At 41.2% G+C, this 72089-nt stretch overlaps 2 protein-coding genes and 1 long non-coding RNA gene across 10 annotated transcripts in view; 2 read left to right on the forward strand and 1 right to left on the reverse strand.

Moving 5' to 3' along the window:
• Positions 1–28175: 28175 nt before the first annotated feature.
• On the forward strand, positions 28176–34468 carry LOC307044152. Its single transcript, XR_013809542.1, has 2 exons — positions 28176–28333; positions 32230–34468. It is a non-coding gene; the product is annotated as an uncharacterized lncRNA (long non-coding RNA).
• Positions 29431–34468, forward strand: LOC307044151 (putative G-protein coupled receptor 21). Its single transcript, XM_079689225.1, has one exon. It carries the CDS (start codon positions 30267–30269, stop codon positions 31332–31334), a length of 1068 nt encoding a protein of 355 aa, XP_079545351.1. The 5' UTR covers positions 29431–30266; the 3' UTR covers positions 31335–34468.
• A 31970-nt stretch (positions 34469–66438) lies between these two features.
• Positions 66439–72089, reverse strand: part of LOC307043957 (spermatid perinuclear RNA-binding protein-like) — a 140475-nt gene continuing 134824 nt past the window's right edge. For all 8 annotated transcript variants that reach the window (XM_079688927.1, XM_079688928.1, XM_079688934.1 and 5 more), the window contains one exon: positions 66439–69608. In XM_079688927.1, coding sequence (XP_079545053.1) covers positions 69467–69608 — 142 coding nt within the window. In that variant the 3' untranslated portion in view covers positions 66439–69466. The remainder of the gene's footprint in view (positions 69609–72089) is intronic.

Genomic DNA, 72089 nt, shown 5'->3' on the forward strand with positions numbered 1-72089 from the left:
CAAAAATATTTTTATTGCAGATCTACAGGAATCACAAAAACGACCTATTTTGGATTCAAAACGGAGAATTTCGCGAAAGGTGACAAGTTTGCATCCCTGGACAAGATAACCAAAATCCTTGAATCTACACACAGCAAATAAACTCAAATGACACAACGAGATGTAAAAAGGAGATCACACATATAGTCGATATAGAACTGGCCGTTTCAATCTGAAGAGCAACTAAAACAAAACACGGGAGTGTATCTTGTTCTTGTGAACACTAATGTTATCCACAGCATACACAGACACCACAAAGTTCTTAAGGAGAAAACTAGTTTCTAAAACAAAACACGTTAGTGTACCTTGTTAGCTAGCTGACATTAACCTTAAACATTGCACTCATATTACTCACTGAAACCTTGTAAAGCCGGTCCCGCATGCTGGCTCTTACAGAACCGCTCCCTTTCGTGTATGTACAGCTCTCAACATGCCCAGACTTGTAGTGATTTTCACCTCGTTTTATACTTTTTCGCCTCATTCTGAAAGAAACAGGTGAAATTTACTAACGTGACAGCCATCTTTGTGATGGTGACGCGTATTGTGCGAGACCAGAGACCTGTAGTTCACTGAGCGGTTTCACACAAACAAAATTGTAACTTCACAGTTTTACGACACATTTTTATTTTTTTGACTTGCAAAATGTTCTTTTAATTTGACAAACATCATATGTGTCATTCGTGGCACAATTCAAACGGGATCGAAAGATGACTTTTCTCTCTCCATTGACGTCAATGTATAATTTTCCGCTTCCGGGGTCCCATGGGTCGGAAGTAGATGGGCGGGACTTCGCCTCTCTATAGCAATGTTAAAACGAAGTAAACTGGATATAAACTCTCCAAACAGGCGAAAAAAACTATCAGTTTCACCCACTGTCTCTGCCACCTCCCTCCATGCCTGGTTCCTCCGGTTTGTATCCCGGTAAATAGTTCCGGTCGTAAAGAACCGGGTGATTTGCTACCGTAATATCTCGTTTGAAATATGAGGAAATGAACTGCGGTCTGGCTCTCCCAGCTTGCACGCGGTTTGATTGGCTGCGCTTGCACTGGCGGGATTTGCATAAACGGGATTTGATTGGCTGATGCCAAGCATCGAGCCTCAAAAGTTGAACATTGTTCAACTTTTGATGCCGATAGATGCTCGTGATGCTTGCAAAGCCATGCCATGCTCCCCACAATGCAGTTCGGCGAAGATTACAAATCTTCTACGTCACCCCATTCAAGTGAATGGGCGAAGCGTTGAAAGCATTTTTTGATGCCTGTAGTGTAGACGTACCGTTATACCAGCATCCAGACGACATTTCAATAAATACGGTTTAATCAGTTAAAAAAATACTAATTCAATAATTCGTCTAAATGATGTGCAAATACCAATACAATGTTAACTGTCCTGTGCAATCACGCTAATAAAGTGCAATATCACCCGGCCCAAAGCCGTCAGTCCATAGTTTCCTTCGTCACACTACCTAATAAAATATCTCTCTAACTTACAAGGATCACCTTTTTTACCAACCTCAAACAGAAGCTGTTTGTTCTACAGTATTATCCCACTTAATGCTTAACACTTCTCTATTACGTTTTAACTTGGAGGCTACTATTCAACCCAGTCTAACGGCATTTCGTGTTATAGTCACGACATTTAATCTATTGATTCGTGTTCACCAACACGATTTTTCCCCTTTTTTTCGTGTCACACAAAACGATTTTAAAAGCAATGTATTTCTATTGGTAGTGTGTTTCGTAACTGCACCACGTCTTTTTGTCCGGTCGGGTCTCGGAAGACCGGAAGCTGTGTGGTTCATAAAAACATGTTCTTACTCAATATCAAGCCAGGATTATTCTTTTTATTTTAAATCATATAATGTCGGACTTTTTTTTGCCGTCCGTTAGGAAAATAAATGGGGCTCAGAGCCTCAGAATACTGAAATCTGTATTTTTTAAATATTTTTTTCCTTATAATTTGTTATTCTTTTCTAAATAACACACTGTTATTTACCCAACAATAATACACAATTATCCTTGTTTTTATTTATTTGTTTAATTCTATAATCTCCGGCCTTTTTGGCGTCCGTCAGGAACTGAATTTCAAAATAAAGGCTTAGCCCCTGTAGCATCACGGAGCTGCTAGCTGAGAGACAGGAAGCTAACAACAGCAGTCACTGGAATTACCTGTGACTCAATGTGACCACGCAGGCTTAATATAACTTAACAAAATTATAAATGGTAGTTTCATTAATAAATGGTGATTTATTTTACTCTTTACAAGACTCCCTTTTGGCAGTTATAAATGTTAGTAACTCACAAATACATGGTCATAAAGAGATGCCAAGAAACATCAAGATGGAAGTGGGTGAATGAACTCAGTGAACAACAGATACCAAGGATGCTGGCTGATGAAGAAGACAAAGTAGTGCCAATATAAGGCTTAGTCATCTTGCCAAATAGTGAGCCTGTGTTGATGTATGAAAACTAAGTTAGAACTGGTTTATAAATGCTTCTTAATGATTAATAAAGTGTTTACAACCAAATTAATAACCTAATTATAAACCCTTTATGAATCCTTTGTAAGGGTAGTCTTATTGTAAAGTGGTACCCTTCATATTTACCGAACCAACCCAAAAACCTTTTTTACGTATTATTCTTTTTTTACATCCAAATGTTCCTTTGGACCTTTTCTCATTATTTAGCAGAGTTATGGACTCCAGTCAAATAACTTAACAAATAATTCAGTAAGAAATACGATGACTTTTCAAAGTCTAACGGAGGTGCAGCTCAAATTAGACATGAACACTTCCCTTGGAATTTAGCCTTTTTGAAATGAAAATACTTGATACCTACTTAGACAACATATCAAATAGTTTGTAATTTAAAGTGTCAAGAATTGTTTTCCTATTAATTTACTGAATCAACTAATTGTAACGCTATTCATTCCTTAGACTAACTTTTGACTTCAAAACAAAGACTTAATCCCACCTTTTTGGGACAATCCCAGGTTTTTGTTCCCCATTTTTTTCTAATTGGAAAGGAATGCAAGAGAAGTCCATTGAAGTGTGTTTGCTCCTGGAGCTCCACCTTCTTTTGAGCAGGGGTCAAAGTTTCAGCTCCAGAGATGACAAGCAGCTGCTATGGCTGAGAAAACAGAGAAATTATCCAGAACAACTCCATATTTCCAAAAATATAAAAACTTAACTTTCAATATACCGGGACCTGTTTTTAGTGTGATACCGTAATCACTGTTGTTTATGAAACAGCCTTTGTGTTATGGGTTCACACAATATTCTTCCAAAATGTATTGATTTGTGGCCTGATTCATTAAAATTAGGAATTTCAGCCGCTCTATCAACTGAGCTACAGTATACAGCGGCTGAAATTCCTCATTCTAATGAATTAGGCTGGTTCTTGGTGGGGAGTATTTGTGTCATTCCCTGTTCCCCTATTTCAAGTCAGTTTCTACAATAAAGGCACTGGTTTCCCAAAACATTTATGACTTGCTCCATCGAAATCAGTCGCATTGACCCGAAGACACATTTGGAGTTACATACACTGTTGGAAAGCACTAGCTTTCTAATGATATCAGGATTGTTTTTGTACTCCAAATATTAAGCAAAATATGTCACATTATATAATGAGTCATCATTTTGAGAAAAAGGCCCTTAAAGTTTCCTCTTCTCTGGAATCCATCGATCTGATTGATTATTAGCGGCTAATAAATGCTCAAAGTAGTACGGAGGGAAAATATTTTCGTTTGGATTACTGGTCTGGGGGAAGCTCGCGAGTGTGTGTGTGTGTGTGTGTTTGTGCGTTTGTGTTTGTTATGCCGTTACAAGCTTCAAAGTTGTATTTATCATCTGAATTTGCCGAAACAAGTTTAATATTCTGAAAGCCAAGAATTTGTTTATTTGAAATCGGATGAAAACAAACTGTCACGGACCTTGCCGTGTTATCTATGATTACTATACGCCTTAAATTCATAATTTCAGCGGGAAGGAGGGGAAGTGGCGCTGCGGAAGAGCAGGGTTGCGAGTGAGAGATGCCTGTCATCTTGCCTTTACAAGTTTCAAATGTATTTAACATGTGATTTTGAAAATAAAAGTTTCATATTCTGAAAGCCAAAACTTTGTTTATTTAAAATCAAACAAAACACCCGAACCCCCGAAAAACTATTTTTTTACGCAAATCCACATTTATTTTGAAAGGAGCCCTTGCTCACTTCCGACTGATTTCGATAGAGCGGGTCACATTTTTTAAGAGGATTTTTTTTTACCTTAACTCAAACACATTTTGCCATCATAAAATTAGTACACCCCTGGTATAAAAGGGGGATTCCACCATTGTGCCTGAAAAGTGAAGCCAATGTGGAAAATGCATTCACACTAATGGCCAGCAGGGTGGCAAAAAGGCTCAAATGTATGGAAGTCCATGTGAAAATGACCCTACTTCTCACTTTAATTACTTCCTTGGTAAACATTTTACTGACTAGTTTATAGTTTCAATCCATAGTTTAAATTCTCCTTCAACTTGAACATGCATACACACTAATAGACATGAGGGTGGGGAAAAAAAGCTCAAATGTAATGTACTGTATATGAGATGAGAAAATGACCCTTCTTCTCACTTGAATTACTACCTCTGTACATATTTTACTGACAAGTTTATGGTATCAATTGCAAGTGTGAAGTCGTTTTCAAAAGAGCATGATATTCATTTTGTACATTATCGTCTCATTTAGAGTGAAACAAGATAACACAGGGTGTGCTTTTTTAACCTGTTAAGCCCTGAGCTTGTTTTTCAGGTCTCAGGCTCGAAAATGACATGCCCAGAACAAATGACTATCTTCACTTCTAAAAGGGGCACATTAAACATTACCATTGGTGAATGAGAGTGATGCGCAGCCAGCATGATCAAAACCGGAAGCTGGGTTACACTCTATATGAAAACTACGTTTATTGACATAAATGCTATGATTGATTATCAGTAATCATTTCAAATTGACACAGAGACATTGGATTAACCTCCAGCAGTATGTATGGGTTATACATTTCACATAAAAATCTTGGCTGTGTTCAGCCTTAACCTGTTAAGCCCAGGCTTTTTTCACGAAACTGTGTCTCAGGGCTTCTAAACATTTAACAACCTATTAATACCCACTTAACGGGAAGGAACTCAGCTAGGGTACACAAGGGTAATACCAAGCCTCGGACTTAGCCCTGAGCGAAAAAATCTTACGCACTTAGCACAGAACTCACGGTAGAAATACTTTATTACTTATTGGATCTGCACAAACAAGATATCAGCTATAGCTGAGATTCCACAGATTCTAGTCGTATAAGTAAACCCAGACATCTTATCATCTTATCTTTTGCTGTTTCTGATCGAAATGTGAGCTCAATGGCCAGAGATGGGGTCGTTACTAAAAAAAAGTAATTTATTACATATTACATATTACTTTTTAAAAAAGTAATATATTACACTACTTCGTTACTGTCTACATAAAGTAACTCGTTACTTTACTCGTTACTTTACTCGCAGGGCCGGCCCGCCCCTCCCTACAGGCAGATCACGCAGACTGCGGCGCACCTACAGTGTAAGCGCGCCACAGTTTTGCCTCTGCGAGGCTCCACTTGCACCCCCAATTACTATTGCATTTTAAGGAAGACATAACACATGTCTTTTTTTTGATATGCTCTTTAATAAAATAGGCTACCAGCCTACCACAACAAGCTAACAGTCTGTGAAACGTAAAGACACTAATTAATTAAACCAGTTCAAGACGCATTATTCTTATTCTTATCATTCTTTATGAGCGCAGTAAAGTTATCTAATTACTTATTTATTTAGTTTTCCATAACTTAGTAACAGAGATGGTCAAACTAAAGTGGTAGAGACGTGGCAGAATTCCTACAATGAAGCGGGACATTGAACTGTTCACCCGTGAGAGGGCAATCAAGAAAAGAGAGCGAGCGGCCCCGTTGAGGAAGTTTACAGGTGAAAAGACTCAACCATGTTTATGCAGCACTGCACGTGGAGATGTGGACGCGCAAATCGCGCACATTAGGCGTACATGTACACAAACCTGTGGCGGAAACCCCTCTTGTCTGTCAGTGAGAGTGATTATTTTATAAAAGTAACGAAGTAACGCGTGTCGGGGCAATGTTAGTAACTGTAGTGTGATTACTGAATTATAAAAGTAACGCGTTACACCCAACTCTGTCAATGGAATTAAAACGATAACAACGCTGCTGAAGGTTAATCCAATGTGTCTGTGTCACTTTGAAATGATTACTAATAATTAAGGATGGGTATCGAGAACCGGTACTAGTCACTACCGGTACCTGATTGGAAGGTATTGGTATACCGTTAGGCCGGTGGACAAACGGTGCTGCTATCAGTATATTAATTACGCTACTTCATTAGTTTAAACAGTTCTGGTTGGTTGGGAACCCTCATCCCGTGTGACGTATCCGGTTTGAGTACCACTGATTGGCCACTGTGAATGCCACTTGTCATCTCCCCTAACAGCGATTTTATTATTGTGAGACTCCCGGGGGCAGACCACAGGAGCATACGTAACATCTTGCTAGAAACAGCGTCTCAAGGCTTCTTAACATTTAACAACCTATTAATGATGCATACCCACTTAACGGGATGAAACTCAGCTAACAGACGATATTAACCATTTTACCTACACGGAACAGAAGTCCAACACCAAGACTAAATCAGGGGTCGGCAATCTTTTTATATGAAGTGCCATTTAAAAAAAAGAGAGAGAGAGAGAGAGAGAGAGAGAGAGAGAGAGAGAGAGAGAGAGAGAGAGAGAGAGAGAGAGAGATGTGGCTTGTGTGGATGGTAGAGCGAGAGTGAGGGAACGTGTGTATGTTTCTGGAAGTGAAACGAAGCAGCAGAAAAACTGAGGTCTGTGATGTATTTTGTGAAACAGAAGAACACCTAAATAAATGCAACGGCCTCCCAAGAAGAGCTCGCCTCTCTCCAGTCATTTAAGCTAAAGTGGGTTATTGAACCTGAAGCTTGTTGCTTCTGCCCTCCTCGACTACGGTCTGGGAGCCGACAGGAAAGTTCAACACACAGATGGCCAGTCCGCCCCTTTGTAGCATATTATTTCGATGAAAGATGAGCAGATCGCCACTGGGCTTTCAACTAAATACACAGCCACGCATGGGCGCGGGAAGGGGGGTGCTGAGGGCGCTGCAGCCAAGCCCGCCTTAACCTGCCATCAGGCCCTGGGGCTGATAGTTTTTGTAGGCCCCCTATTTAAACAACAAATCAAAGTCATTTATAGCCTCGGCAGGCTCTGTGATCGCACTTCTCCACTCTGCTCTACACGCGCCTGGTCCTCTCCTCCATATGAGTGACGTATCGGGCCTCCCTCATGTATTTGTCCGGTTGCCGTTGGCTCCCCTCCACGTAGCAAGTCCTCGTCGTCCTCTCCATCTCCTCCAACAGATAATGTCCCTCCTGTCTGTTTTTCCTCTCCCGCTACTCCATCGCTATCAGAACCAGACGGCCTACTTGTCTCCGAGGCCCCGCGGCCGGCACCGCTACCGCTCGGTACAGAACTCTTCTGTCCTTCCTCCTCATCCTGGCCTACAGGTTTAAAATAACCTGTAAGCGTCGGCATTTTTTGTAATAGCTGCTTGTCTCGAAACTCCTTTTCCCTCAACAATTTCCTTTTCCGAGCGCCACTCAAACTTTTTCTTCACTCAATCACTCGCAATTTGAATAAGTCACATGTGAAACATATTCTCATTCTGACGTGTGTGTGTGTTTGTGTATATTTGCGTTTGTGTGTATTGTGTTTGTTTCCCGGGGAAAACCCTCACGAGAAACATCGGCTGTTGTTATGCCTGCTGTGACGTCAAGTTACTCCGTTCTCCGCTTGTAATTATGCCGTTACAAGCTTCAAAGTTGTATTTATCATCTGAATTTGCCGAAACAAGTTTAATATTCTGAAAGCCAAGACTTTGTTTTTTTAAAATCAGATGAAAACAAACTGTAACGGACCTTGCTGTGTTATCTATCATTACTCTACGTCTTACAATAATAATTTCAGTGGAGGGAGGGGGGCGGCGCTGTGGAACAGCAGAGTGGCGAGGGAGAGCTGTCGTCTTCCCTTTACAAGATTCAAAAATGTATTTATCGTGTGATTTTGGAAATGAAAGTTTCCTATTCTGAAAGCCAAGAATTTGTTTATTTAAAAAAAAAAAAAAACACCCGAAATAAAAAAAAAAGAATTTATTTTTTTATTTTTTTATTTTTTAATTGGCTCATGATAGGCCCCCGATCTCCGTAGGCCCCTGGGCTTCAGCCCAGGTCAGCCCGTGCATTAAGGCGGCCCTGGCTGCAGCATCCCCTAGCGGCAGGCAGGGGGTGCGTAGCTCCCCTGTCTGAATGATTATTTGACGGTTATTGCTGCTCCCGCTGTGCATAATCTATGTAATATGTAGCCAATAAATTCCACATCGTTGGTAAAATAATATTTTGGCCTGCCCCGAATGTTTTTTCTGTAGCCCCGGACAATTCTACCTCAATAATATAATACATTAACCGTGCTTTACGTGAACCTCATCAAGATACTAGAAAGGACGGCAGGAATGTAATTTCCCGTGTTCAGTGAATGCAACAGAGGCAAGACACCAGATCAATCAGAGAGTTGCATGGAAATAAAAGTGTGCTTGTGTCATTCAAGCTCGCGGCTCTGTGTGTGTGCGGAAATATCGCATTTAGTGTGTGTGAGAGAGGGGGAGAGAGAGGGGGACCGGTGCCAGCAGCAGGGACCATGTTGTTAGCATCTGGTTAGCTAGCTGCACTAACGGACATACGGAGCTGTTTGTTCCACAACAAGCTGGAGGAGAGCTCTCCTCTCAGACTGAGAAGCTCAGGTGAGCTAAAGGACTCTCTGAGTGTTTAGTTAACTTTAGTCTAAGTTATCTCAGTGGGTCTCAAACGGTTTGGTCAACAATTATTCAAAAGATTATTTCCGCGGCACACCTTCATATGATCATTATAGTTATAAAAAAAATAAGAGAATAAAGGAAAAACAGTTATGAAATACTATATGGCAGTAAAACAAGAATACAGTTTGAAAGGGGAGTGATTTGTAAAATATCCATAAAGAAAAAGAACATCTGCTTACAGTTGTGTTTCATCTGGGTGTTGAGAGATGTATCCATAGATCTCTTAATGTTGCTCTCAAAGTGCACCAGATTGATGCTTTTAACTTCAATATTAAAAAAAAATCTTAAAAAATAGCACTTTACCCCTGCCTATATGCCGTGAGCTGATTATCGAGCCTTCATTGTAACAGTCGCGGGTTTACTGTGTGTTTGCGTGTGGGGAGTTTTTTTGTGCGTGCTCTATAGAGAACCGCAGTGACGTTTCGTAAAACCCGGAAGTAAACTTCTTCCGGTTCCTTCTTGAAAAACCAATGCAAATTCTCCATAGGATTTTGGAAAATAGCTCGAAATAATGTCTGTGGTTGACACACATTTAAGAGAGAGATCACGTTTTGTTCAGCCGGAAAATCTCCACATGTCAACCCTACTTTTATAATTTCTGAATCATAAATCTAGTCGCCAAAAGCGAAATGCTAACGTTATGCTATAAACGAACTACAAGCCAGTACAGCAGCAGGGTCGCACGACTTCAACGTCACGCCAACTTAAGATCGTTTGAACTGACTTGCACTGAAACTGCACTTTGAACACTTTAAATTAAATATATTAACATTTTAAACTGTATACCCCGGTTATCTAGGCCCTTTTGGTTTTGTTTAATGTATACCACGTTTATCTAGGCCCTTTTTGTTTTTTTTTATGTATACATGTCACACTGTGGAAAACGATATTTCGATATTTCTGGATGTATAACACATGTAGAATATTTGACAATAAAGCTGAATTTGACTTTCGCATGCTTGCATATTTTAACAAAGCTTTTCATTTTAGCCACACTGAATTTAACTAGAAGTCATGGCTGTGTCAATTACCAGTCTGATATCGTTTTACAAAGATGACAAGAAGAGTGTAGACAGAGGAGAGAACCACTACAAGTCAGGACACGTAAAAGTGCAGCCTAGATGAAGGTGTGCTTACCGGTGTTGTCAGGGCTAGCATGAGGGACAAGGTTTATAGTGTCAGTGAGTAGTGATAGCAAGAGTACCGTTAACCTAGAGTTAATTTATTCACATGAATTCCCATCAACAAATCAATTGTATGTGTCACATGAAATCTTTATTAGGCAAGGCGAGTTTATTTATATAGCACTTTTCACACAAACACAAGGCAATTCAAAGTGCTTTACAAAAAATGAAAGACATTAAGAAAATGGCATTTAAAATCAGTCATTAAAAAGAAAAGCTAATAAAATAAACATTAAAAGAAAAAATACATGGATAAAAGTTACAGTGCAGTCTAAGATATGAATAGTTCAATTAAAAGCAGCGACAAAAAGAAAAGTCTTCAGCCTGGATTTAAAAGTAGTAAGAGTTGCAGCGTACCTGCAGGTTTCTTGGAGTTTGTTCCAGATATTTGGAGCATAATAACTGAATGCTGCTTCTCCATGTTTAGTTCTGACTCTGGGGACAGAAAGCTGACCAGTCCCTGAAGACCTGAGAGATCTGGATGGTTCATAATTTAGCAGGAGGTCAGAAATGTATTTTGGGCCTAAACCATTCAGTGCTTTATAAACAGCAGCAGTATTTTTAAATCTATTCTTTGACACACAGGAAGCCAGTGTAAAGACTTCAGAACTGGAGCGATGTGATCCTCTTTCTTAGTGTTAGTGAGGACTCGAGCAGCAGCGTTCTGAATCAGTTGCAGCTTTCTAATATATTTTTTAGTGAGACCTGTGAAGACACCATTGCAGTAGTCCAGTCTACTGAAGATAAAAGCATGGACACGTTTTCCCAAATCCTGCTGTGACATTAGTCTTTTAATCCGAGATATTTTCTTTAGGTGATAATAGGCTGATTTAGTAACTGTTTTAATGTGACTGTTGAAACCAATAACTAATTTAACCCACCCAGAAGAGAGCCCACCTCCGAAGATCGTGACTGGCTGAGGGACAGACTCGGGGGCAGGTTTTCAGGAATTTCTTGGCTTCTCTCCCCCGAGCCAGAAGAGGAACACTGCAGGTTGGAAACACTTACTGTTCCTGAAATTATCAAATCTGTTCGGCATCAGGGACCTGAGGCAATTGTGGCAAGCATGGCATTGTCTGAGGAGCAACAGAGGGCAATTCAGGTGGCTACCACTGGTCAGCGAACCAACCCAAACTGGCATTTGTTCAGGAAAGGAAGGTTGACTGCCAGCAACGTTGGAGCTGTCCTGAGGTCAAAGCGTGTGACTGCTTCCTTTATTGCCAGGGTGCTAGGGCAACAACAGGCCCTTGATGGTGTTTTGTCTGTACAGTGGGGGACTATGAATGAATGTGAGAGCGTCGGGGCATTCACCACTGCAACCCAGATGCAGGTCCATGAGTCAGGTTTGTGGCTCTCCCTATCAGGATTGTTGGGGGCATCTCCAGATGGTCTGGTAGGGTCTTCCGCTGTGCTGGAGGTAAAGTGTCCCTACGGAGCCAGGGAAATGACAATTAGTGAAGCATTGCAAATCAAGGGCTTCTGTGTCAGTAAGGAAGGAGAAACATTCAGCCTGCGTGAGCAACATCCTTACTGGCACCAAGTGCAAGGTCAGCTTCACCTCACTGCAAGAAAGAAGAAGAAATAAAAAAATTGTGAATTTTTTTTTAAATTTACATTTACTCGTCTTTGCAATGTTGTGGTTGTTAGAGTGTTAGGTTTCCTGTCAGCTCGTCTGTTGGGAAGATATAAAATATTAGTTTCATGGAATTCACACCGTCACATATAAGAGCATTAAGACATACAGTACATAGGCTAAAACAAAACATCTAAAGATATAACCTTGCACTTCGATAAGTCTCGGGAACATTTTCACTATTTTTACATTTTTATAGATGAACATTGAACTAAAGAAATAAACGGTAGATTAATCCATATTGAAAATAGGTGTCAGCTGCTACACTAATTATAATAGTTATATTTCTTAATTAATTAAGATAAGATATTACTGTATTGATCCCAATTTGGGAAATGTTTGTGTTGCAGCAGCATAACAAGAAAAACAAAATACAAGTTATTATATATACAAAAGTATGTGAGGGATGGAATATTAAATTGAATATAAATGTAAAATGTACAAGTGATTTTACGTCCAAGAGAAGCTATGTAGCCGAGAGTTCTCTGCCAGCCAGAGGTGATTTGTTATTAGTTCAATATGTCAAACTGATTTCCCTGACTACAATCTTTAGTTACATGGTGAAACGTTATGCTGCTTGTACTAATTAGACTTATCATATAAGCCACGCAGGTTTTAATAGGATGTATTCATTATCTTTACTTATGTTGCGGTCTTTTCAGCAGCGCCCTCTCTAAAACGGCGATACAGTCACTACCCATCATTTACATTTCACCGTGACATGGACAAAAATGTAACGTCAGCTTACCTCATGACACGAATCCAGACTCCCCTTTGGAAAACATCGGCCGGGAAACGATAGAACAAGCACGTTTCATGCGAAGACCTGTGGCTGCAACCCGGAGCAAAGCAACAAACCATTGCGTAGCTAACTAGTAGCGCTAGCTTTAGCTAACGTTAGCTAACGAAACGAACTGCAGAGTAAAATTGGAAAACACTGGTAATTAATCATTCTATAATTTGTAAAACTACGGTGTTAAAAACGACAATTTCAAAAATGCAGATTCTCATGGTCAGATATAGATATACAGATACTAAAGATATGCAGGTACTTGCTTTCAAGAAGAACAAAGGGGAAAACAAACTTAGCGGGAGTGTTTACGTGTTCGGCGTAATGACGTAAAACGGCCTCGACAATTTCTGTAGTCCTATTCAGCCACTCGGTAACAACCATCGTTTTTCAGACACGTAAACTCTTCAAAAATCCCCAGTGGGGTCACTGCTGATGTATTTAATGTCGTAGAACAAAACGGGATTTATCTTTTAAATTTGTGTCAACCACAGACCTTATTTCGAGCTATTTTCCAAAACCCTATGGAAAAAATGCATTGCTTTTTGAGGAAGGAACCGGAAGTGCTAAAAATGCTAACTTACTTCCGGGTTTTACGACGCGTCACTGCGGTTCTCTATAGTGCCCGTAATAGTGTTCACTGGAGTCCAGCACCTCAGCACCCCCACTCAAAATACCTTCCCGCGCCTCTGCGAGCCACGCAAAAACTGCGGCATTTGTACAGCTCCTTATGGGTACTGCAATTAGTGAAGTGCTTTCCTCCGTGGTGAAACGATCAGCACTGCTCCACGGAGGAAAGCGGCAGAAAGTCACCTGGAGATAAAGAGAGCGGGGCTGCGTTGCGTGCATGGCTTCCTTCTGCAGGTAACGGGGAGACGCGCTCTGGCGGCGGTCTCGTTCAGGATCCGAAAATACAATTTAAATATTTTGCACACTTATTCCACTTATTCCTAGTGTGCCACTGGTTACGGTACCGCGTGCAAATGCTGGCACGCGTGCCAGGGGTTGCCGACCCCTGGTCTAAATCAACACTTAGCAAAACTGCTTTAGCACATAACTGGCAAAAGCGATCTTTTCTACGTCATTTTATCTGCACAAACAACATGTCACATGAAAGCTGATTCCATAGATCGAAGTCTCATCACTGTAGGACCAAAACTCACTGAACTAGCAGCCAGGAAAGAGCAAGAAAACAACTTCTCTTTACGTAGCCATGATGATAATTATGTTTTACCTTTGCTGTTTTGTGATCAAAAGTTGTGTTCAAGGGCATACAAACGGTTAACCCAATGTCTCTGTGTAACTTTAAAATGATTACGGATAATCCATCATTACAATTATAAATAATACAAATTATTACTGATAATCCATCATTACAATTATAAATAATAAACACAATAAACGGATTATAATGGTTAGCCGACCGGAGCTTCTGGTGTAAGAGGTGCTCACGCAGCGTCTCGTTTTAACTGAATAATGGTCATGTTTACATGGATTTATGAACTGCCCCTAATTACCACCCCCCTTCCAGAGACACACTGTCAAACACACTCATACCTGCTTAGTATGACATTGAAAAAGTTACATTAAATAATACATTTAAATAAATTAAAATAAAATAACTGTTGTTTAATCTTCACATTTTGTAATCGCATGTCTATAATTTTGAGCACCAAATTATTGAAAAGTATCGATAAGAGTATAAAAAAATACCAGTATCGATAAGTAGTATTGGTATCGGTATCGATAAAATCCAAACGATACCCATCCCTACTGATAATCCATCATTCAATTTTGTCAAAAACTGAGATTTGTTGTTGTTTTCATATAGAGTGTGTGAGTACAGTGAATACAACCCAGCTTCCGGTGTTGGGCGTGCTGGCATGCATTCACCAATGGTAATGTTTAGATGGATTTTAGGAACTTCCCCTCGATTCTATTGGCTCTAACGGTTCAAAAGAGGTGTCAATCACAAAATCGACCGAGGGGGGCCAGACATATGGAAAATCCACACAAATGACCCCAAAAGTTTTTTTTTTCTTCTAAATCTCTCTAAAAAGGTCAAATGTCACTTGTTTTATATCAATCTTGATACAGGGTACTTATTATATGGTATAGTTTGGATTCCTAAAGCTTTTAGTCTACTATCCCATCATTCAAGGGTGGTTTTCACTATAAGTAATGTTTTAATTTTTGGACGGACACTATAATTTTTTTTTTTTTACTGTGTTCAATCTGAATTTACTTTAAAATAAAATTCTATATTGATCCTGATTTTTCTACATCCAACTCACAGGTTTATCATTACTTTGAGAAAAAAGATTATTAATTTACCCCTTTTAGAAGGGAAGATATGGTCATTTTTTCTGGGCATGTCCTTTTCGAGCCTGAGACCTGAAAAACAGGTTCATGGCTTACCAGGTTAACAAATCGCTCACAGTCCAACACCTCGTGCAGATCGAGCACAATATTAGTTGGAGTCAAATTAGATGTTTTCAACACAGGCCCTTCTTCAGGTGGCCTATTTGACATTTCCACGCACTTTTAGCCCTTCTATTTCCCGACTCCGGCTCCATACTAGGACCATTGTTTTTATAAAAGATGCATTTTAAAGATATAAAGGCTCTTTGTTAAACAACTCCAGCCTGAAATAGCTCCTGACAACTTGTTTCAGGGTCAGAGCCTGTTTCCTGTCATTACTCATCCCTGACCCCACTGCTGCTTTTGTTCACAACACGACTCACTGGTGGATAATGACTTAGCATGTGTCTTTTTGCTTTACATGTAATCTTATTTGGTAAGACCTATTACTGCAGGGGGGTAACTCCTTGTTTGTAGCCTTTATTTAACCAGGTGAAAGCCCCTTGAGATCAAAAGATCTCTTTTTCAAGGGTGACCTTAATTAGATTGGCTCACTTCAGAGTACTCAGATCTTTAATATAGGTGAACAAACTATGTAACAAGTACTTGTCCCGCATTGAAAATCTTTACACTTTAATAAGAAATGTCAACGGTGTTGGCATTAAGTAAAATGTATTATTCTTCAGAAAGTCACATTGGAGAATAGTAATATGATATTCATGGGTTAAATATTAATCAATATTGTTTGCATTAAAGGGGCCCTATTATGCTTTTTGTGGTTTCCCTCTCCTGTAGTGTGTTGTATAGGTTTTTGTGCATGTAAATGGTCTGCCAAGGCTAAAATCCCAAAGTTCCCTCCAGAGGAAGATTCTCTCCCACACACTCCCCCCCCCCCCCCTGTCTGAAACACCTCCATTGGACTCCTTTGTTTACTTCCTTAACATAATGACATCACTACGTAAGACTCACGCTTCTATTAGCTTATTAGCTAGTGCTCCAACATATTGTACATTATATGCTAAGGGAAAGGACATCTATAAGCGGTTGACCAATCACAACAGCTAACCAATCAGAGTAGACTGGGCTCTGGTTTCAGACAGAGGGTGAAAAGAGGTGCTGCAGCACAGATAGTATGAGAAAATTAAAGAACTTTTTGAACATCAAAGCATGGAGACATGTCACAGTAGAGGTAGTAAATACTAATATGAAACTTGTAAATGAGCATTAAAAGGGCCCCTTTAAGTTATTTTCCATTAATTAATCATTTTAATTCATGCTTTAAGTACCTTAATGTTGCAGCTGATAAAGGTCGGGTGTGGTCTAAACATTGATTTTTCTTTCAGATTGATTTGAATATCTTACTATGCAATATCAATAACCAAAATAATGTAGCAAAATTACAGAGAAGTGCAATATATAAATACTTAAACATTTTTCCAGTTACAGTACTTGAGTAAATGTTGTTGGTAACATACTGTAGTCCATCTCGGCCTATATCCTACATTTTGGTAGCATGGGCAGGTAATATAAACCATTTACCGCTGTGTTATTCTGTACGCTGACAGTATTTACCTGCAGATATGCACGCAGGCATGTGGAGTGTAAGTGGGGTTGGAGGCCACTGATGGATTATCTAATGACAGCGGAGGTGGATGGATGATCTGATGCACATTGGCAGATGGGTTAATGGATGAATAGACACAGTACAGTATGGAGAGATTAAACGGTTGGATGGAGAGATCAGTGAGTGCACCTGCAGTGCTATAAAAATGACTATAGTCTCTGATGGACTGAACTTGTTTATCCCGAAAACACACGTGAGTCTCAGGCCTCGGACAGCAGTTACATTGTGTGTGCAGTTGCATGGTTTCCCTGCACTGGTGGAAGTTAAAGAAAGAAACTTGGAAAAATTGAATTGGTTATGTTTAAATGTCAACAGATGGGTTAGCTTTACTGAATAATTTTGTACTCATATGGAACATTTTTGTAATTATTTGTTGAAGATATTGTACAGTCTACTAAACTCAATTTATTTGACAGCAATAGATAATAGTTACTCTACTTAGATTCATATTTTACATAAAATACAAAACACTAATCATTAAAGGGGTCCTATTATGCTAATTTTCTGTTTAATATTAGTATTTTTGCCTCTACTGGGACATGTTGATTTACTTACAGGTAGTTAAAATCAGGAAATTGTTCATCTTGCCTGAAACTAAAATGAACAAATTGGTGAGCAAAGGTTTAAATACACATGTACAGACTTGCATGCAGACCCACTGAAAATAACTTGAGTACAGTAGAACATGTGTTAGAAAAGTCACAAAAACACTCTATGCACACACTCCGTAGAGTACCCCCCCCCCCCCCCTCCCCCACTGCATCCCAATGCTAATTGAGAAAATCAGTGGTCCCTGGGGAAACGGCTGAGGTGTTTCTGATGTGCTATCTGTTGGTGCGCTAAGCCATGAAGCGCTGCCGAACAATCCCGCGCCCATTAGCATTGTTTTTAATCATCACAACACTGAGATGAATTCAAAAGGCTGTGAATTTAATTAGAAAGCTAAAATTAGCGCTGTGTGTGTGTTTCAGCGCGGTAAGTGGAGGCCCTCGTTCGTCTGATTGTAACATGGGAATCTTTCCAAAGAGACATTAGCTGGAGTTGCTGTAGGAAAAATGTGTGTTTAATCTACAGGGAGTCGGCTAATCCAGAGCGCTCCATTTAAACAATGGAATGCAATTATGATTATTAAGTTATTGTGATGGTTGGGTGAACAGCTTACAGCTGCACAGGGCTTCAGTGTATTAATGATTAAATCACATTCATTCCCTCATATATAAAGCCACTCACAGGCAAACAAACCCGAGAACTTAAACATTTATTTTAAAATATTTAATTATTGTAAATATGAAATATTCCTTTTTGTAATTTATTTATTTTTCAATTTTTTTCAATTTTGTATTTTTCACTATTGGAGGAGCCTGTGACCTAAGGGGGGAGGGGAGGGGGGGGGGGGGGGGGTAGGACACGTTTGATTCCTGTTTTGAATAGTGTGCCGTCGATGGGTTTCATTCCATTTCAAAATGCTGTTCGACTCTCGGCGTAAACTTCGTGCACTGCCACTCCAACATCCAAATCACAGAGCTTGAGGACAAATCATGGGGTTTGTCAAGCAAAGCACATGGTGTAGTCCCAAACGATAGCTGGGGATTCTGGGTAGTGTAGTGTCTTCGGAAACTCTGTAGTGTCTAAACTAAAAAAAAACTATTTGTTTCTCCGAATCGAAGGTTAAAAACACAAAAGCATTGTACACAATTCAAACCAATCAATATTGTGTATTTAACAAAGATAAACTGATGTTTTTCAGTGGATGAGTAATGCAGATATCACTGTGTAATCATTTGACAGTGAGGGTGACATCTGGTTTTATTATGAAAACTTCGAGACCGGAAAAACTGTTTTCACCCTGTGAGGGTTGACGCTAACTTTACATGGAAGCTACACGTTATCCTGGCGAGACCTCAAATCATCTTCGTAATATCTATCAAACTATAGATCCTACACATCGACTGGACGTGGATTCTAAGAGTACAATATGCACTTCTCGCTAGAAATTGAATCAAAAAGCATTTTAATGGCCAAACTATTCCACAATTTAGGATTTTCTAGAGAGGGTTATTTGTGAATAAACGTCCCTCCGGAGCGTTTGCAAACAAGCATGTTGTTTCTTACACGACCACTAAAGCACCTATAAGAAACAACATACACTTTAAAACGTGTCTCTGGGTCAAAATAAGGGCATGAACAATCAGACTATATGGTCGTTTTTTGTAGGAGGACAGGCTGTGACATTCAAAGCTTTGTTTGAAAACATCAATGAAAGCCTGCAATGTAAAAACAGACATTCAGTACAGATCTTTACAACTTTGAATAAAGAGGACATAATGCTACTTGTCAGGTTCATATTAGTATTTGTTTCCTCTACTGTGACATGTCTCCATACTTTAATGTTCAAAAAGGTCTTTATTATTCTCATAAATAAAGCAGCAGCACCTCTTTTCACCCTCTGTCTGAAACCAGAGCCCAGTCTGCTCTGATTGGTTAGCTGGCCGGCTTTGTTGTGATTGGTCAACAGCTTAGAGATGTCCCGCCCCTTAGCCTATCACGTACAATGTGTTGGAGCGCTAGCTGACAGAAGCGCAAGTGCTACATAATGATGTCCCTATATTACGGAAGTAAACAAAGGAGTCCAATTTTAGCCAGGGGGGAGACGTTTAAAACACATTAAAGGAAAGGGAAAACCTAGGCATAATAGAAATTGTTCTTTAACACATAATTTTTCCAGCTCTCTTTTAAGCCTTACATTCTGGTTTCGCTGTCACTCATATTTTCACACTATATCTAGCCTAGATATAGTGTGAAAATACGAGTGACAGCGAAACAAAAAAGTTATCCTGGCACCACAATGGGAGTTTATACTGGCAGTAGACAGTGGGGATAAAAATAGTACAATATTTGAAACTTCTGGTTGAAACCCAGTTGTTGTAGTTTTAGTATCCTTTATTTAATGTATTGAAAATGACAAAAAGCTAAACATTTAACTTAACCAAGGAGGCCTGACATTATTTATTTACATTTTTGAAGGAAAGGAAGAAAAAGCATATAGTTTACATTCCTTTTTTTAAATCCATAAAAGCATTTTAATTAATATTGGCAGTCATATCGTTACTTTGTTGAGAATGTGGCCATGTAATATACACCTTCATGCCGATCTAGATCTCTCCGCTTCACGTCTGTTAGGAACCTTGACAGGCACTTGGACTCAAACGCACGACTCAAAAGAAAGTTTGTTCAAAAAAGTCTTTACTTTGGAAAAGTATAAAGTTCAAACAAAAATCACTCCTGAGAGGCAAAACGTAGCAAAGCAAATTACAAACTAAATAAACTTGACTATGGTCACAAAGTACAATAATCTCTTGGCGAGACAAGCTGGCTCTCTAAATGGCACAAGGCACAAGACGAACTGAGACATGAGAGGGAGTGAGTATCTTTTTTTAACTGTTATTTCATTAAGGGGACTATAGTCAATGCATGGACGGAGGGTACCATCTTTCTTATCGACAAAGAAAAACCCAGCGGCCGCTGAGGAGGATGGTCTGATGAGTCCAGTCTTTAGAGAAGAGTCAATATAGGACTTCATAGCCTCCCTTTTCCGGTGCAGAGAGAGTAAGTCTCCTTTTAGGGATCTGAGAACCAGGCAACAGGTTAATGGGACAGTCATACGGTCGGTGGGGAGGTAGGGACATGGCCCTAGTTTTGTTAAAGGCTTCCTTTAAGTCCTGATAACACAAGGACACTTTAGTCAGGTCGGGATAATCTGAAATGGAGTCAGGCTTATGAGTGTGTTTGTCTTGTTCCTTTTCAGGTTCTGTGGAGAACCTAGGAAGGTCTGAACAGGTCAGCCTACAACCTGGGCCCCCGTCCTTAACCCTCCCTGATCGCCAGTCAATGATCGGATTATGTTTGATTAGCCATGGATAACCCAAAATCAAGGGGTGTAGTGCAGAGTCAAATAAATGGAATTTCATTTCCTCTATGTGTGTATTGTCAATGGTTATTTGGACAGGTTCAGATACATGGGTTATTTTAAATAATAACTTGCCATCTAAGGCACTGGCAGTAAAAGGGGAATTCAACGGAACAGTCTTGATGCATAGTCTCTTTGCCAAACTCCAGTCCATCAGACTATCGTCGGCACCTGCATCGACTAAGGCCCCCACAGTAATGTCTTGGTCACGCAATTGAATATTTACCATGGTCAATGAACGTGGAGGGAAATCAGTTGCAGAGAATTGGCTCACCAGCACCCTCCGTCTTGCCGATGAGCCTCTCCTTTTAATGGGCAAGAAGACACCACGTGACCCTGATGCCCACAGTAGTAACAGCTTCCTTGTTGGACTCGGCGCCGTCTTTCTTCGGAAGAGACCTTGGCTCTACTCAGCTGCATGGGTTCCTCCGGTGCAGCCGAGGGCGCTGGTTCCTTGGGCGAGGCTGAGGAAGGTGGACTGGAGCTCCATGGTTGTCGAAAGGCAGGTGAGCGCCCCATGTGGCTCGGAGGTCGTGCACTGGTTCTGATTCTCCTTCTGCCTTTCACGAAGCCTGTTATCAATGCGAATTGACATAGCAATGATGGAATCAAGATCTGTGGGTAGTTCATGGGGTGCCAACTGGTCCTTTATAGAGTCTTGTAGACCATTCATGAAGGCATAAATTAAAGCAGGGGTGTTCCACCCACTGTCTGCTGCTAGGGTACGAAAATCTATTGCATAGTCTGTCACTCTCTGTTGTCCCCGTTTGATCTGCATAATGACTCGTGAGGCTTCTCTGGAAGGTGATGAGTGATCAAACACACGGCTTAGGGTCTGGGTAAACATGTTCAGTGACTGACATATGGGCGAGTTTCTTGACCACTCGGCTGTAGCCCAAGCAGCGGCTCTACCAGACATGTGGGACAACATGAAAGCTACTTTAGCTTGGTCCGAAACAAAGGCAGCAGGGTTATGAGCAAAATGTAGTTCAAACTGTACCAGAAAGGGTCGACAGTTCCCAGAGTCCCCGGAAAACCTCTCCGGAGGAGCCAGACGAAGCGTCGATCCAGGTGGGGTGGTGTGATCTGAAACCACAGCAACAGACGGTGGACCTGGCATTGCTGGAGTAGGTGCAGAGGAACCGGCTTTGAGGTGTGAGAGAACTTGCTGCATTTGAAGTGCCAGGTGATTTACTTGGTTGGTTACAGCTGATTGGAATTCAACCTGACGATCCGTGAGGCCAATCATTCCTTGGTTGATGGAAGACAGCTGTTCAGCATGGAGGGTCAGCTTAGCTTCCTGCGCTAACACATCGGCCTTGAAGGAACCGGAGTCGGCTGAGTCCATTTTTTGGCCAGTTCGTTCTGTTAGGAACCTGAGAGGCAAAACGTAGCAAAGCAAATTACAAACTAAATAAACTTGACTATGGTCACAAAGTACAATAATCTCTTGGCGAGACAAGCTGGCTCTCTAAATGGCACAAGGCAAAAGACGAACTGGCACAGGACAAAGGGAGACAGGACTATTTATACATGAGGTAAGGGGGAACAGGTGGAAACAATCAGGGGCGGGGCAGACGCTGACGATGGCGGGAAAACACACAAAGGGAGGAAGTAAGGGGACCTGAAATGAGAGACAAGAGGTAAGTACAAAAATAAAACAGGAAGTGCAATGACATGACTAGACAGGTGAACAAAAAGACTTGACTAAACATAAATCTAACCTGGGCTATCAACTAAACGTGAAACAATAACATTAACCTGATTAACATGACATGAATAATTTAGCAGACATGACGGGATGTTACAGCGTCAGGCTCCTGATCAGCCTGTCGGTGTTCTTTTCCCCATAATGACCGCGTCGCTGCACATTATCCCTTACTTATTACATCATTTAGTTGAATACTCGATTCTGATTGTTCAATTCAGAACACGTGAGACATTGTTAATCCAGAACAGACAGACAGCTGTCAAGGATTTATTGACCGTTGTTAAGGACGCTCACATCTGCCCAAAGAAGTCCGTTCGATTTAACTGTGTACAGTTTGGCCGAAACTTCTAACTGACAAGACAAGAGCGACAAGAAAACAGTGGAGAAGTAACGGGCAGAAACCCTCCTTTTTACACAGCAGTCCAGACATAGACATCAGACGGTGACACATATTCAGTTGCCAGTTACTTTGGCATTAGGGCAGGGATATCTAGATACTTTCCAAGGTTTGACATAATGAATTGTGCTACTTTTAAAGCAAGCAACGATGTTTTCAAATCTGTAATCAAAAAGCTCCTCATAAACACTATCGAAGCAGTTCCTGCCGTTGCTACGTTAGTTCAAACAGTAACAACGGACTATTTTCCTTAGCGAATGCATGTCAATTTAAATCAATACAACTATTTTTTAAAACAATAAAATCATTTTCTAAATCCATAAAAGCATTTTAATTAATATTGGGAGTCATAACGTTACTTTGTTGAGCATGTGGCCATGTAATAAGCGGGATAATGTGCAGCGACTTCACAACACCTTCATGATGATAACAGTTGGATTGTTTTCTTACGTCTGTATACTTTAACGAATGTGTTCAGTTTCCTTAAATCAAAGGGGAAGGCTGTGTGATCAGTAACAGCAAAACAAACTGATTGGTCGATTCCTTTGTGCACTGTTCATGACCCAACAGGTTCATACATAATTCATGCACTCATACATCATTCATGTGTTCATAAATTCATAATTTATAATCATTATTATTTATGCTTTTTGAGCACATTGGGTGAAGTATTTACATTGTAACTCTACCTATGTTTCTATAAAGTGAAGATTTGTTTACCTACTTTTGATCAGCGTTATACTTTAACGATCTAGTACCATGGTAGCGCTTCGTGTCGGGCTCCGGATCAGCCTGTCGGTGTTCTTTTCCCCATAATGACCGCGTCGCTGCACATTATCCCTTAGATAAGTGTTACAATTATTTTTTATTTCAGTTTTCAATATACAAAGATACTTTTTTCAACGTTTTCTTCCATTTTCATTCAGCTTTATCCACAAAGCTAAAACATAGAAAGAAAACACAACATAAAATAATAGAAATGGAAACAAGCAAATGTAATTCGATAATATTAAATAAATTAAAGTTATTTTAAAAATGTATATACATATTTGTAATAATGGTCTATTATTATGGTTTATGATCTTGTTTAAGATTGCCTGAATATTTGTCTTTGAGCCGAGCAGACGTTACATGCGAAGATGTACACATTACATTTCATTTAGCTAATGCTTTTATCCAAAGCAACTTACACCATGCATATGGTATGTATCTGAAAAAACATCTTGTGTTTGGAGCTCGTAGACGAAAAATCCTGTGCTTTAAACAGAAAGATCAGGTTCAAAACAACATAATCTGTCAACATGACGTAGTTTCTTTGTTGTTACACTAATAGGCTGCAGCCTTCCGTGCGTTGGGGGCATGTGTTTGTGTGTCTGTTGACCACGAGGACACACTAGCTGTAGAAGCTAATTGCTAGTGGCACCAGGCAGGCCTTCCCCTAATGAACCATGTGCCTGAGGTAAATTCAATTTGGACAAGAGGACTCGCTGGTCACAGTGTTTTTCTGGAAAAAAAAGTGGGTCAAAGAGATTCAATTTATGAACACATGAATGATGTATGAGTGCATGAATTATATATGAACCTGTTGGGTCATGAACAGTACACAAAGGAATAGACCAACAATCAGTTTGTTTTGCTGTTACTGATCACACAGCCTTCCCCTTTGATTTAAGGAAACTGAACACATTCGTTAAAGTATACAGTCGTAAGAAAACAATCCAACTGCTATCATCATTTTCTTAAACTATGAAACATGCCTTAGTGTCCAACAAATACTTTATTTGTCTCATACTGCCTGTGCTGCAGCACCTCTTTTCACCCTCTGTCTGAAACCAGAGCCCAGTCTGCCCTGATTGGTTAGCTGGCTGGCTCTGTTGTGATTGGTCAACGGATAGAGATTCCCCGCCCCTTAGCCTTTCACGTACAATGTGTTGTGAGTGCTAGCCAATAGGAGCGTGAGTGTTACATAGTGATGTCGTTATGCATTTTCCAACTCAAATCAAGTAAGGGAAGTGGCTTGTACCCTACAGTTAATGTCTTTCATTGCTCCAATATATTTGCCAATATCCGGTATTTTGCAGACCAGAATCTGGATCCAGAATTGAGTAGACAATAAAACCTTATGGCTGCCTGATACTTTCTATTATATAATGGCTCTTAATTGCAGAAATAATGGACAACACTGAATACCCTGTTCATAATACATTCATAGAAATACAATCAAAGTGGCTTCTGTACTTTTTAAACTTTATTTATTGGGTATTATAACGGTAACAGAGCAACCTGATCTTCCTAGTACTGATTTCTCGGTCCAAAGGTCTTTGGGGCGAGACTAAAAATGCGTAAACACAGTGTCATTCATGAACAACTGATACTAAACCCCTGAATCCTTTATTCTCCCTCATAAAATCTAAAAGCATAGTCATCCTTCAGCAATCTAAGTATAATGTTGATTTTCACAACAAGAGCCTTTTTGCACTTGTGCTTCAGGCCCTCAGGTCTTAAGACTGCTCTATATCAGCCCTGGTTGGGAGTTACCTTTCGACGGCTGGGACTCGCACCGAGGCATCACAAGCTCTCAATTCCTCACTTTGGTCACAAGGTGGCTTTCCCCCCCGCCGGCCTGTCTGCTGTTCACTCAGACCAACATGCTGATGTTGGTATCATGTTGAAGCCGTTCATTTTAACATGTCTTCTTACAACATGTCAGACAACCCGCTGCTTGTTCAGGCGCCTCGGCGTTCAGCCTCATCATTCGGCCAGATGTGGCACCTTTTCACCTGTGACCTGGAAACTAAAAGCAAAAACAGACACGTAAACATAGCCCGTCTACCCTCCTCAGTGCTCACCATATGGTGACAAAAAAACAAACAGTGTCTGAAAGGTTGCTCTGTTTCCCATCGACAGAAGGCCTGGAAGGGGAAGACATCCTCACAGTAATCCCTCGGGTCCCCCATGGTCTTAATATAACAGGAGAGGCTTTGGTTTGATGTGGTACATCAGCAGACAGCTAAGTTTGGTTGTGACGCATACTGTTATAGAACCATTGCTTTCTGTGTTCACATGAAAAAGACACAGGAAGTTATGGATTAAATTACATTTTTAATACTTCATTTTAAACATGAAGCTCAAATTATTTTTTAAAGGGTCCCTCTTGTGCTCATTTTTAGGTTCATACTTTTTATGGTGTGCCTCTACTGTAACATGTTTCCATGCTTTAATGTTCAAAACGGTCTTTATTCTTCTCTGCTGCAGCACCTCTTTTCAGCCTCTGAATGAAACCAGAGCCCAGTCTGCTCTGATTGGTTAGCTGGCCGGGCCTGTTGTGATTAATCAACACCTTAGAGATGTCCCGCCCCTTATCAGATCACGTACAATGTGTTGGAGTGCTAACCAATAGAAGTGCAAGTGTAACATAGTGATGTCACTATGTTAAGGAAGTAAACAAAGGAGATGGGACAGAAAATGTCCGGTCTCAAGAATAAATTGTGCACATAATAATTGTAAAACTGTTGTTTTTTGTGATTATCAACATATCCCACAATAATGCCCGACACAACTTTCCAACAAAAGCTATACATTTTAACTCCCACCCAACTGCATTACAAATCCTCTAGCCCACCCATTTGACTGCAGAAGACATGTGTGTTACAATGTCTTAGCATTTGCATGGGTACAATTCTATGTGAGGGATGCCTGCACGCGAGGGTATCTGTGTGTGTTTCTTCGCACGTGGGTAGACGTGAACAGTCTTTGTTGGGATGGAGACCTGCTTGCTGCTCATTGGTTAACAGATGCGAAGGGGCGGAGCTCTGTAGGAGGAGAGTGAGAATTATAGGTACACTTTTGGGTTGAATTCATATCCACTATACAAAGATCCATGCATCAGTGAAAGCCATTGCAAGATCAAATCATTTTAGTTTACATCCGGTTAAAATCCCTAAAACTGATTTTAGTATAGGCAGACAGGAACTCCAAAAATTTGATTATTCCCATTCACCTCTTATCATTCATAAGTGTGGTGCAAACCAGCTTTCTGAATGTAATATCATTTAATGGCGTATAAATAATCTAATGCACATGCGGCAACAGTGCATGCGGCCTGTTGCTGTTGCTCCTGACAGATGTTTACTTTTTTTAATTGTTTGTTTTCATATTTTATCTTACTTGTTATTTTTATATTGGTTACTTTATTAGTTACTTATTAAGCTGATGTTCCCTCTCTTAACTGGTTTTAATGCACAATATCTATTAATATTTATTTATTGTATTCAAATACTGTCCAATGGTCAATGTGAAGTTAACCGTTGAGCGGCCCGACCAAGCAAGGAGGCAGAGGCAGAACGTTCAAATACAACCCGGTGTGGGCATTTATTCAAATCATGGACACATGATTCACAGCCTCAATTGCTGTCCACCTGAACACAGTCAGCAGCCACAAGGATCTCACACACACTACCTGTCCACTGACAGGGAAAACAGAGCCTCAATACACACACACACACACACACACACACACACACACACACACACACACACACACACACACACACACACACACACACACACACACACACACACACACACACACACACACACACACACACACACACACACACACACTAATCAGGCCAATAAGACACAGGTGGGGGGGGGGGAGGAGACAACACAGGGCACCAGGTGAACACAATCACCAGCCACAGACAAAACGGGAGGGGGAACACTTTCAAACCAAGGCCCATTCCCAAACCGCCCCCTACACCCTACCCCTCTGTTTGCGCGTTCACGCGGAGGGTCCGCCATATTGAGGGCTGTTCCAAAGCAACGAGTGTGGAGCGGTGTGAGGGGGAGTGGGCTATCAAGCCCTTAAACAGCAAGTCTGCAGCGGTGCTGATTTGAGACCGGTCTCTACCTGACCGGAGTCACGATGTGTGTGTCCGTCAGGAAACACGCTGTTTACAATTAGTTCCAGCAAACATCCACTGATAAACTGCGATGTTAACAACCTCATGATAACCTCATATATGTTTTTAACTTAGGATCATACCTGTGTTTAGTCTAGAAAAAGGTAAATGTGTGCATTTTATTATAAAGTTGTGTATATTTACAGACCGTTGCAAAAACTAAGAAGCTTATAAACATCAGGTTTAAAACTAAAAGAGCTTTGAAACACAATGAAAGATGTTTGGAGTTTTATTTGAGTTATTCATTTAAACTTTTTGTCTAAGAGATGCTGATTTGAAACCGTTGTTACATACAGTTACGGCATTCCCTGTTTTTGCCGGAGAGAGGGGAGGCCGTCTCAAAGCTTGCTGCTGTATTTACTCCCTCCATCCGACAGGAGGGAGCCTCGTTGAGCTGCGAGTGTGGCTACAGACGGAGTTCACTCCGTTAGGGAGGGGTAGGGTCGAGGGAGTGGTTTGGGATTGGGCCTAAACCACATGTGCAATATTACAAGGCCCGAAGCTGTCAGTCCACAGTGACGAAGTTACCTTCAACAAGACACAGGTGAGGGGGGAGGAGACAACACAGGGCACCAGGTGAACACAATCAACAACAATGAAGCTATACAACCCGTAACGGAGGCCGAGATCTATGGCCCCAGATATCACCTCCGTGACAGTCACCAAACCTAATTTCCCCCTGGGATTAATAGGTATTTATATTGTTGATTAATTGATAGCAATTTTAAGGACATTTCTCTTTTTTTTGTGGACTTATATTTTATTAGGTTACCCATGCAAATTAGGTAGTCAACATTAAGGGATTGAGCATTTGTTTTAGATTGGGTCATGTGTTTGAATGACCCATCCATCCACCCCATCCCCCTTAAACCAAGTCACCTGACTTCCAGAGCCATTGCTTTGAGAGTCTAACACTGAAGTGGCCTGAAATCGACAGCAAAAGATGAGAAATACAAAGTCTGAGTATGATTCAAATGCCATGCTGGCAATCTATAGTAGGCCTATACCATTTGATTTAAAGGATAACATCAGCCTTGTGTGTAACTAAACTACAGAAAATTAATGTGAGACGTTTTTTTAAGTTAATCTATCTTTGACGATAAACTGGTGACAATATGGCCCGCTATATATTGAAAAATCATATACCTGACAAGTATATATTTTGTCATTTGTCAAGTAAAAAGCTGTCCACTCTTGCTTAATTCAGTAAAAAATGTTTACTTGGATATTATATTATTATTTGTTGATTCCTTACTATGTTTGCAAATATTTTTTTTTATTCTGATGTAAGGACCTGCTTTACATTCAAATGCATTTGAAACGTTGGTAAAACGTTATTATGTAACCATCAGCAAATCAAAAAAATCCATCCCTACTGGGATATTGACTTCACCCAGATGGGTTTTCATTAATGAATGGTGTTTGTACAGTGGAAGTATATCAACAGTGTGGAGGGGTGAGGAAGAGAAGGAGTGTCAAAGAAAAAAGGGGGATAGAACAGAAAGGGTTTGAAAGTGTTCCCCCTCCCGTTTTGTCTGTGGCTGGTGATTGTGTTCACCTGGTGCCCTATGTTGTCTCCTCCCCCCCCACCTGTGTCTTATTGGCCTGATGTGTGTGTGTGTGTGTGTGTGTGTGTGTGTGTGTGTGTGTGTGTGTGTGTGTGTGTGTGTGTGTGTGTGTGTGTGTGTGTGTGTGTGTGTGTGTGTGTGTGTGTGTGTGTGTGTGTGTGTGTGTGTGTGTGTGTGTGGAAGCAGCAGCAGTGGCAGCGCTGCATCATCACTACTGCTACTACAGCAGAGAGGAGAGGCAGTTTACTGCCTGCCTCCCTGATCTATCTCTCTCTCTTATACAGACACACACACACACATTCATGCCATACACACAAACATACACAAGAAGTCAGCCAGCTGCCTCTGAGCCTCACTACCAGCCTCACAGAGGAGAGATCCCGGTGACATTATCCATCACTTCTGGATGTTCGCCTGCCTGCACTCTTCCTGCTGGCAGCGCTCTGAGTGTGTGTTCGTTCCCTGTTAGCGGTCCGCAGAAAAGGCTGCCACTTCCAGGTCTGACACTGCTTCTTTGGACTCTCTTGCTTTTGTTTGCTGAGACAGTCGTCACTGTCAACGTGAAGGAATTACAACATCACAGCTGCCTGGAATATCGGCATTATTTTTCCCTCCCTTTTTCCTTTGCAAAGAGAGGAAGTGGATCCCTGGATTTTTCCGGTGGCAGTGTGCCAGAGCAGAATGCTTACCTCAGGATTTGCAGTCTAGGGGTGGTGGGATGGGGGGGGGGCTATGATAAACAGCTGCGAGGCGAGGATGGTTAGCACTGCAGCATCAGACTGTTGTTCTACGTTGGGGTTTTTGTTTGCTTCTCGAGGCTCCACACATATATCACAACTTAAAGCAGAAGCAGTGGAACCTGGTTGCATTTTTCATACACAATGGATTACTGTTACTTTAAGGACGGGCCACTAAGGGAAGAAAGATCCTGATTTAGGGATAACAGGAGCACCGGATGAACAACTTCAAGATTGGAAAAGAGACTTTATGGACAGGTCAATGGCTACGTTGAGCTGAAACCGCCCCCCTTCTACTCCCTGCCCGCTCCAGTCCAAACATGAACTCTTCTTCTGATGCGAACCAAAGTGGTTCTCCCCCGTTCTGCCTGCTGGGCTCCGTGGGTTACTCCCGCAGCCTGGATACCTGCGTGCTGGAGGTGGTCATCATCCTTTTCCTCACTGTGCTCATCATTGCTGGCAACCTGGTGGTGATCTTCGTCTTCCACTGCGCCCCATTGCTGCACCACCACACCACCAGCCACTTCATCCAGACCATGGCGTACGCCGACCTGCTGGTGGGGGTCAGCTGCCTGGTGCCCTCGCTGTCCCTCCTCCACTACCTCCGAGGCCTGAATGAGGAGCTCACCTGCAAGGCCTTTGGCTACATGGTTTCTGTGCTGAAGAGCGTCTCCATGGCCTCGCTTGCGTGTATCAGCGTGGACCGCTACATCGCCATCACCCGTCCACTGTCTTACGCAACGTTGGTGACGCCATGCCGACTGAGAGTGTGCATCGTGCTGATCTGGGTTTACTCTGCTCTGATCTTCTTGCCATCCTTCTTTGGCTGGGGGAAGCCAGGATACCATGGGGACATATTTCAGTGGTGCGCAGACTCTTGGAAGACCAACCCAGGGTTCAGCACCTTCATCGCGGCGCTGCTCTACGCACCAGCAGCGCTCACCGTCTGCTTCACCTACGGGAGTATATTCCGGATATGCAGGCAGCACACAAGAGAGATCACCCAACGGCATGCCCGCTTCAGCTCGCAGGCGGAGGGCAATAAAGTCGAGCGGGGGGAGCGGTGTGAAGGGTGCCCGGACAAACGCTACGCCATGGTGCTGTTCCGCATCACCAGCGTCTTCTACGTGCTGTGGATGCCGTACATCCTTTACTTCCTCTTGGAGAGTGCTGGGCTGTATCACCATAAGGTGGCATCCTTCCTTACAACATGGTTGGCAATAAGCAACAGCTTCTGTAACTGTCTCATCTACAGCCTCTCAAACAGCGTCTTCCGGAAAGGTCTGGGCCGCCTCTTTAGCCCGTTGTTCCCCTCCTGTCTCGGCTGCATGGAGGCCAAAAAGGCGCCAGTTATTGGCCCCCGGGCAAACACCCGATGCAAAGTGTGAGCCCTGACACCTCTGGTTTTGGATTGTTCACTTTGGGGGCATCCACCCTCTGTGTGTGCTTTGTTCAGCTGCGTAGCATGACACAGGTGGACCCACAGTGAAATGTGCTGGGGACCCCCTGCATGGAGCACGGAGAGGTGCCTGTGCAGATGCCTGTTGGTTGTCTCCAAGGCTGATTTTGTGGTGGCTGTGAAGCTTTCACGAATGCTCTTCACTGTGATGCCGCTCTTTCACAGCTGCAAAGATCACAACCTGACAACACGGAGTAAAGAATTTTGATGTCGATGGAGGAAGGGGACAGTAGGAATAAGATTCATGTGTTTTACTTCAGATGATTTAATAAGCACTCCTGCCTGCAATAACAACTCCCAGATGCAAAAAAAGGAAAGCACAGCCCGACTTGTGTTGTGTGATCCGCTGAAATGCAAAAAAGAATCTCCAAACCTGACTAGAAAATACAATTGTCTTGGTTCTTTCAGGGTACATTACGCAATGCAAACACATTTTAGGACACTGATCTGTTTTCCTTAGGAAACACCAGATGCTAATGAGTTAATGAGTGTATGAAATACACCTTTCATCTGATAATCATATAATGTGTGTGAATCGGATGGACTTCAAGACTATTTCTCAATGAGAAGACAAAAGATTTATTTCAAATGTTAATCAAAAGGTTTTCTCTCTTTGAAGCTGGTTGTTTGTGAGAAGCTTCAAGTATGTTTACACAGTCTCGGGTTTCACATGAAATTGTTGATTCAAGAATTAGCTTTGCTTTCTTATGGTGGCTGCTGGTTTTCCTGCTGGCAGACAGTGGTGTGTCCTCTTCAGCATGACAATACATTAATTTATTAGGAGAGTTTTATTTGTTGGTTATTTGTTTGCGTTTCCTCCTCAGGTTTATCGGCCCTACTTTGTTAAGCCCCTGGGCTGTTTGCCTTGGATCTCCGCTGAAACAGAACATGACTCTTAAATCACAAGCCACGTAGCGTCTTAAGATAACCTCCTCCTGCCTCGTCGACTGTTGATGATCAATCAGCTTTCTGCGGGGATCCACATGGCCTCCATGCAAAGACTAACTCCATTGTTATCTGTAAACTTTATTATCTGCCCTCCAGCAGTGGATGGCTGTTCAGATGAGTGTAAAGTGAAACACAAGTTTAATCACAAGCTCGACCACGGAGGGCAAGAGGGTCAGAGCACTTTTTCTAAGAGCCAGTGACTGCTTGTGGCTTGGTCTAAATATACTTCGTAGTTTCAATATTCGAACAGTGGTTAACTGTAAAGAGGACCTCCGGGGTTACAAATGTGGATGTTTTTTAAGATAATTTATTTCTCACAGCTAAGATGTCTGACATTCTACCCCAGAGACTGAACCTGTTTTTTTTTTTGCAATGTTAATAAGTGTTTTTTACATACTGCAGGAAAATGTTTTATAAATTTAAAGTCACATTGAAATGTTTTTTCTGATAGCGTCTTGCTCTTGATTAAAACATAGTTGTGGAAAAAGAAGAGTAAAGAGAATCTTTTGGAGAATTGTTCAGGAAAACACTATATGGCTAAATGCACGGCCCAAACCACGTTTTTAAGGTTTGAGCTCCTAATATCCATTAGCAAAACACTTTTTCTAAAGGGATCTTACAACAGTTAATCAGAATCTATCATTACAAATAATATGCCATAGAAATGTACATTTTCAAAATTATTGGTAAATTGTAAAACTGAACCGAAAACCAAACCACAGTTTACAACACTGCTGTTGTAATGTACTGTTTACTTTATTTATTGGATTATTTAACAGGGAAGGTTCACATTGCTTAACCAGACATTTCTGAGAGACTGATAACAGTTTGTATGTTTAATTTTGTCACAGTTTCCCAGTCAGCTTGATCCTGTTAAATAGAGCTGCAACTAACCATTATTTTCCTTATGGATTCATCTGCTGTTTATTTTTCTTTAATAATAAATGTATCAAACGTAGGAAAAAGTGAAAAATGTCAATCACGGGTTGTCAAAGTTCAAGATGATTTTTGTTTATCTATTTTCTTGCTCGTCTGAAACCCAAAGTATTCCCTTTAAATTGAAAACAGCAAAACAAACAAAAAAAGATTCAAGATACAAAGTTTACCTTAATGTGTATTCAGTTTAACAGAGTATTTTTGATCCAGACATTTGGGATAATTGATGTGGTGTTATAAATGTGTATTATAACAAGGGTCATCACTTGAAAATTGAACGTACATTTTTTACCTCAGAAGCAAGTTCCTCATCAGTTACAGTAGAAGTTGATGTGAATGACCTGATCCTCAGCAGGTGAAGGTTGTCCAGTTCTAATTGACTTGTTTTATATCATTGAGAGCTTACAAGCAGTTTCTGTAGTGAGGATTTATAAATAAAGCAGGGCTTTAGGGCAGGGGTCAGAGTAGGGTCACGGTTCAGAGTTTAACAGTAGGACTTTTCCAGATCAACGGTCACACCAGCTGCTGCCAGGGGGATCAAACCTCCTAATGACCCCACTGTGCTGATGTTCTATTTATAAAGCATTTGTATATGCAATGGTATGTATTCAGCATCTGCTACAATGTAATTTCCTCTGACTTGTTTGATCCCTGCTTGATTGGTTGTGAAAAATGCTCCACTGATGGACCTTTCCTGCATGATTCTGGTTCTGAGAGTAACTTTACTCCATGTCTTTGGTTCCTAACTACTGTTGTGTACCACAGATGGCTTATTATGTTTTCTTATGAGAGAAAATCGTTCCTGTTCATGTCAGAAAACCCTCTAGCCTTCCTGTGATCTTCACCTGTTGCTGCCGTGAGGATAAAATGACACAAATATGCAAACAGCGAAAACACATAAACCAAGAGCCTAACCTTAAAAGGTCTCATTTAACCTAGCATTGTCAAAGTAAACACCTGAAATCTTTGCATTATCTTTATGACAGCAGTGGGAGTCAATGCAATGCAGCTTACTGGTGTTAACACAAACCACAATAAATTAAGAAAGCAATGTCTTAATGAAAGGGCTTTTATTATCTCAACACTGGTTAGGCTGTTTGCTACTCAGCGTGTGATCTGAGCAACTGCTGTAAATTATTGTATTAAGGTGCAAATGTAAGATTAAAATGATTGTTCTGATTCTGTGTTTTGGATTCATTTGGGACTTAATATGTTTGCAGTTGGGATGGCTGTACGTGTGTGTTTGTATTTCCCCTCATTTTACAATAAACAAATCCTGTTGGATTAGGAGAAGATTTAGGTTTACGGTTGTAGTCCGAGTACTGATTATTCACATGCGTGAAGGGTTTGGTTTCATGCAGGTAAACAGTCCCTTTGGAGAGCAAATGTATGGTGGCCGACAGGGGCAAATCAAAGTCAAAGTCAGTCTACTTTATTGTCAATCTCAACATATGTTTGTACACACAGAAAGATCGAAATACTGTTTCCCACAGTCCCGAGGTCTAAAATAACACATTAAAAAACAAGAGCACTCAATAATTAATGCGTTACAACAACAACTGTCCATGCAATGCTTTGAGTAAACCTTGCGTGTGTTTCATCTAGTTGGTGAATTTTTTCTGTGTTGTCAAGTTTGTGCAGATGTTTCTTCATTTGCATGAGTTTTGGCATATTAGTTTGGTTTTTTTTGCATCATTTTCGATAGTGCAAAGCATTTCTCCTAATGGAAGTGTTTTGAGCCGCTGTAGCGTGTTTGCATTGGACAGCCACCGTACAAAGATCAGAAAGTGATATCTGAATCCATTGGCTATCGTTTGAAAACCAATAACTTTTCATTATCTGTAAATTAGCTTGTAAACCGGGACAACATCTGTTCCACCAAAAGCACTCAAATATTCACTTGGTCCAAATAATTATCAGACATATTCATATATAATTCACATTTCATTGAAAGAACACTAAATAATTCCTTCTCAGGACTCTACAGAGCAGATTTGGCAAAAACAAACAATATAAACAAAACATTTTATAAATATAAATATATAGCAATATAAATTTAGCTTAGTGTCAGAAAAATAAAAGAAGTGCATTGTAAATTATACTTTTCATGTGTAATTATTTTAGTTTGGGCTCTTGCATATCAATTTTTGGATTACAAGTAAGGTTTAAATATTCCCCTGTTGTTGTACAGTTTTTAAAGCAGAAGCCGAGAAGGGGGACTCGGGCGGACGGACCGGGGGCAAAGCAGAGGCCGAGAAGGGGGACTCAGGCGGACGGCCCGGGGGCAAGGTAGAGGCAAAGAAGGGGGACTCGTGCGGACGGCCTTTGGGAACAGCAACAGAGCAGGGAATTCCGCGGTGGGGAAACTCAGAGAGCCGAAGACAGGGGTGAAGGCCTCGTCGGGGTAACTTAGGGGGGCGGAGTCGAGGGAGAAGGCAGCGGCTGGGAAAATCAGGGGTCCGGGCTCGAGGGTGAAGGCATCGGCTGGGAAAGTCATGGGGCTGGGCTCGAGGGCAAAGGCCTCGGCTGGCGAACTCAGGGGGTCGGGCTCAAGGGCGAAGGCCGCGGCTGGGGAACTCAGGGGGCCGGGCTCAAGGACGGGCAAGAAGGCGGCGACGGGACAGCTCCGGAGGACGGGCAGGGAGACGGCGTAGGCCGCGATGGGGCACCTCCGGGGTCAGCTAGATCGCCGGAGCAGGAGCACAGGGATCGGGAGCACTGGGAGCTGGAAATAGCGGAACCCCCGGTCGTACAGGAACCGGTGTCGGCCGGACAGGAAACGGAGCCGTCGGGACAGGTGCAGACGGAACCCAAGGGCTGGTGTTGACTGGACCCCAGACGGAACAAGGGCTGGTGTCGACGGGACCGCCGTCGGAACAGGACAAGGTGTCGGTGGGAGAGGCATCAGCAGGACCCCCAACAGAACTGGACATGGTGTAGGCGGGACCCCCGGCGGGTTATGATCTGGTGGCAGCGGGACCTCTGACTGAACAGGATTCGGAGCTGGCTGGACCTCCGACGGAACAGGTGTTGGTAGGACCCCCGGCGGAGCAGGTGTCGGGGGACCCCCAACAGGTCAGGGCACGGAGTTGGCAGGACTCCCAGCGGAACCCCCAATGAAACAGGACAAGGAGTTGGCAGGACCCCGGCGAGACAGGTGACGGCGGGACCACCAACAGGACAGGACACGGAGTTGGTAGGACCCTCAGCGGAACCCCCAACGAAACAGGACAAGGAATTGGCAGGACCCCCGGCAATACAGGTGACGGCAGGACCCCCAACGGAACAGGACATGGGGTTGGCAGGACCCCCGGCAGAACAGTAGTCGGCGGGATCCCCAACAGGACAGGACAGGAGTTGGCAAGACCCTCAGCGGAACCCCCAACTAAACAGGACAAGGAGTTGGCAGGACTCCCGACAAAACAGCAGTCAGCGGAACCCCCAACGAGACAGGACATGGGGTTGGGACTAGAGAAGGGAAATGAGAAGGGATTTTAGAAAGGACTTGGAAAAGGACTTGGAAAGGGACTTGGAAAGGGACTTGAGTAAGGACTTGAGAAGGGACTAGAGTAGGGACTAGAGTAGGGACTTGAGTAGGGACTAGAGAAGGGACTTGAGAAGGGACTTGAGTAGGGACTTGAGTAGGGACTAGAGATGGGACTAGAGAGGGGACTTGAGAAGGGACTTGGGAAGGGACTTGGGAAGGGACTAGAGAAGGGACTTGAGAAGGGAGTTGAGAAGGGAATTGAGTAGGGACTTGAGCAGGGACTAGAGGAGGGACCATGGCTGCTGGGGCCGGAATCAGGGCCTGAACCATGGCTTCTGGGGATGGGACCATGGCTGCTGGGGCCTGGACCATTGCTGCTGGGGCCGGTACTGGAGCCGGAACCATTGCTTCTGGGGCTGGGACCATGGCTGCTGGGGCCGGGACCATGGCTGCTGGGGCATGGGCTGGCATCCTGGCCTTGCGTTTCCTTCCATGCTGCCTTGAAGCCTTGTGGAGGCTCAGAGGTCCTCCAAAGGCCAAACAAGACCCAGCGAAAGGGTCCTTGAAAGGAGCCTTGTTGGGAACTGTGGCAGGCAGGGGGCTAGCATGCCAGGGGCTAGCAGGCTGGGAAACAGGTTTGACCTCAAAGCTACCGGAAAAGTCCTCCACCCACTCGGGTAGTAACTCCCTTAACCAGGGTCTTGAGGTTACTTCCTGGCGTGCCATAGAGATAATAGTTGCCTCTCTTCTCTACTGGAGGCATATCGACAGTCATTTTTTAGGCACATTCAATTGTACGTCACCAGATAGGCTATCTGCTGGGTCCATTTTTGGTGAGATCCTTCTGTCAGAGTTGAGCGAAGCAGGCAGGACACACAGATTTAACAGGAAATACCTTTATTTAAAGGCTACAAGAAAAATACAGAGCCCTTCCCCGTGAACACAGTCAAAAACAAACAAGGATCTCACAAAGACTAACAGACAACGCAGAACCTAAATGCACACAGGACTAATGAAACAAACAAGACAGAGGTGAGGAAGGACGAGAAAACACAGGGGCACAAGGTGAACACAATCAGGTAATCAGGTAGGAGGGAACAGGTAGGAGGGAACACACAGACAGGAAACCAAAGACAAATCTAGACAAGACAAAACACAACAAAGACAGATCGTGACAATAGGGCATCTTTAACTGATATTAAATGCTGCTGTTAGTGGGCCTTGATTCAGATTTCTTTAACCTGTTAAGCCCGAGAGACCCCGGTACCGGGGCACTGCCGCAACATCTTACAAGAAACAGTGTCTGAGGGCATGTTCATTTGATAAACTATGAATGTTTTATATCCATGTAACGGGAAGAAACTCATCTAACTGATCATTATTTTATTTTTTTCAAAATAAAACCCAAAATGCTAACGCTGAGCCTCTGAATTAGTAACGAGCGAAAAATGCTAACAGATGACTGCACCGAAATTCACTCACAAAACCTTATTATTTATCTTTGCACATCCAACAACACATCGTTTCACATTGTGAAGTGACACAGAATCGAAGGGTACCCTCATTATCATTCAATTATAAGAAATTGCAACTTTATAAACAAAAACAGACATCAAAACATGTGGCGCTAGGTAGCTAAAAATGCTAACATGGCTCACCTGTGTCGTAGTCTGGTCAAACGTGGTCTTCAACTGCATTAAAACGATAAAAACGCTGCTGAAGTTAATCCATAGGTTAATCCAATGTGTCTGTGTCCCTTTGAAATTATTTCTGATAATCCATGAGCAATAAACCTGCTTTTCGGTTTCCAGATCTCAGAGCTAGAGACAGCTTCACTCTCATGCAAAACTGGGTGCGCGAAGACCACACCTTTTTGTTTTACCATGTGTGTGAGTGGGGAGATCCCCCTTCGATTCTATTGGCTCTAACGGTCAGAAAGAGATGTCAATCACCAAAATCGACCAATGGGTTCCAGAGAAACGGTAAAACCCCCAGTCCCACCAAAATCACCTCAGAGGTGGAGTTTTTTTGGCTAAACCTCTCTAAAAAGTCAAATGTCACTTGTTTTTGTCAAGGGGTGAACACTGAGGCATGAACTCAATTGCACGACTCAAAACTCAGACTCAGATAGCGTTTCAAAATAAAGACTTTACTGGAATTTTGCACAGTAATAAAATAAGGAAAACAAAATACGCTTTCGAGGAAAACTAGAATCGTGATCTATAGCATAGGTCCGTGAAAGGTCCGTGAGGTAAGCCGATACGTAGGTCTTCGAGAGACAACGAACTGACAATTAACAGGAGGGAGCTAACACAATATATACACAGGTAAAGGGGACACAGTTGGAAACAATCAGGGCGGGGGAAATAATCAAGGACGCAGGAGACAGAAAGGGGCGGGGAGCGTGGAGGCCTGAAATGAGAGGAAGAAATAATTAAGGGCATAGACATAAAGCACAAGACAAAGGGACATGACAACTCTAACATAAAGAATAAACTTTCACTATAAGTTTCTTGGACATGACAGTACCCCCCCTTCTAGGGACGGCTCCTGACGGCCCAGGCTCCTCTGAGTTGAGGCGGTCAAAATCCTCAATGAGGTTTTTGTCTACGATGAAGCGGGAAGGAATCCATTGCCGCTCCTCAGGACCATAACCCTTCCAGTCAACCAGTAACTGTCGCCCTCTACCCCTTTTCCGACTAGCCAATAGTGACTTGACCGTGTAAACCGGACCTCCATCGATCATCCGGGGGGGCGGGGGGGGTTTGACGGTGGGAACCATAGCGCTCTCCTTCAACGGTTTTAATTTCCCTACATGGAAGGTGGGATGTACCTTCATGGCCCTGGGAAGCCGTAGTCTCACTGAGACTGGGTTTATGACCTTGGTGATGGGAAAAGGACCCACAAACCGGGGAGCCAGTTTTCGGGAGAGTACGTGGAGGGGAAGGTCTCGTGTAGAGAGCCAGACTTTTTGGCCTGGCTGGTATACAGGGGCTGGTCGGCGTTTTCGGTCTGCTGCTCTTTTAACCAGTTGCGCATTCCTGCAGAGTATCTTCCTAGCCGCAGCCCACACGCGCCAACAACGCCTGACCAGAGCGTGGGCAGACGGGACCGTGACCTCCCTCTCCGTGGCTGGGAACAGTGGCGGCTGGTAGCCATAAACACAGTGAAACGGGGACAGGCCCGTGGCAGAAGTAGGGAGGATGTTGTGTGCATACTCAACCCAGGTGAGGTGCTTGCTCCAGGAGGATGGATTCTGGGACACCAGGCAGCGCAGGCAGGTCTCCAGTTCTTGATTTAGGCGCTCTGTCTGGCCGTTAGACTCCGGATGGTATCCAGACGAGAGACTGACCGTGGCACCGATGAGGCTGCAGAACTCCTTCCAGAAGCGTGACACAAACTGGGGGCCCCGGTCGGAGACAATATCCTTAGGGAAACCATGAAGCCGAAACACATTCTGCATCATGACCTCCGCCGTTTCCTTAGCTGAGGGCATCTTGGGCAGAGCAATGAAATGTGTCATCTTGGAAAATCTGTCCACTACCGTGAGAACTGTGGTTTTACCTCCAGAGAGGGGCAGGCCAGTGACGAAGTCCATGGAGATCTCTGACCAGGGCCTGTTGGGAATAGGGAGTGGTTGTAATAGTCCTATTCGCGACCTGGAAGAGGTCTTGTTTCGAGCGCAGATAGAGCACGCCTCCACATACTCCTTCACCTCCTTCTCCATGGATGTCCACCAGAAACGTTGTTTAATAATGAACATAGTTCTCTTGACTCCGGGGTGACAGGTGAGCAGCGAAGTGTGAGCCCAGTGGATCACCTGTGGTCGCTCGGCCTCCTGAACAAAAATCCGGTTAGGCGGGCAACCCCTTGGTGCAGGAGCTCCAGCATTGGCACGTATTACCTCCTTCTCTACTGGCCAAGTCAGCGCTCCTACCACCCGGTTCAATGGGATGATGGGTTCCGGCTCCTTGGCTGCAGGCACAGGGTCAAACAGACGGGACAGAGCGTCAGGCTTGACATTCTGAGACCCCGGCCTGTAGGAAAGAACAAAGTCAAAACGGTTGAAAAACAAGGTCCACCTAGCCTGGCGGGAGTTCAGTCTTTTTGCCTTTCTTATGTACTCCAGGTTCTTTTGATCGGTCCAGACCACAAAAGGATGCTCGGCTCCCTCCAACCAATGCCTCCACTCTTCCAACGCTAACTTCACTGCCAGCAACTCCCGGTTTCCCACGTCATAATTTCTCTCTGCCGGAGAGAGCTTCCTGGACAGGAAAGCGCAGGGGTGAAGTTTGTTGTCCTTCTGTTGTTGCTGGGAGAGGACCGCTCCCACCCCCTCGTTGGAGGCATCCACTTCCACCACGAAATGGCGAGTGGGATCCGGCATGGTAAGTATGGGGGCAGTGGTGAACATCTTTTTCAGCCGAGAAAAAGCCTCCTCAGCCTGAGGAGACCACACAAAAGGCACCTGAGGGGATGTGAGGACATGAAGAGGGGCTGCAATAGCGCTGAAGCTCCGCACAAAACGTCTGTAAAAATTAGCAAAGCCTAAAAACTGCTGCACTTTCTTGCGAGAGTCAGGGGTAGGCCAACAGGCTACTGCGCTAACTTTTTCTGGGTCCATCCTAACCTGACCTGGGGAAATGATGAAGCCCAAAAAAGTGACTGTTTCTACATGAAATTCACACTTTTCAGCTTTGACAAACAACTTATTTTGGAGCAGTTTCTGTAGAACCAGGCGGACATGTTCGTTGTGGGTGTGAAGGTCAGGGGAGTAGATCAGAATGTCGTCCAGATAAACAAAAACGAAACGGTTCAGAAACTCCCTCAACACGTCGTTGATCATAGCCTGGAAGACTGCAGGAAACGGCATGACCAGGTATTCATAATGTCCTGAAGGGGTGTTAAAACCCGTCTTCCATTCATCGCCCTCCCTGATCCTGACCAAATGATAGGCGTTACGCAGGTCTAACTTGGTGAAAACCTTGGCTTCCTGAAGCTGCTCGAAAGCGGACGAGATGAGAGGGAGGGGATACCGGTTTTTAACCGTAATGTCATTGAGAGGTGAGTAGTCAATACAGGGCCTAAGAGCCCCATCCTTTTTGCCCACGAAAAAAACCCTGCACCTGCTGGGGATGAGGAATGACAAATAAGCCCTGTTTTGAGGGAGGCATCAATATAGTCCTTCATGGCCTCTTTCTCAGGTCCTGAAATTGCATAAAGTCGACCCTTAGGAATGGGAGACCCGGCAATCAAGTCGATAGCACAGTCATAGGAGCGGTGAGGAGGAAGAGCCAGAGCTTTGGACTTACTAAAAACTTCACTAAGGTCGTGGTAGCAGGAAGGAACTGAAAGTACATCCGGAAGATATATTTTTGGGACTGTATCCTGCCTAACACTCCCAGTGTTACATCTCCTGTCAATCTCTGCTACCTGCTTAAAACAGTGATCAATGCAATTCTTTCCCCACCCCTCCACCCTCCCAGATTGCCAATCTATGTGAGGGTTATGAAGTTTCAACCAGGGAAACCCCAAAATGAGTGGATGTTGGGCTGAGTTAAATAAGTTAAAAGACATTGTCTCGTGGTGGTTATCATTACATCTTACTTCCAAAGGCTCTGTTTGGTGAGTCACTTTAAACAACAGCCGCCCATCGAGAGCACTCGTTTCAAGAGGCTGGGGTAGAGGTTTAGTTTTTATGTCCCATTTTTTAACTAAACCCCAATCCATAAGACTTTCGTCCGCCCCTGAGTCAATGAGAACACCATGAGTAACTACATTGTCTCTGATTTTTACCTGGATCCGGGTCAGGGTGCGAGGAGGAAAGTCAGAGGAAGAGATCCGGCTCACCAACGTACTCCTCTTTATTGGTGAGCCTCCTCTTTTACCGGACAAGCCACTTGTGGGTGTCCGCGCTGCCCGCAGTAGAAACAGAGACCCTCCTTGAATCGACGCTGACGTTCTGCCAGCGACAGCTTGGCGCGGCCCAACTGAATTGGCTCCTCCACGGAGCCAGGGGGCGCTGTTGTCCGGAACGCAGGTGGTGAGGGGTGACGGAGCCTCCAAGAAGAAGTAATATCAAGCGGCGAGCGTCTCCTCTGGAGAGGCGGATCAACCGCATCCTTGGATTTATTCCTTCTCCTCTCCGTCAAACGATTGTCTATCCTTATAGCCATGGATATGACAGAGTCCAAGTCAGCGGGCAGATCGAGAGGCGCCAGCTGGTCTTGTAAAGAATCCGAGAGACCGCTGATGAAAGCGTCAAACAATGCAGCGGAGTTCCAGCCGCTGTCGGCTGCCTTAGTCCGGAACTCGATGGCGTAGTCAGCCACACTCCGCTGATGTTGTCGCAGCTTGATCAGAGCCCGAGCTGCTTCCCTGCCCGGCGTGGTTTGATCGAAGTTCTTCCTCATAGTGTCTATGAAGTTTTCCAGAGACCCGCAGATAGGCGAGCCTCGGGACCATTCTGCCGTGGCCCACGCTGCTGCTCGACTGGAGAGATGAGAGATCATAAAAGCCACTTTGGAATTGTCCGTGGGAAAAGCAGCCGGTTGGTGGTGATAGTGTAACTCACACTGCACGATGAACGGCCGGCAGCCTTCTGAGTCTCCGGAGTACTTTTCGGGTGGAGCCAGACGCATGGAAGCACTGTGCGGCTCAGTAACCCGGTTGGGATCGAATCCGGTCACCGCTGGAACCGGAGGAGTCGTAGGAGGAGAAACAGCCTACAGGTGAGTGAGCACACGCTGAACCTCTGCTGCCAGTAGATTCACTTGGGTCGTCACCGATGTTTGTAGTTCCCTCTGGCTGCTGGTTAGATTCTGCACTCCCTGCTGCATGGTGGCCATATGCTCCTCTTGTTGCCCAAGACGTTGGCCCTGAGAGCGGATAGCGTTCTTAATCTGATCTGAGTCGGCTGAGTTCCTTTTGATGGTCAGTTCGTACTGTCAAGGGGTGAACACTGAGGCATGAACTCAATTGCACGACTCAAAACTCAGACTCAGATAGCGTTTCAAAATAAAGACTTTACTGGAATTTTGCACAGTAATAAAATAAGGAAAACAAAACACTCTTTCGAGGAAAACTAGAATCGTGATCTATAGCATAGGTCCGTGAAAGGTCCGTGAAAGGTCCGTGAGGTAAGCCGATACGTAGGTCTTCGAGAGACAACGAACTGACAATTAACAGGAGGGAGCTAACACAATATATACACAGGTAAAGGGGACACAGTTGGAAACAATCAGGGCGGGGAAAATAATCAAACACGCAGGAGACAGAAAGGGGCGGGGAGCGTGGAGGCCTGAAATGAGAGGAAGAAATAATTAAGGGTATAGACATAAAGCACAAGACAAAGGGACATGACAACTCTAACATAAAGAATAAACTTTCACTATAAGTTTCTTGGACATGACAGTTTTGCATCAATCTTGATACAGGGTACTTATTATATGTTGTACTTTGGATTCCTAAAGCTTTTAGTCTACCTTACCATCATCCAAGGGTAGTTTTCACTATAAGTAAAAAAGAATTTTTGGACGGACACTATAATTTACAGTTTTTCACTATGTTCAATCTGAATTTTCTTTAAAATAAAAAAACATCTATATTGTTCTGACTCTTCTACATCCAACTCACAGGTTTATCATTACTTTGAGGAAAAAGATTATTAATTTAACCCTTTTAGAAAGGAAGATATGGTCATTTGTTCTGGGAATGTCATTTTCGAGCCTGAGACCTGAAAAACAGGCTCAGGGCTAAACTGGTTAAACCTCAAAACAAAGATTCAGAACAGAAAAGACGCATTACTGTACATTGGTTTTGTTCACTTACTTGAGCACAAAAAGACAGTGCTTTTTCAGATTGATGATGTAATACTGTTACACAACACTGTATATGTGTATGTGTATGTGTATGTTGATCACTTTGGTTTGTTTAATGATAACTGATGAAATTGTCCAGTCCAAGAATGATTTAATCCGATTGCAGAGTCACCATATCCTATACATCCTATACTACAGCTGATACAAGGTTCTTCAGTAATGTGCCTACACAAACGTAATACATTCCTCAGGGCTGCTCTGTCTCCAGTGTGTCCCTCTCATCTACTCACATTACTTTTTCTATTTTCATGCCAAAGTGAGTGTTCCTGCTGTGTCACATGATCTGACTGTTTTCCATGTGATGCAATTGATTAGGCTCACATGAGAGTCATTGATCAGGAGAGTACATTCTACATTCCAAATATCTGGGATTGTTGTGTGAGGGCAAATGTTGATTTGTTTTGATACAGACCTCGCCTCAATAATGCTGTGATGATGTAACTGGATTTTGATCAATAAGGGTTAGTCTATACTTATATTTTTGGGTTAAAATATATTGATAGTTTGACATTTAGGCCATCATTGGACATGGAAATTCACCTAATAATCAAGGCTAATACATTTATTTTAGCTCAGCAGCATTTTATGAAAGGCTGAACCATATTAATGTTATTAAAGATACACTTCCCTGGGGCAAACTCTCTGTATGTGTACACTTTTCCAGGCCACAGATTTGCCATGTGGACATTAGAGCTGTACTGAATGTTTCTGTTGCTTCGCTCTCATGACCGTGCATGCTGAAAATCTGTGATGAACCTTTTTGATAGTGTGTTTATTGGAGTGGAAGAGAGAGAAAACCACTACTTTGTTTCTCTCTTCCTTAGTGGCACCAAAGGGCCGGTGGAAAACTGTGCATTTGTTTTAAATTGGTATATATTTATCAATATGTTTATTGATTTTCAGCATACAAAAAAATCACATACATAGGACGAAGACATAGAGCCAAAAGCAATACATATATACACAGGACAACTACATTACTTTACATTAAAGAAAAATAACAACACTAAATTAAATTGGTATATACATACATACAACAAGTTTTCCAGTTTTCCAGTGATAGGACCGTATTTCTGCAGAGGATATCACAGTAATTTCCATTTTAAAATATTATAACATACTATCCTGCCCCAGGTTCGTTCAGAAATTGAGATAGGTCGTTGTTCTTTGTATACAGTATAAAACGTCCCCAGACCTTCTGGAACAGTTCTTGTTTGTCTTTGAGAATGTAATTGATTTTTTCTAAAGGCAGACATAAAGAAAGTTCCCTAAACCACTGTGCAATACTAGGTTTGCCCAACTGTTTCCATGTTAAGGCAATCACTCTTTTTGCTTGTAATAAACAGATATCTATAAAACTTGTTCATAACGTTGTATGTTATGTCCATCCAGATATAGGCCAAGTAGGAACATTTTTGGTTCCAGCTTTAAGCTGATCAATAAAATATTCTGTACTGTTACCCTAACCCCTTCCCAGAATTACTTTAAATTGGTATTTTGAATGTATTTACTTAACTAAATCAAGTGAGATCTATTTATTGTAAATGTCCTTAATAATTAATTGAGGCAAAAATGCAAAAAGAAATCTAAATAATGAAACTTCCATTGATGAGGACGAGCTGTGATCACTGTATTTGCAACAGTGCATAAATAATGTTTATACATTCAAAGGTACTGAATGAATAGCTACCACAATAGAAACTTTATCTATAAATATCTGATGGCCCACAAATATATGTCATGATATCTTCCAAGTAAGGGTTGAAATCTTTCTATAATTATGGACAAAATGTTGTTTTAAATTATGTTTTTTTTTTTATAAATGAGTAACATAATTGTCTGCTTGTTAACTGTTCTTCAGCTTTTTCCAGCTGTGTACAGGACCAACCATCAAGCTCAAGATCTGTACCCAACTACAGTAATTATTTTAATTATCCATTTATTGTTCCTTAATAACACAGTAAAAAAAACGGTTTTAGAAACCAACTTGACGTCTTCAAATACCTTATTTTGTCCCGACAACAGTACAAAACTCAAACATATCCAATTTACATTGATTTTAAACAGAAAAGAACTCGGCAAAATAGTTGCCAGTTCACGGTGCTTTACTAATCTTATCTCAACTTAAAATGTGTCTCATATTGTGTATGATTGCTTCTCTGCTTTATTTTTGAAAATCTAGTGAAAGCTGCTTCCTGCGTTACATTGAGCTGGTTGTGTGGCACCTGTGGATCCCATGAAGCCTCTCTTGTGATCCCCTGATTCAAAAACATGTATGTCAAAGTTTATATTTATATTTTCCTGTGGGAAAATCATCATGTTGTCAGAGACGGATTGCAAGTCAAGAGTTACACAGAGCCTTCATCTCCCCTGGGGGAATGCCTTCTCACAGAGACCAACAGTGCCAAATTTGGATCAGGACTGAGAGCATAAAGGGAGAGGGGGGGGGGGGGGTTGTGTATTTAGCTTGGAACGATCAGGCTTGTTTCTCCTCCTGCGCCCACGTTGCAACGTGAATACTGACAAATATGATAGCTCCTGGAATGAAAGCAAAACTCACTGTTTAATATTCAAAACCTAATGAATGTCGAAAGCTTGAACATAATCTGTATTTTGGGAGTATTGAGAATGAAGGGGAAGATTCAATGTTGAATGGTGAATTACGTTGTATTCCAGTGGAATATAATGTAATAGATCTCTCTGCATTGACCAGAAAACAATCATCTTTTTGTGTAAATACATAATGCAATGGAAATGTAAGTTATGACTTCTTACTGTGATCAATAATGTGAAATCAGGATGGGTCTGTCCTCAGGTTTAGCCCTCATGTTGAAATGATGGGATATTACATTGATATAGGGCTGTACAATGTGTCAAAAACAGATATTATCATAATGTGGTTGTAAGGGTTGACGCCTTATGTACATTAGGGGTGGTACATACCGGCTTTAACTCCATCACCAGCAATAACAAAGGTTATACTGTTATGTACAGGAGTGCTTACCTACCTGTGTGAGACCAGTCGCCACATCGCTAAACTGCTGCACGCTCTCATGTAATATCCACTCACAGCGCTGTTGTTACGCTGCTAGGCTTCTGACTATAGAAGTTTTTCATTATGTTAGTTTTTATCAAGAACCACACAGTGGGAAAAAGTTAATACACCAAATTTCTAGGTGAGTTGCTTCTGCTTTGCTCACTGTGCTTTTTGCACATAATTGGTCCTACAGCGTCTTCAGTGTTTTAAATATTTTCTGCATGTAGGTCTACATAATCGATTTTAAATATTTTGTGCAGGTAAAGGAAAATAGATTCAGAAAAAACTTTTATCGTAAATAGAAATCGTGAAGAATTTTATTCCCCAGCCCCTTGAAAAGGTGAAATATTGTTGATCTAAGTGTCTGGGTGTAAGTAATGGCAGGCAGGGGCAGACTGGGACTACAAATCAGCCCGGGACTCTCGACAGGCCCACCTTGGTACCGCAAGTAAATACCGCTTGTAAATTGTGGACGCGGACGGGACGGTGCTAGTGACTTATCTGACCGGCCCACTTCAGAACCGGCCCATCGGGATTCGTCCCGAACGTCCCGATGGCCAGTCCGCCCGGAAGAAAGCCTTTTTTCCAAAATGATTGCAGTCTACTACGTAGAACGTTTTTTGTCTACACATAAAAAACAAATATTTGAATTATCGATAGATCGGTTAAAACATTGCACAGAGTGCGTACAGAGCAACAACTTAGTCTTTAGCTCTGTGGGCAGCAGTGACATATATGTCATATACACCTTGTATCAATCCTTGACCAGTTTATTCAGTTTATATGCTTATAAATCCCTTAATTTGAAAAAATAGTTTTGTACCTTTTAATGTCTATGGTGATCTGGTGATATTACAGATATCTGATTCTGTTAATCTAAAAGGATAAAAAAAGGAGGAATAAAACTGATTGCCAATTATGAAACGTTGTATATAATAAACAAGTTGCAGTTATTAGCGCTTGTACAGCAACAATTAACAATCTATGGGATGCTTTAAAGGGGACCTATTATGCTATATTTGAAAATATATATTGTAGGGCCATACCTATACAAAACATGTCTGTGAAGCCTTTTGCTTAAAATACCAAACAGATCACCCATTGTAGCTATGCCTCATACTGCTCATACCCCTCTATTCTAGCCCTGTTCCAAAAAGGCTGATTCTGCTTTGAATGGAACGGCTGCTGCTACCCACGCCCCTTTGTAGCGTCACGCAGCTTTCCCCTGCTAAAAGAGTTTTCTACCGGGAGAAACTCAGCTAAATGCTGCAGTGATTAAATTCCATATTATGTTCTCAAACACTTCGAGCATTATTTCTGAAACAGTATGGAGCTCAAACGTCTCTCTCGCAGGGTTTACCGCAAGGACATCACGTTACACATATTCTCTCTAGCATGTGTTACAGTTCATTACTTAGACCCTCCAGAAAAACGCGGGCAAAAATCCTTGATTATGCAGGCTAAAATCCTTGATTATGCGATTAAACATGCAGGGTTTTTATGTGATTTTATGCGGTGAAATTGCAGGAAGTTGCGAAATATGCGGAAAGTTGCGAAAAAGAATCGATTTTTTTATAAATATTGGGCTGTCTTATTTATTGTCTCTCACATACAACCTGCCACTAACGTTAAACCCCTTTCCTATTCAATTAAACACAGTCAATGTTTATTTACTGTAAAAGCAATTGGGCTATTTTAATCACACTCTCTATCCGTCTCTCACACACACACACACACACACACACACACACACACACACACACACACACACACACACACACACACACACACACACACACACACACACACACACACACACACACACACACACACACACACTTCTCCGCCTCATTCTGTTTTCATTTACTCGTTCATTATCTGAGCAGCTTCAATCTTATAGGCTACTCACTTTGTTTCTTGGAGCACTCGAAAGGGTTTTGGAGGTTGATGCCTCGGTGAACGTGAGTTGTTTGGCTTTCTTGTCCGCAGCAGCAGAAAGCATTTTCGAATGTTTGAATGAATCAAAGTGGGTCGTCACCGTCGATTTTCTCTAAGACTTATGCTGCTTTGCCCGGTCTTTAGCAGAAATGTTCGTTGATAAGTGAGATGGATCAGATTTTTTCATCTTGGTGTTTCCTCTCTCGTGTGAGTTCCACACGTTCACTCTACGTTTACCTTCTGTGATTCGCGAGCTGATGACGTCGCGTCATCATCATCATCACTACTCCACTCCACGTCAAGACGAGTTAACTTTTTTTTCTCAACTTTGTGTGGAAAAATGTGGGGATTATGCAGCCTTTTGATAAATATGGGGCCTTTTAAAAATCTGCGCCATTTTGCTGATTATGCGGTAAATTCTGCGATCGCACCAAAATACGCAGGGTTGACTTACCAAAGAAACTGCATTCATGGACGGTCTGTTCTAACCACAGATAAATCCTATATTTGCATGACGAAAATAGTCCACCAGGAACCAACACAACAAACACGGCCGAGTTCAAGTAGTGTTCTCCTCTTTAGCTGAGCCCCTGTAGCATCACGGAGCCAATGGCGCTAACGGAGCTAGCAGTGAGACAGAGGAGCTAGGAGCAGCAGTCCCGTTGTCATGAAGGGGGATCCAGGCTAGAAACATGTTCATTTTCTGGTGTCATTTTCTGATGTTAAGTTGGACATTTTAACGTAGGGTATACAGGAATTGCTCCCATCTGCATCCATCGCCTACAGTTTGCAGCACTGTGTCCCGGAGTTCGCCGCTTGGATCTGATAGGCCAGAAGTCGGTTTGATTACATTCAGGCTCAATTGCTTATCCTGTCTGAGTAGCCTGGATGATGTTGCATCGCAATTTTGGACATAGAATTTTAAACATCGACATTTTTGACGTTGAATTTTAAACACCGACATTTTTGACGTCACATTTTTTTCACTTGAATTTTTGGGATCTGAATTTGACTATTTCTTTTTATTTCACATAGGTGAATTCGGAGCAAAAGAAATTCAGATACATGATTTTCAAAGTAATTATTTTCGATGCTATAAATTCGGTGTCTAATACAATTCAAATACTTCTGTCTCTTGTTTGCTTCCATAGAAAAACAACATTTTATATAAAATATTCCTAGAACCACCAAGGGGGTCCTCATATAAACATTCAAATGTGTGTATTGTATTTTATAATTTTTCATAATATATCATTTCGATTCACTTCAATTGAAAAACTCCTTGGAAAAATCTGTTTAAAAAAATGTGGTCTTTTTTTCATGCATAAAGGGGAAAATATCCTTAGTTGGTTGTAATTCATGCATGAAGGAGTTAATAAGAATAAGATAAGAATAAGATTCTTATTCTAATAAGATAAGAATAAAAAGATATTCAAGCTGAACTTTAAATAAGGTTTCAATTGTTGTCATTTTAGGCTGAAAGGCAATGACCAGATTTTTAGAACAAGTTTTTTCCTTTTATGTGAAGGGACTTTTTCAGGGAGATTACATTACCAGACAATTTACACTGAGTCAAAGGAATCCACGTAAACACTCAAACAAACTCATGAGGTCCCTCAGCACTAACACCAAGTCTTACTGTAAAGATCGATATTGTGAATATGAGCTGTTTTTTATTAGGTGTTGATTCTGTTTTTGTTGGCCTCAGCTCTAAGACATATCCATCAAAAGTTGTTCATGGCTTCTATGTTGCTTTTAAAATTGATTTCATTAACATCCTTTCCTGGCTCTGTTGCTGAACAGTTATGTGACACAGAAAAAAAAAAAAAGGTGAAACAAAGGAACACAGCTCCCACCCAGGGCTCTCTTTATGTGTGATTGACAGTCTTTAGTCCTTGTATGGATGTGCCCAACTCTGTATAATTGTGTATAAATGGGTGAATCCTGACATGTTTATGTAAAGGAAACAGCGGTTAAAATGTACCAATCAAAATAGCGTTACGGAAAATCAAATCCCCCCCACAAAATTTAGCTAGCATGGACCCCATTTCAGACTGAAGAAGAATAGCAATATGATGACAAATATGTCTGATACAAGGCAAGTACAAAACAATAACTACAGTCACGTGGCTACTGGTCTGATTTTTTGTTATTTATAATATGTTGTCAACACTTGGTTTGCTTCAGGCATGTCAGAGCAAGTTACCAAACAGGTGAAACAACACTTCTTAACATTCACATTGTAGCAGCAGCTGGTTCTCAGTTTCAATGAGGCATATTACCAACACTAAGGAGCATATTAGGAAAAAACAAGTGTGTACAGTATTAACTTTAATGTTAATGTGTCGTGAACATATTCAAAACTTGTGTGAGTTCTTTGATTTGTAGTTTCTCCTTCACTTTTTCCTCTTGGGTTTCCAGTCACACGGCTGCTTATTATTGACTCATATTTGTCAACATGTTGGCTTTCAGGAAAAAAGAAAACAATTCTTCGTTAATGCAAGTATCATCTGATCCGCCTGAAAGCTCAAGCGGTTGGAATTGGATCTGGTCATGGGAGTGGGTGTTTGATTAGAACAAAAAAATATCATTCATATTTAATCCCTGTGATGTCATGGTTTCTTTAGACTTCAGACTTGCAATGTGTGTCTATTACAGGTTGAACAAGCTGTAACATTGCTTAAAGTGGAACGATCCTATGGACACCTATACAAAACATGTCTGTGAATTTTTTTTTCAAATACCAAACAGATCACCCATTGTAACCATGCCTCATACTGCTCAAACCCCTCTTTTGCAGCCCTGTTAGAGAAACGCGGACTTTGGATCCTTAACTTGAAAAAAAGAAAGAAGAGGAGGCAGAGCTAATGCCTGATCAGAATTCTACCGGAGATAAAGTTAAATTTGGTTGTGATAAAACGCCATCCTGTTTAAACCACGTCAAGGATTATTTCTGAAATAGCATGGAGCTCAAATGCTTTTTCTCTTGCAGGTTTATCACAAGGAGTTCTTTTTTTATTTCCTGCTTTTTAAACACATGTGCTAATGTAAACAAAGACATCCAAAACACGTCAGGCATTGTTTCTGATAGCAACTTTCTGTGGGTCCGCCGACGTCACAGCGGATGACACGTCACAGCGGATGGAAATCTGTATCCGCTCGTAGTACACCCGTTTTTAAAAGATTTGGGTAAGGAGAAAAGAGAGAGGGTTTTATTTGTTGACGCTGCGTGAGTTCCCCGACACACCGGGGACACATATTTATGTGTAAAAGACATCACAAAGTGCATTTTTCATGATAGGTCCCGTTTAATGAAGTAAGTTATATTGGTCTTTCTAAAGGAGATAATGCTTTAGTCATTTGTCTCAATGGCAAGGAGGAAATGCAGTAAACAAAATAGGTGAAGATAAAATCGAATCTATGTAAGTAAGAGTTACAATATCACAGTTGATAAAGATTCAGTTACCAGAAATGTCCCCAACAGTCAACATTTGACTATTTAAAGTATTAAAGTACAAAAAAGTACAAAGGTAATATAAGTTTTTACTTTTCTGGAAAGAGGTACATTTTTTTAAATCCCAAAGTTCCCTCAAGAGTTTATCTCCCATACAACCCCCCAGCCCTTCCTCCATTGGACTCATTTGTTTTCTTCCATAACATACTCTAATGACATCACTACGTAAACTTGCGCTTTCTATTGGCTAGTGCTCTAATGTGACCCGCTCTATCGAAATCAGTCGGAAGTCGCAACAGCTCATTTAAAAATAAACGTGGATTTGCATAAGAAAATAGTTTTTCGGGGTTTGGGTGTTTTGTTTGATTTTAGATAAACAAAGTCTTGGCTTTCAGAATATGAAACTTTTATTTTGAAAATCACACGATAAATACCTTTTGAAGATGGTAAAGGGAAGATGAAAGGCACCTCTCACTCGCCACTCTGCTCTTCCTTAGCGGCGCCCATGGGCGTCGCAGCCATTATATGAGGGTGGGACAAGTCCCCCCCACTTTTTTAAATGATTAGTTTTGACCCCCCCACTTTTACCATGTGGAAAGTCCGTGAATCGGTCTATACACTCGCCACACTTTGTAGAGCGCTGTGTCAGTGCTTCACTATCAAATCCATTCCACTTGCTTATTGAGAGAATGCCCAAATCAATGAAACTCTGTACCATGTTTTCACTGGTACTTTGTACCAAGGCAGATTCTCCCATAGCGCACGCATGTTCAAGGAGTGTTGTCATAGTTGGACAGCTCAGATCTGTTGTATGAAGCGATGCCGGTAGCGGAGGTAAGGCACACACACCAAATGTTCAGGACATTGTTAATACAGCGAAAATCATAGCTGACGATCTCTTGGTTTGATATGTTTTCTCCCCCAGACAACATGGACTTAAGTACATTTTTTTCAAAGAAGAGGAAAGTAAGTCATCAGCTGGTAGCAGTTAATCAGTTAACAGTAATGGCGGCAAAAGCGTCTCACTTCTTGAGAGGAGTTTCGTCTTTATGTCATGATAGAGAGATACAAATACTGAATAGTTTAGATGAGAAAAGGCATTGAAATGCCAGGTTACTAGTATTTATCATATATACAGGGAACATGAATAACCCGATCTCTCTGTGCTCATGTAAACACCATATTCCCAATATGATCATAACCGGGATAATACTCATAAACGGCTTACTGATGTCCATGTAGAGACGCAGTCAGTGGGTTTTACTGGAGCCTCAGTTCGATAAGAGATTATTTTCTGAGTTCTTTAACTTCGGTACTCTCTCTCAAAATGCTAATGTGCATTATGTTTTAATTATACTTCTTATCATTCAGAAGATTTTTGTGTGTGTTTATGTTTTACTGAGTGCTTATAGGCAATTTCCATCCGAGTATTCAGTTAACTATTTATTTTCTGTGCACATTATATAGACTAGCTAATACTCTACCTACCGCTTGGGGCTTTGAGTCTTCAAAATGTCCAATGTCACAGACTGGGACTTACTTTAGAGTCAGTTGTATTTACATTCAGTATGACTTGTTATGATTCAATGTGAAAGAGTATACTGCTCAATAAATAATGATCACTTCACCACCTCTCTTGACATCTAGGCGCTTGAGAGTGAGTCAGAGGCAGAATACAGGGACAGTGGAGAGAGGTCCATTGCTGAGATGAGTGATGAAAGGGAAATGACAGTTTAGAGTAAATTATGATGTGGACTCTCATCCAAGAGTTTTAAGGAAATCAGTGGGGATATTGAACAGGAAACATTTCAGTCAAGGGGCATCATATGACCAGTATAAACAGAAGAGCAACATTTATTTGAACATTTAAGTCAATGATACCATTGGTGAACTTAACATCTGTATGGAGTCAGATCAGTCTCAATATTAATAAATGCTCACAGAAGGATTCACAAATGTATTTTGCGATTTATATATAAATGACTCTCCACAACAATCTCTCAATGCACTCACAAATATGTATTGTTGTATATAAATGTACAAAAAATGGGCATTTAAACTGCTTTTTATTATAATTCAAAGATATGTTTCCTTTCTTTACTACTGGATGAAATTACAAAATGCACCCATCATTTTCCTCATGCTAGTATAGCCACATAAAAGTATCAAACCACCTGTTAAAATGCACCAGAATACAGGAAATCAAATCAAATTTTTGTCTGGGGGTGGATCCCCAAACCCCCTGTTAAAAATGTCCCCCCCACATTCAGGATGCTTCCTACCCCCATGGCGCCGCCCCCCTCCCTCCGGCTGAAATTATGAATGTAAGCGTATAGTGATCATAGATAACACGGCAGGGTCCGTTACAGTTTGTTTTCATCTGATTTCAAATAAACAAAGTCTTGGCTTTCAGAATATTAAACTTGTTTTGGCAAATTCAGATGATAAATACAACTTTGAAGCTTGTAACGGCATAATTACAAGCAGAGAACGGAGTAACTTTACGTCAAAGCAGGCATAACAACAGCCGGTGTTTCTCGTGAGTGTTTTCCCCGGGAAACAAACACAAACGCAAAAATACACAAACACACACACACACACACACACACACACACACACACACACACACACGACACACACACACACATACATACACATACACATACACATACACATACACACATACACACACTCGCGAGCTTTCCAGTAATCCAAGCAAAAATATTTGCCCTCCGTACTACTTTGATCATTTGCTCCGCTAATAATCAATCAGATCGATGGATTCCAGAGAAGAGGAAACTTTGAAGGCCTTTTTCTCAAAATGATGACTCGGTGACAGTCATTATATAATTTGAAATATTTTGCTTAATATTTGGAGTACAAAAACAATCCTGATATAATTAGAAAGCTAGGAATCTCCTCTTCCCAACAGTGTATACAACTCAAAATGTGTCTTCGGGTCAATGCGGCTGATTTCGATGGAGCAGGTCACATATTGTAAGTGATAGGCTATGTGGATGGACATCTCTAAGCGGTTGACCAATCATAATGGAGCGGGCTAGCGAACCCATCAGAGCAGACTGGGCTGGAAAATTAAAGAAATTGTTGATCATTAAAGCATGTAAACATTGCACAGTAGAGGAAAAAAGTACAAATATGAACCTGAAAAATAGCAAAATAAGGCCCCTTTAAATCTTATAATACTGGTAAAAATAAAGAGTGAGAATTATAAAACCAACACAGAAGCTTTATTGTCCATACCATGTCAGCATACTTAATGCTATATAGTATATAATGCCTTTCAGATTATACCAGATCCACTCCTTATGTTCTTACATTTCACATTAAAAGCCCTGGATACAAAATATTTGCATGTGATTTTTTTCAAATTTTTCATGTTATTTGTTCGTCTCGGCCCGGGTGTGTAAGGGCTTAGAGCTGTATGCAGTGGAATTGAGGACACATTGTAATGTAATTGTTGTATAAGGTATACAGTACAAGGGTTGTATTGAATTTAAATTCCAACCTAAAAGGGCATGAGTTTTCGTTTACACACTTTTGTGTTTACAAGCTATTTGGGTTGCAGCAAACAAGGGATGAATGGATACAGCATGAAGCAAAGTACGCCATCACCCCTCGAATGTAATGAAAATCACAAACTGATGATAAAGAATCACAAAAGAGTATCTGAGGGGAAGTGTTAGCTTTGAAGAACAGGTTTAGAAATACTCACATGGCATAGTTTGAAACAATTATTTATCATTATGTGCCTAACCTTTACCATTGTTTTACAACATTCTCTTTTATTGTTTTCATAATGCTAAGATATTGTTGACCTTTTGGAGCATTACTTATGAAGACTTTAGATGTTGTCCCTATTTTAGGTAGTCAGGTTAGGAACCGATCGCTTAATTTCCAGCAGCAGTGGAACAATAATCTGATCCTTCATTTGTACATAAAATACATCATTACAGGTTCAAGTCTATTAAATCCCAAGGACTGACAGGAGCGTTGTCAACACTTTTTTGTTAATAAAGAATATCAGTTTTAAGTACTTGTTACATAGAAAATAAGCCCTCTGACTGATGTATTATATTTTTAAATGACGTTATTATAATGATAATAACGTCATTTAAATATAAATATGGCGGCAGTTCTTCCTGTTTGTCCAGAAGTCTTCTCATCAGGGCTCTATAAATAAAGAACTACGGCAGATGTGTAATATTTAATGCAGCCAAACCCTGTATTACAATGCAAGAGAAAAGCAACCACACTCAGAATAAAGTATTGTTTTACTTTTTAAAAATGTTTTCGGATTTCACATCGCATAAATACCATACCCAAACGTGCATTGCGGCTAAAACATTCAATCACCAAGCTGAGGATCTTACCTACGTCTGTTTCCGGTTTCGTTTATGACGGGTGTATTTTGTTATACAGACATTCCTTCACATTTTGATTTTAATTTACATTAAAGTATTTCGTGAAGCGTTCTAAAATGTTTTTAAATATAACTAGGGTTTTAGTTGAAGAGTTTGTAAATTAACATGAACCCAAGCTGTTGCCTGGCAACGCAATCCCTCAACATCACGTCCGAATATTCCACATCCACACGCATGGATTAACATCGATTGAATACATTAATGTAGCTTTTGTTTCTGCTAAAAGAGGTGTCGATCAGTTTGGGCAAAAAGAAAATCGGCGAAATCGAGTGTGACTATTAAAAAATAAATAATTATTATATTAATATTGAAAATAACAACCGACCGTCGGGGTAGAGCATTTGCTTGGAATTTCCGGGTATTTCTCCACTGGTTGGGCCATGTTAACAATACCGTGTAACTGTCACGTTTGAAGGGACGAAATCGTGACATCTTCACGTCTCCCAGCATGGTAAATCGTCACATGTTCACGTCTTGCCGTGATACCGGGTTGCGTATTTTAGCCATCTTTAAAGAAAGGCCCTCCATATACAACTACGGTGACCAGGTGCCAACAACCCACATGAGGGACAAAGAGTATGTTTGTGCGGGTCACGTTACTGCGATTATGAGCAATTGTATATATTTAAATATAATAGCTACACTGTATCTAACTTAATAAAAAAATAACGATTGGCTTAAAAATATTGATAACAACGCTTAACTATGGGGTAATTGTTTGAACAAACTATGCAAGTGAAGGAATATATTTGGTTAGAATGGAATTTTTTTCCAATAATGTATAGTCCGTAAACACGTCTGTGTTTTTGGGGAATCTCTGAGTCAGGAAAAATGACCGGAGCTAGCTTTCTACCACAGATTGCTGACCTGTATAACTGTGAGTGCTGCACAGTGTGGTACACGTTCATTAAATCAGCTGCTGGTATCTTACCTGTTTGGTAATCCTCTTTTTTTTTCTTTCAGAAGTAATGTTTTTTGCCATTTCTTGTGAGGTTCGCATGTAATGTCACTTCAAATCAAGTAAGAGAGCTTTCACTCACGCTTGGTAACTCGCTGCCTCCCGTGAGCGTAAGGCAGTAGAGGGTGATGCGGTTTTGACTACGGCTGTAGGGGTATGAAGCAGTCTTCGAGAATAGATTTTGAGAGGGAAAATGTAGAAATAATTTTTTTTTTTAATTTAAATGGCACAATATGTGCAACAATTGAAACAAAAGCCGCTCTTTTCACATTTATTGTTTTTCTAAGCTGTTTTTCTTTCTTCCCATGGTTTTGGCTTCCTCTATCTACCACCCTAAAAGTGTTTTCCTACCCTCCCTGCATTAGCAGAGTTGGGTTTCAATCTATTATTCAGCGAGGCTTCTCTGCTGCACACAAACACAGCATCAATAATGGAACCGACAACTAATTAATCATTGAAAAAAGCAGGAGAGTAATCTATGGACCGATAGAGAGAAAATGCTGTGTGTGTGAACTGTTTGGTTTGCATGGGAGGCAGGTAGGCAGCTCTGCTTCCTGCTGCAGTAACCATACCAGTCACTGCTTTGCTATCTGATGGAGGAAGTATCCACCGTAAATTTGCAGGACTTCCCTCTTTTAATGACCCCCCAGGAAGAAGTGCATCATGGATGTTTAAAGAAAATAGATACAGTATGTCCTTGGAGACAAGCCCCGTTTATTCCTATGAATGTTGCTCTGTCGCACAATGATGCAAAAATTGCCTAATTTGAGAAGAACAAAAATACCTGTATCTGGGACAATAGAGCATGCACACTTGTGTTTTCCCTAAGCCCCGCCTCCAATCCATCACAGCAGCGTCACGTCCGGTCTATGCTCAGTAAAAATAATAAAGGAGGTGAGATAATTTAGGAATTTGATATTAGCCCATTTACAACTTCTAGGACCCTAATGTTAGTCTACTCTAAAACGTTTTTTTTGGGGCTGAATTGCATCACCTGACTGGCACGGAAGATGTAGTACCCCCATTTGGCCACCAGAATAATTTGCGTCAACACTCTTCTAACTTTCTTAGTGCTTGCTGTGCATCCCCTCAGAGAACATTCACTAAAGTAGCCTACTGCACTGTGCATTTACTCAATAACTGCAGCATTATGTAACTATTTTACCTGCATTTTACTTGATCGGTTGTATCATCTCCCCTGAGAAGTGCGTAACACTTTACGTCAGTAAGCTGATGTTGGTGAAACTGGATTTAATTTTAAGGCTAAAATGTTTTTCTCTTTGATTTACACCAGCGACTTTGATTTACTTAGGTAACAGTTGGACAAAAGCTTTACTTGTTGATAAAGTAACACGAATCACCAACTGCTGCTAATGCTAGCTTCCCCAAGCTAGTTAGCTATTAGCTCAGTTATTCCAACTCAGTCTCACGGAATTTCGTGTTATAGTCACTAAATTAATTTAATCTATTGATTCGTGTTCACGAACACATTTTTTTTGTGTCACACAGAACGATTTTAAAAGCAATGTATATCTATTGGTAGTATGTTTCGTGCCTGCACCACGTCTTTTTGTCCGGTCGGGTCTTGGAATCCCAGAAGCTGTGCATAAAAACATTTTCTTACTCAATATCTTACCCTAAGCCTAACCCTAACTCTTTTATTTTAAATCTTATAATGTCGGAGTTCTTTTGTCGTCCGCGAGGAATATAAATGGGGCTCAGAGCCTCAGAATACTGAAATCTGTATTTTTTAAAATCTCTTTTTCCTTCTAATTTGTTATTATTTACATTGCCTTTAAAATCGTTCTGTGTGACACGAAAAAAATGGGGAAATCGTGTTGGTGAACACGAATCAATAGATTCATTTTGGGACTATTACACAAAATGCCATGAGACTGTGTTGGTTATTTGGGCTGCAAGGCCTGTTAATTGTAGCACCAGAGGAGTCTTAGTGTTTACAGATCAGCATCTTTATACGATAAACAATAGCTGCTCTCTAAATATACCTCAACACTTACCTCCAATGTTGGTGAGTTTGAGTATATTTAACAACATTTGTTTATTATTAAATGCAAAGATGTTACCAATCCTTTCTTTATTTAGGTCAGCTGCACAACAAACTAGGTCACCCAGATCTCTATGATCTAGTTTGTCTATTTTGAACTTTGAGGCTAAAATAATTCATTTAGGTTTTTATCAGATTATCTTCCTCCTCTTTAACGTCTCTCATTTCCTTTGGACCTCAAGCAAGTTATTTACTGATGCCACATCAGACTAGCATTGATGGGGCACAATCCATTAACATGCTAAAGTGAACAGCAGGAGGTATTTGATCAATATCATAAATGACAAAGTGCATACACATTTACCTTTTAGACTGTTAGCCCTTCCACACTAGATGTTGAAGTTTACTGGTAAACCAGTTTATAAGGTATCTCTCAATCCAATCTAATATACATGTCATTGCTATTTTGTAATTTGGAACCAGCGGTGACCATCAATTTAAAGGTAACCAACATGTTAATGTTGGCTTTAATGATTTAAAAAGACTGTAAAAGATGTAAAGTTATACAAAAGAGAATTCTGAGGTAAAGACCTCTCAATCACAAGGTAGTCACGCCCTGAATCATACCCAATCTTCAAATTATTCTAAACAGGAATATCATTTTTAATATGAAAATCCTGCTGTGAGGAGTTGAAACTAGCTATTGAGACCGTAAAATTATAGAAAAACGTTTACTGTGATCATAACAAAGTGAGGGGTATGGTCCTTTACTCATAGACTTCTAATGTAATCCTTTTTAAAACCATTTGAGTCTACCCCTGGTGGCCATTAAAGAGACTGCAGGTTTTCACGGAGGTTGCCGATTGGTGAAATCTTTATAGAACTAATACTGTATGTTGCCTTCAAATGTAGGTTGTTCAGTCGTATTTTGCAAGTTGAGTTCCCTTGAATCGGTAACTTCTTGTGGTGAATTGAACGAAGCAGCAGCTCTGCAAAGTTACAAGTCATGTATAATATATATGTTTCTTGTATTTATACACACCATACACATAACTCAATTGTAAGAATAAATGAATGAAGAATGAATCAACCTACTTTTCCCTCTGGCTATTCATCCTTTTTCCCTAATTAATTTATCTTTTTTTTTCAGACTGTAACATTTTTGTCAACTTGAGGATAACTTCGGTGTGGTATACATTAATATTTCAGTCCGCAGCCAGCCTCTGAAGAGGATATGGAGGCTTCCCTTCTGGGTCTACTAGTGTGAAATTAATCTTTTATGGGTTTAATTTTGTCTCTTTCATTGACTGTATTTATTCTTCAGTGAAAGACCCAAACTATTAAAACAGTATTTTTATTCCAAGAGGCTGTATTTTTGGATTTTCCCTTTCCTATAGTGTGTTAGGTGTGTGTGCATGTAAATGGTCTGCAAAGGCTAATATCCCAAAGTTCTCTCCAGAGAGACTGTTTTTTTTTCATTTGATTAAAAGTTGAAAACATTTTTTCATAGTTTTCTATTAATTCTGAATTGTTTCAATATTGTTTAAGTCAACATAAACAAAATAACAGGATCACCCCCTCATATCGTCCATGACTGCCTGTTTCCCTCCTCTGTGGCAGTTTGTGATTTTGGGCCTGTCTGGATGAGTTAGCCTGTGGCTGTGTCACTACAATGCAGCCCAGTGTTGTTCTGAGACAGCAGCTCTGTTATCGGCTGTCGCATGGTGCAGAAACAGTGAGGCTACAGCTCTCACATTCTGATCCCACCCTCACATGGGACTGAGATTTAATCTTACATGTCTACAGTCGCGGCTGCAACTTTTTAAGGACATAGTTAGATAATCTTGAAGGAAAAAGTTATAAAACGAATAGCCAGTGCGATGTGCCAAATACGTTATCTGGAGAGAATCTCCACAAAATACAAAATAAATCAAGTCGATCTGATTTATTTCCCCCAAAAATCTCTTAAAGAAGATGTTTCTTATTAATTATGCAGCTATATGCTTTAGGTGAAATCATAGTTTGACTGTTAAATGTCTTGTACACCTCCTGCTGAACAGATCTGTCCTTATACACCCGTCTACACCCAACAGTGATGGCACAGTACTGTAACACTGAGAGGTACATCACTGCCGCAAGTGTGTATGGATTTCCCTGAGCTGTGTATTGGTATTTTAGAGGGATACAGTTTAAGGGATTTTATCAGGAAAACCGATGCATTCAGTTGATCTTTAAAAGAAACCTACATAAAAATTTCACTTTGGATCTATGGATCCCTGTCTTATTTCTAAGTATAAATATCTCTGTTTTTGATATGTCTGCTTAGAATTTTTTTAAAGTACAACGTTGTCGAGGTGCCTTAAACTTGCATGCTTTCTAATAGCCAGCAAGGTTGTAAACCCCTGGTTGTAAAAATAAGTCTGATTGTAAAGAAGTCTGAGAAAAATGAACCTTCAAAGTTTTTGGTGATATCCAAAAAACAAAAATGGCGACAACCAAAATGTCAAACTGGAGGTTTCAAAACCAGTCAATAAAACTAAAAGTGACAACATGGTGGCAACATCCAGTCCATGACAAAACCCATGGATGCAGCATTATAACCTTTATTGTTTCTATTTCCTTTAATACTCAAGCGTTTCTCTTGACAAGCACTAACATTGTGTAATCTCAACAGTAGCCATTGAAATCACAAACTATCTATGCTTATCATTTGTATGTATTGCAATTTCCAACAACTAACCTGGTTGCTGCAGCTCCAAGGAATATACTTCTTATTGCTCAGTTCAATGTTGTCCTATAAACCTGTCTAGATGTTGAATCTTAAATACAGCTGTCAGAATTGTGGCCTTGGATAGGATCCACCGTACACTCTGTTATTAAGTGTAACATGAGATTGTGAACGATAGGAGAAACTTAAGGTTTAATCTTTTTGGATGCAATAACCTCAGAGCTACCTCATGATGATCTATCAAATTGTTTGATTTTGCCATTAGTTAAACACTTGCTTACTTTTCTGTCAGAGAGGTTTGCTGGCATCTAGTGGTTTAATTTGACATGTGATGGGATTATTTGTCTTCCAAACCGTCTTTCTACTGTTATTTTTTCTTTCCTCTTCCCCCTCCACTCGATCAGTTTTCTTCATGCAATCCACATTTTGTTTTCTTTACTTTTCCATTTTCTAATGTGTTACTGCCTGGGGATTATTTATTTATTTATTCACAGTGTACAAAAGACAGTTATAGTTTCTCAAAAAATGTCGGACCGTTGTAAGGTTGCAGCTAATGCTTCAGTCTATGGCGTTAAAGTAGTTCCCTGTTTACCACATTTTCAGCCTTTAAGGAGAACAGAGTTCATACAAGTGTGTTTAAGCATGCATAAGGGTGCCTGAACTAATTTGTTATAGTCTCTGTAAGGTTTAACTGTCCCCAAGCACCTCAGCACTGATGCTGTTACACAGTACTGACATAATGAGCTGGATATCTGCAACTAAACCCATTAGTGAGGTTGTGCACTGAGCGAGCAAAGGACACTCCGCCAGCAGAGGAGGCTGTGGTCTAACATTCAAACATGTTCAGAGCTTTTCTCTTTGGATTTGTTGAAGCTCAGATGGTAAGAAGGACCAGTGAATCCTGATATTTTTAGGTCCTTAAAGGGGCCCTACCATTCTGATTTTCAGGTTCATATTAGTACAGTATTTTGTGTGTCTACTGTGACACGTCTCCATGCTTTAATGTTCACAAAGTTCTTTTTTGATCTCATACTGCCTGTGCTGCAGCACCTCTTTTCACCCTCTGTCTGAAACCAGAGCCCAGTCTGCTCTGATTGGTTGGCTGGCCGGCTTTGTTCTGATTGGTCAACCACTTAGAAATGTCCCGCCTCTTAACCTATCACGTACAATGTGTTGGAGCTCTAGCATAGAACAAAAGTGTTACATTGTGATGTCACTATGTTCATGAACTGAACAGTATTTGAGTTTACATGTTAGTGTACAAAGAACTAAATGGTTGTCAGACTATAGAAAATAAGCTCTTAAATTGGATTCCTAACAATGCCCTCCACTTCATTCACTCTCCACAAGGACTGCTGCAAAGCCTTCTCACACGTGATTGGTCAGTTCTACTGGGTACTGCTGTGTATTGGCAATAATTAGGTGATATGATACTTACAATGATACAGTAACTAATGCTACTAATAATGATTTGTCATATATAACAAGAAGTCGCATCATCACAAATATACATATATACAGTGTGACCGTCCTTTATCCTTCGAACTGATGTCAGAGGTGTTTCGAGGACGATTTTTTTTTGTTTGTGCTGCACTGCATCATGGTCCTGAGCGCCAAAGTAAGATGACAGCCTGCCATCAGTGAGGGCTGCATGTCCCCACGTTGCGTAATCCAACACCTTCTGGCTTCTTTCTCACCGCTGAAAATACCAGCAGGACCTAAACCTCCATCTGATACCGACATCCACGCCATCTGCATTCAGGCTTCTGCCTCACCGAACACTAAACATCCATGATTTCATTGGTAGAGATAAAAGCAGTTGGAACAAACAACATTCCCTGCAAGAGTTTTTATTTTGGCTGAAGGATCATGAAGGTTCAAGTCTGCAGGCTTGCTGAGGTCTGAGCAGCATTTAATACATTCTGTTCACAAATCTGGGAAAGCGCTGATTTGTGTCAGTCTGAAATTCAACACCATAAATGTATGGAGGATAAGACTCATCAAAGGCCTACTAAGGCTAATGGATGATCTGGCTAAAAACTAATCTTGCTAGTTCATCAACTCAATATTTGAACTCAATTAAAGAAAAAAATTTTTTTTTATGAAAGTAAGGTGGGCATGGCTTGTTAAATAATGACAGGTTACCACTCACCAGAAACAGTCATTGACAGTTTGACAGGCTCAGTCTAAAGAAGCTAGCTGACAAGTCTCTCAATTCCGCTAGGGGTTCAGTGCCGAAGTAGCTATCTTTGAGATCTCTCTCTAATATGTATTTTTCTCAATAAAATTACCCGTTTCTCAATTTGTCAATGCAGGCAAACAAAATAATCCGTATTCTTGTTTTGAAGCGAATGGTAGTGTTGGATTTTATTTGCAGCAACTAAATAATATTTTTGGAGCGATTAAGTGACATTTTACAATTTCTCACGGCACACCTGACGATCTCTTACGGCACAGTATTTTGTCACGACATAGTGGTAGGAATAACAGGGTTAAGGAGCAGGACATCTCTAACCGGTTGACCAATCACAACAGTGCCGGTCAGCTAACCAATCAAAGCAGACTGGGCTCTGGTTTCAGACAGAGGGTGAAAAGAGGTGCTGCAGCACAGGCAGTATGAGAAAAAGAGCTTTTTGAACATTAAAGCATGGAGACATGTCACAGTAGAGGCACTAAATACTCATATGAACCTGAAAATCAGCATAATTGGGCCCCTTAGTGAGTTATTCAATAGATCTAGATAGATATTCCAGTCACATACCGACAGGTAAAAACAACACTTTGACTGATGGCGGTTTTTATCTGCCTCTGCTGTGCTATGCCTCTGGCAACAACTGGATGTTACCAGGACAATAAGTGGAAGTATTTTTAAGCCAGTGACAAATTAAAATGTGTGTGTGTTCTTATGGCTTCCATGTGGTGTAGCACTGAGGTGAGAATTGGCTAACATCAGTGGGATACTGGAGACCAAATGCGCTTCCTGTGGAGTTACAAACACAGTTTTACTCATTAAGTTCTTCAGCTTTTCATTCAAGCAGCTGGTTTAAATGTCTTGTTTTGGGCCTTTATTTGATTCTCTGTGTGTAATCCAACGTTTCTTTCACTCTCTCTGTTCGCTCAGATGTAATTAGCTCCGCGGCAGCCAAGTGTGACTGAAAGAAAAAAAAAAACTGATGAAGTAGGAACACACATCAAACTCCAAATTCTTTCATGCCTCGTCTTTTCTTGTTACACATTTTTTTTAATTTCCAGGTTTCGCACGACTGTTACAAATCAGAAAAGCCTCTTTGATTTCACACATAATCCCAGAGAAGACTACTGGAGCTGTGCAGAGTTTGGAAGTTCAGACACGACAAAACTACTGAGTGAGACAAGAACCAACATTTTTACAAAGGATGTGTCAATTCATCGGGAATCTGCACTGGATTCACTGGATTTGGTTATTCCTCCTAAAAACATTTATAATTGTGACATAACATTTGATTATTATCTGGTTTGGCCAATTTTCCTAGAATAAAAATGTCAAGCATGTTTTAAACATTTGGTCCTATGAATCCAACTGAATAATTATTTAAAGAAAAGGAAACAAAACTCTCCTCTTATTACTTTGATTCTTGTAAAATGTTCTGCAGCATAAGAAAAGTAGGGTTTTACATTCTCCCAGAGACATTCAGTACAATATTATTAAATCAGGTGTTTGTAACATCCACGGTGGCATTTACATTCTGTTTGAGCATTGTCTCGTCGACAGTGCCGAGGAGCTTGCCGTACTCTCTGTTGTTTGTTTCCCATGATCATATTTAGTTTGAAGGTTCCTGAGTGAAGTATTGCTTTAAACACTTGTGCTTTCAGTCAGGCTGCAGTGAGGAATAATGCAAAAACTAAATATTAGCAGGTCATTTCATCAGACTCTTAAATCAAATATTTGGTGGACAGTGAGGTGCTAATGGTTAGCATGCATAGCCTGCTTTAGAGTCATTTTGAGACATTCTCTTGAAGAATGGTCACATATTCCCAAACGGGAAGTGTATCTTCTAAACTATTTACCAAAATGTCAGGTTTTGTATGCACTTGGCATCAGGTAACTCTTAGCAACACTTGTTGACATCTGAGCTATAGTCAACTAGGATAGCAATGTTATAGAGTTGTGTCAGAACCAGTCCTAGAACAACCCTGAAATGATCCAGCCTTTTACCACTTACAGTTCTCTCATCTTGAAGTCAATGTTTTTTTGTTTTTTTTTTAAAGGTGCTTTTTCGGTAGATGCCTGAAATGAGGTCTGTGGTTAACACAAGCTAAAGAGATTTTTAGGATCGGTTTTATGACATAAAATACTTCAGTAAATACTCCACTCATGAATGTACAAAGCTTCTATATGTCCTAAAATTGGCGGATGCTAACCAGTGACTTAAAGAGACCACTAAACGTAATCACACAGACACAATTCCGCCTTTTGATAGCGGTGGTGACGTGCCGATGTTGTTTGTTTAAAGCGTTAGCTTTTGACTTCTAGCGATTGAATTTACCGTTCAAAATCATTGGGTGGTGTAAATATGTGTAGATTACCCTGCCAAACAACGCGTGATGAGTATCATACATTTATGTTTGCCACAGAGCTTTTTTTTCAGCGATATACCGAGATCCAATGTAAAAATCCCATTGGTTTTTGTCGAGGGGGCCCTAGCGATTCTAACTTGCGGGTCGGCCTACAAAAATACATCATCACTGCACACTATTTTCTCACCATTCAACTGCAGCAATATCTGCCCTCAAGCATCATGGGAGATGTAGTAATAATAATAATAATAAATTCGATGTATAAAGCACCTTTCATTGCTCACAGCAATCCCAAGGTGCTACAGGAGGCATAATAAAAACAAACAAAATAAACAAAAGTTTAATCAAAAGCTTTTTTAAAAAGAAAGATTTTTAAGCCTTTCTTGAAGGCATCAGTGGTCTGTGGAGTCCTCAGGTTGTCTGGGAGGGAATTCCACAGACGAGGAACAGCTGCACAGAAAGCCCGATCCCCCATTGTGCGGAGTTTGTAGTTCTTTAATGCTAACAAATTAAGCAAAAAGCTAACCAGCGTAAAGTAAAAGATTGCTCAGATAGATATAACTCTCCATCTTTACATAGCAAAAAGTTATCAAAGTTTAATAATGTACTGATTAACAAATTCCAAAGCTGCACTCCTGCTCATCTAGTTGTAAAATACTGTAGGTGTTGGCAGGCCCGCTCCTCCATACACGCAGATCACGCAGACTACGTGGGGCCTCACCTCGCATCCACCCCCCGTCCCCCGTCGACGCTCGCGACACAGAGGGCCTCATCACATTACTTTGCGTGGGGCCACAAGTTGGCCCTGGGTGTTGGTTGTTATAGTTATATATATGATTCTGTCTGAGAGCCTTTAACGCAACGTTATGTAGTAGAAATATTTGTTTTCCTCTTCCTCTAATATTTGTCCTGTGTGCTTTTGAGGGGGCCCATGCCCTCGGGTTGGTAACCATTGATTTAAACCCAACAGACGTGTGACATAAGTGGACTTTACGACTGGTGACAAAGCTTCAATTTAAGAGATTATTTGTGGGCTAATAAATAATGAAAACCTTGTTATGTCAAATAGTATGTTACATTTATCTCAGGGAAAATCAATACTTTGTATACAATATGTTATCATGTTTGAATAGGGAATATATACCAGCATACCAATAGTATAATAGAATTTGTAAAATTAATTTAAATCTTAATATTCATAGATAGCATTGCTGAGTGTTTAAATAGAAAGCTACTATTTACATTCAGAGATATATTATGAATACTTTTCTTTACCTGTCAGCGGGTTTTACATATTCAAACATATTAACATGTTTATATATATATATTCAAAACTCACAAACATTCATATATACAGATAGTAAATATATTGACATACAGGTCACATTGTGGTGAATGTGCCGGTGTTGGTCTGTTTGAATTCTGCTGAAGTTGCTTTTGAACATGTTGAGATACCCAAAGGCAGGAGAATTATTGCTTTATGTTTTATTGACATTTTCTGAGAGCGCTGGCGAACAAAGTCTCGCCTCTTCACTAAAACCCGACCTTGACTTGACAGAGTGTTGCCCGCAGTGTTGTCTCCTCCATATTGCTTTCAATATTGCTGCCGCATCTCGTGTGGAAGGAGAGTCCCGAGGGAGCGGCGCTGCAGTAATTGAGAGGCGCTGGCAGAGTTTAAAAAGGGCGAGGGGTTAAGCGGGGGGCCGAGGCCGATGCAGAGTCTGGCCTCTGTGTTTCGGTCGGGTCAGAAAAGATCCTGAGGGCCCAGGTGGATGATGATAGGTGTGGCGATGGTCTGCGGCTGGTAATAGGCACTGTCGATGTACAGGCCGCCTAAAGACAGGAGACACGAGCAACTGGGTTAACAGAAGTAATCATCAGCACTTAATGTGTCCTCTTTGTCCTGCACTCTGAGTTGATTAGAAGGAATGGGGAATGTTTTAAACATGTGATCAGAGACAAGGTTGCACATTCAAAGCAGAATACATACTTTTTGTAGCTGCTCTCAGAAAGTATCTCCCAGGCATTCTTAGTGCTCAGGAGATTCAGTGCATCCTATTACATTTTTTTAAATCAGTATTACAATGTTTCTCTACAAGCGCCTCTAGCACAGGTGTTTTCTGGGTGTTTGCCAGTTATAACAAACAGCTACATTTCTGGAACAGCCCGGTGCAGCTTTTACTTCAAATACAATTCACAGACATTACATCATGGCTTTTATTTTGAAAGTTCGGACCATCATTTCTATCTGCCTGCTAAGTAAAAAATGCTATGCCTGTCAAGCTTCCAATTTATGCATGGTACATTATGTAGTTTTACCAGGATAAAAATCGCAGGTTTGGAAATTAAATTTGATAGTTATTCTCATAAAAAATGTGCCTTTATTCAAAAAATGAAGCAGACTTATTACAACTGAATTAAAGCGTGTCACTGGCAGATTTAATGAGCTGTAGCTAGCTAGCTATCAGCTAACATTAGCTACTGTACATGGGTTTTTCTGTTATAAATTCAATGAAGACAAGCTTGTAAAAAGTTGAAGTCTAGTAAAAAGTTTTGTTAAAAAGTGGTGCGGGAACGAACCCAAAAATCCAGAATGAGTTAGCATGACATATTCCCTCGTCTCCAAGTCAATTTAAAAAAAAAGTGTTTTTCTTTAGAGGCCTGAAACAAGGCCTGTGGTTAACACGAGCTGAAGAGATGTTCACGTTTTGTTCTTTAACATAACATACATGTGCAGTTAACCTACTTGTGAATGTCCGAAGCTTCTATGTGTCATAATAACAGCAGTGGTTAACAAGTAATATACAATAGTAAACTTCATCATGCCGACACAAGTCCCCCTTTAGCTTAGCGGTGGTGATGTAGTTCATTTACAGCATTACGTAAGCTTTTGACTTGTGGCGATAGCATTTATGCTTTTAAAGTCAAAAGCGGTTTGAATTTGTGGAGATAATCATGCTGAATAAAATGTGTAAGTATCATGAACATGTTATTTTCTGCAATATACTTAGAAAATCCCATTGCGATTTGTCAAGGGAGACCTTGCAATGCTAACTTCAAGGTCTGCCAACAGAAATGCTTCATCACTGCACCACTCTATTATGTCACCATTACAATTCTGTTGTATTACAGCTCCATGCCAAATGCTTCAACGTGGATAAAACCAAAGCTTGATAAATCAGTTTTTTTCCAGTTGCTAAAATATGATTGGACAATTGGTGTTTGGGAAAGAGGGGATAGCAACATGCTAGCTGAGGGATTATAACTTTACTTGGGTTCATGGCCACATCACGGAAAAGTCATAATTGATAAATGAACCAGCGACTGGGTTTTGAAAGCTTTACAAAGTACAAGTTATTCAGCTGTAGACAAAATGATTCATTTATTTCAACAGAATATAACCTACAAACAGGTCAGAATTCAAATCTTCTTGAAAATAAAGTATTTTCACCCGACACAAAATGGCTCAAAAACAACAGCAAATGTAAACCTGGACTCTCACCATCCAAACAAAAATAAAAATATTATCAGTGCAAACCAATTGTTATTCATATTTTTTTCTTTTGATCTCAACAGGAACCTTTCTAAATCATAAGAAAACAGAGATACATAAAATACAAACAAACAAACAACATCACACAGTGTTATTGCAGTAATGACTTAGTTCCCTACTAATATTAGCAATAGGCGCTTTAAAACCGGAGTACTTTTCCCCCCGAACTAGGCCGATGGGGGGTGCTCAGGAGATTCAGTGCATCCTAGGGGGGAGGGAGATTTGGTTTCACACCAAAAAAGATCTGGAACTAGTCCCTAGTTCGCACAAACCTTTTCACCTCCAGATAGTCCCTGCTAGAGAGGTGGTGGAGGAAATGGTTTGTGGGTATGTCGGCCGCACTAACAATTTCTGATTGGCTGGGCGAATTGCAAACCACACACCGTAAAACGCCGCAGCGAGCGTTACCTGCCACTCTGATCCACTGACCCCCCCCTCACACACAAACAGAAAGTCACAGATAAATGCGGCTTCATTTGCCTAATCCTCCCTCAGGGACTTATTCCGGTGATAATGCAATCTACTAGGACAGTTCCAGGGACTAAAGAGTTTGGGGGGAACACGTACTGGGGACAAGTACCAGCTAAGTACTTGGTGTGAAGGTTCAAGGTTCTTTATTGTCAAACTAACATAGCTACAGAGTAATTATGTCATTGAAAATCTTAGGTCACAGGCTTCTCCAACAATGCAACACAATAATACAGATAAGCAGACAATATTTTAAAAAATATATGAAAAGCGGCTAATGTTTTCATTCCTTA

Source organism: Notothenia rossii (genome assembly GCF_949606895.1).
Source record: "Notothenia rossii genome assembly, chromosome: 6".
Lineage (NCBI taxonomy): Eukaryota > Metazoa > Chordata > Actinopteri > Perciformes > Nototheniidae > Notothenia > Notothenia rossii.

Bases quoted from the DNA above. Each gene is read 5' to 3' on its own strand.
- LOC307044151 (XM_079689225.1), top strand. From the start codon at position 30,267: ATGAACTCTTCTTCTGATGCGAACCAAAGTGGTTCTCCCCCGTTCTGC.